Source organism: Thamnophis elegans, chromosome 2, assembly GCF_009769535.1.
Source record: "Thamnophis elegans isolate rThaEle1 chromosome 2, rThaEle1.pri, whole genome shotgun sequence".
In the NCBI taxonomy this organism is placed as follows: domain Eukaryota; kingdom Metazoa; phylum Chordata; class Lepidosauria; order Squamata; family Colubridae; genus Thamnophis; species Thamnophis elegans.
In genome coordinates, this window is record NC_045542.1 from 88,719,316 (window position 1) to 88,791,404 (window position 72,089).

Sequence of the window (72,089 nt, forward strand, 5' to 3'; positions counted from 1 at the left end):
TATCCCTAAGATGATAAAAAGGAAAATTAACAATAGAATTATAATTAAAAGATGGCGAAGGAGGGAGTAGGATGCATGGGGGGTGGAATGGGGTGGGGAGGTGGGATTACCTTTTAATTCATCAACCATGGCCAGTGTGCTCCCCCATTGGGGCCCTAGTTCTTGTGCCAGAGCCAAGTCTTCAGGCCCTTACGGAAGATCAGAAGGATGGGAGCAGGTCCAGGAATAAGATGTTCCTCTCTTCTAAACTGGTGCAGCTCAAACAGACAGACTCAAAGCCATCCATGGACCCCCTCAAATAGCTCCTTGTACCTTACTATCTCCAGCTTGCACTGGTTGCTGGTTGTTTTCCGGATGTGATTCAAGGTACTAATTATGACCTTTAAAGTGCTCCATGGCTTAGGCCCAGGGTACCTGCGAGACCACCTACTGCCACCAGTAGCCTCCCACCATCCAGTGCGATCCCACAGAGTTGGCCTCCTCAGGGTGCCATTGGCCAGACAGTGTCTCTCCCCAGGGGGAGAGCCTTCTCTATGGGAGCGCCTTCCCTCTGGAATGAGCTGCCCTCGGAGCTTTGCATAATCCCCAACCTCCGGTCCTTCCGACGCACCCTAAAAAGTTGGCTTTTCCAGCAAGCCGGCCTGGCCTGAAAAGAATAAAATAAATGATTGATTTAATTGTTAATTTTAATCTAATTTTTAAATTTTTATTGTTAATATTAATTGGGCTTGTTTGTGGATACTTTATTTAATTTCCTTTTAAACTTTTTAAATGTTTTTTATTTTTTATGTTGTACACTGCCCTGAGTCCTTTGGGAGAAGGGTGGCATATAAATCCAATAAACAAACAAACAAACAAATAAACAAAGGGCAGGAGTCACAGTAGAGAAGGCCCTTCTCCTGGACCCTGCCAGCTGAAATTCCTTGATTGATGGGACATGCAGCATGCCACCCCTGCCAGTGTGGGTGTAACAGGCCAGTCCCATCTGGTAACATGGTTATATTGTAGGATCCTATCTTCTTCACAGCCTCTATTTTCACATCAGGTCAAAATACAACCAAACAGTCTTTAAAAAAAACTTCGTTTGAAGTAGCATCTCTTCCTGTATACTACTATTCAAGCTATAAAATCACTAGTAGAAGCCTCGCTCCAAATGTCTCACAAGTGAGGATTCAGCACCTGTCCCCTCCAGAACTTCCCTTTCAATAGCAGCTCCTCAGCTCTGGAATAATCTGACCAATGCAATCAAAGATTTCAGAGTGATGCTCGCTGGTTTCATAATGACTGGTTATAAAAGATCTGCCTTTGTAATGTGTATCGCAAGCATTGCATACATGTACAGGAGGTCCTTGTTTAATGACACTAATTTCGGTCAGAAACTGTCATTAAGCAATGTGGTCATAAATGTGGTCATAAATTGATAAATTGACTGTACCACTTACTGATGGTATTTCTGGCAATCATGGTTGTCATGGTTAAATGAGGATTGCATAAGTTGTTAAGCGAGGACCTCACAGGATGCTGACTTCTGACTTTCTAACTGCTTCCCCATTGATGTTGCTTGTGGGAAGCTACAATTTTTTTCGAAGTTTTTAATCTCACTTTTATTACTTTATATGTAGCTCAAGCTGGCGAACATACCTACTATTCCTTTCTCCTCCTGTTTTCTCCACAATAACTCTGTGAGTGGGGTTGGGCTAAGAGAGAGTGACTAACCTGGCTTCTAGGTCATTACCTTAACCACTATACTAAACTGGTGCAAATCACAATCATGAGAACTTGGCATGATGCAATAGCTACTCCTTCAGCGCTGTTGTAAGTTTGGTCACTGTGGTCACTAAACAAGTAGTTGTTAAATGACCTGTAAAGAGAGATGGGAGGTCAATTCCCTGGTTGTGCCCACCACTTGGAAGTAAGTAACCATCTGTGGATCAACTCATACAGCTAAGTTGACGTTTTATGTTGCTTCACTTCTGCTGCTTCTGCTTTTTAACTTTGTTTCTCTGTTTTCCTTGTAGATTGCATGAGAGGGTTTAGCTACAGCATGTTTTGTAGAAAGAAAAATATCCAAGGTTTTTCTTCTAACATAGGTAGCAATAGCAATAGCAGTTAGACTTATATACCGCTTCATAGGGCTTTCAGCCCTCTCTAAGCCTTTTACAGAGTCAGCATATTGCCCCCACAGTCTGGGTCCTCATTTCACCCACCTCGGAAGGATGGAAGGCTGAGTCAACCTTGAGCCGGTGAGATTTGAACCGCTGAACTGCAGACAACAGTCAGCTGAAGTGGCTGCAGTACAGCACTCTAACCACTGCGCCACCTCGACTCTCGGTATAACCCAACCTTCTGATATACATGCAGTGACCATGTGTCCTTTATTATAGAGGACAGTCCTCCCCCCCCCCCCCGAAAGCTGTTATCTAGATTTGTTTTTGAAAGGCTCTGTTTTGTTCTTTTTTCACATACATGTGAAAAATTTGGAAATTGAATTGTATTTGAAAAATAAATTAACATATGCTCCTTGGTTTTAGATAATTTTATTAAAATAACTGTTTTTAAATGGTTTTCTTGGTTTTGTTCTTGAACTTTTCTTTGTAAAATAAAGTTAAAAACAAACATTTTTTTAAAAAAAAATATGAACCTCTTTCAGACTTGCTCCATTTTCAGGTTTGTCCTTTATTTTTTTCCAAAAAAGTATGGTCACCGTAAGTATACAACATATCTAAAACCCTTCACACAATGGATATATACATATTAAAAACATTCCAAGTCTGGGCTAACCCCATATCAATATTTTTAATTTTACACTCACATTACAAAATGTAGAAACCATAAACAGTTCAGGCACACTGTTAAAACACAGTATAAATTAAATTTGTTATATAAATTCTGTACATAGGTAAATTAGCTTTTATGACTGACTGAAGGGTTTGATAACATGAAACATGAATAATGGGATTTTTCATTACTAACAGCTATCATTTACTTATGACCACATTGTTTTGAAATATTAATGAAAAGTGTGGCAAGCACATCATCATTATCTTTTTATAAAGATAGGTAACATCACAAAGCCATAATGCTCTTTATTTTCAAGTAACCTTAACATTTGATTGCCAGAGTGACCAAATAAGAGTAAGAATTGAGATCAGCAATAGAATTCTATGCTCTCAGTGATACATACATTCCAGTGTGACTTGAAATCTAAGTCACAGTAGGAAGATATGCTTTTTTACAAATTTCAAGGTTTGGTTGGAATGGGGGAATGCTGCACATTATTTGGACTTAACACAGTTTGGAAAGAGATTGTAGTTTGAATATGGATAATACTGCTTGGCGTAGTGTTGTATTGTTTTTTAAAGGTCTTTGCGACATAATTTCCATTTGAGGGCTCCCTCTCCCCCCCTCTCAAGATATCTATAGTTCCAGTGATTAATAGATAATCATGCTTACATCTAATCATGAGACTTTTGGGTTTAATTTTCAATAGTAGTTTCTTGTAACATGCATGTATCTAAACATTGCTAAACAGTTTATTTTTTTAAAAAAGCATTTTAACAATAAAAAATGAAAAGCACTGTTAAGCAACCTTTAGGACTCTTGCCAAAATAATACAACCCTTAAAATGTTTAACTGGTGTTGCTGAAATGCAGTATAAAATAATTTATTTTTCTCCTGTTTTGGTCTACCACTAGTATTATCAGTACCAAATTGATCTCACACTGCTGTAGGTAATACTTTACATGTTGCTTTCAGCTGAATTAATAATATAAGCTCAATGTGTCCATAATGTCCCCAGGAATGTAGGCTGACTCAGAATAAGCTTTACCATTGAAGATAATGCAGTTTTCTCTTCATATATGACACCTGGGATTCTCTTGTTGAGAATCCTGCAGAATTTGGGGAGCTCTGCTTTGCAAACCATTGTGTGTGACATATTGAAAGCTATGAGCCTGGCAAAGGAAGTCAAGCCTGGCAGAGTTACAGGTAGTCCTCTCTACTTGCAACCATAATCCAGCCAAACATTTCCACTGCTAAGCAAAATAGTTGCCAAGCGCCTGAATTTTGATCATGTGACCATGAGGATGCTGCAATGGTCATAGATAAAACTGGTCATAAATCACTTTTTCAGTGCCTTGTAACTTCAAACAGTCACTAAACAAATGGTTATAAATTGAGGACTACCCGTATATCATTAATCCCTCTTCCTTCGTAGAATTTTCATTCAAGGAGAATTGAATAGGACCAGTAACTTTTTAAGCAGGGTAGGAGATAAGAAGAGTGCTAGGCATTTCCATAGCACCAATTATGGTTTGGTATTTACACATACAATACGCTGTATGGTTATTGTAGGTGGGATTCAGTAATTATTTTATTAAATGAAAGCTGGCATCACATCAAGTTTTAAATCTAAAAAATATCAGGTATTTTACAGGGAGTCACATTTACGGTCACATTTTAGTGACTGGTGCTAGTTATTAAAATTAGCTACTATAATAATAGTTAGATAAATGAAAGCTTTGTTTTGATCGTGCAGTTCATTCCTCACCTGTTTGAGAAGCAGACTGTTCTCATTCCGTAGTGGTTCATGAAAGTTATTCATTGCCATAATTGATTCTTACTATACTTTTAGTGAAAGCAGCACCGATTCGAATGTATTTGACTGTTGCTTAGGTTTTGGATTATCTCATTCTGAAACGTTTTAAATGGAATTGAAGTAATTACATTCATCTCAAGATTCTAAATTTCTGTAATGATGTGAATATGATTCCAGAACTACAGCTGAAAGAAATACTGCCTTTTCCTATTAAATGGATAACAAATTGCATTTCCAATCTTAGGCAGGCTGCATTTTTAAAAAATGCATTCAGTATGTCCATAACTCAGTTTAAAATGACTGCCTTGCTCATTGTATAAGGTCAGACCAGAGGCTCAGTTTCGGCCGAAGACTGAGGATTCTTTCATAAGCTTAGCAATTTTCAGTATGCAGAGCTGAATCCATTTATAATAGTTTCTGATGAAATATAGGTGAATTATTTGGAATATTTTCCTCCTGTGAAACCTAGTATGTACTATTCATTCAATAAATTGGGTTTTATGCTTTCTGAAAGAGTGTGTACAATGTATTCATATTATGTATTTGAAATACAGATTTGCTTTGTTTTTTATACCTAGCCAAATCACTGTTTGCAAATACAAATAATGAAATATTTGCAACCGATACTAGCTGAGAAATCAATCTCAGCATTCTAATATGCATATATTATTTTATCACTCTTACTTAAATAAGTAGAAATACATTTGATCACCATGATCTCAGAAAGTCAAATATGTCAATTGTTAAAATCTGGCTACAGTTAGAGTTACTTTCAGACAAAGGTGAATTAATATAATCCTTGGATTTATTTAGTAGCATTTAAGGAGAAAAAGCTGTGTTCTCTTCAGCAAAAGAAAACATCACTATGTATTTGGTCTATTAAATCTAAGTCATCTTTTAGTAGATTATTATTAATAATCTAATGGGATAATCCCATTAGTATCAACTGTGGGATATTTAGTAATTCAACCCTTTGTAAATGCAGGAAATCCTGCATAAGAATATCTTCCAGATGGGCTTCTGGGCTTAGTTCAAAGGCAGCCAGAATATTGCCTCCTCCTCCACATTTTTTGTTATGTTTATTATGTTTTTAAGATTTGTATTATCATTGTTTTGGGGTTTAATTAGGCATTTTGCACTTCTAAGTTACAATTTGCTTTGCAAATTTTCTCATGCAGAACAGTGAATTATCATTAAACCATTATAAAATGGCTCTTTCATCTTCTTCCTACCATTCAGTCAACATTCATCTTCCCTAACTTAAGCCCATTAGATTAATCCTGTCTTCTGGATAAGAAGCGAAGCAACATTGTCTTGTTTTCTACATCAGACCGTCTGGTATTTGTCTCATCTTTCTCGTGTTTGCCTCATCTTTCTTAATTCTTATTCAAAAACATATACAGGACCAGACAAATCTGATTAGTCCCAAATAAGGAAGTATTTATTCTTGTTCCTAAATATTATGGTTCTATTAATGTTCATGGCACTGTTTTGTAGCTTTTTCACATTTGTTATAATCTGGAAACCTCATGTACCACTGTTAAACCAGATGTTGTCTACCATACATTAGTGTTCTGAATTTGAGCACACCTGAAGGCAGACATTTGTACTGTGTTATGCTGCAATTTATATGATCTTACTCAGCCTTCCATCAATAGCATTTTGAATGGGTTACTGCTATGAGGTAACAGTTATTCATATTATGGATCATCTGGAAAAAAGATTTCTCTGCATCTAAGATGGATCAATGGTTGAAGTATACACTTCTACTATGGCACCTCATTCAAATGTTTCCTTGATTTAATGAATAATTGATAAGAACTCATTGATTCTACAACTGTGAATTCATCTATGAAGGTCACTGCCAGCAAAAACACAATTAAGACATTTTGCCACAAAATATTTATCAGGTGCTTTGCTGAAATAAAGGCATACTGTTTTTTGTACTTTTTTCAATATCTATTCAGCCAGTAGCCCAATCCAAAAGAAACAATTCTGGATTTATTTTTGACATTCTATGTTTCTTTCTACATACAGTATTTTTAGACATATTTCTAACCATTTTTCCTATCTATTCTAGTTCCATCAGACTGAACATTCTTACAACTTAGATGTTCTTTTTTTCCTGTTTAAAATCTGAGACATCTACCTCACTATATTTTTGTGGCATTCCTCCATTTTTCAAAATTTACTACAGAAAAGAGCTAACAAATAGAGAAATAAATTTATCTTGCTTCCTATTCAGATGCTGAGATGGTTACTGAAGCGGTCTGAATACATCTATATCAGGGTGTCAAACTGGTGGCCCATGGTTCAGGTGTGTCATGCGTAGGTCACGCCTACCCCAGCTCCGGGAAATGGAAAAAGTTGCAAAAAGTCACATGTTGGCAACATGATGTGGCAAGTTTGACACCCATGATCTAGATAATTCAAATACTGTAGGTCTTTTGCAATAGCTACATGAAATAGCTACTATATTCTGACATAGTAGGTGCATAAACTGTTGAATTTGACACAAGTTTAGAATTGATCATACACAGTAGCTATATTTATATATTCACTGATTGGTTGCCTGAGGAAAATGTGCACATGCACAAAATTCTTTCTTATCTGTCATAGGCCACAAATATCTAACTAGGGTCAGATCAACATATATTTTTTTAATGAAAAATCATTCATTTAGACTGGTATTAAACATTTCTGTGCCAGCATTATATATCAGCACACAGTGAAGTAGATGTGATGGAAAGAAATAGGTTGTCAAGAAGGCTTGTGCAGATAAATAACTTAAGTTATATTCTAGAACCTAAGATTGCTTTACTAAAAGAAACAAAAAGGCTCCTTGTGACAATACCCAGAAGGAATATGATAGAATTTCAATACAGACATATTCAGAAGCAAATTAAGGTTCAAACCTATCCAGTGCCTAATGACTGCTTTACTGTTAATGTAAATACCAGTTGAGATTTTGACCAGCATGCCAAACTCTTGCATATGATGGAAGGCAGGAGTGAACTCTCTAAATTCCACCTATTGGTCACTGTGCCAATGTCCTATGTTGGAACTGGTTGAATCTTGGAATGCATTTAAATGATGCATAAAATATGTACATTGGCATGAGTCTCATCTATATATGTGGCATCAGCTACCTGTAATTCTCAAGCCAAGCCCACGCTGTGCAGGATATTACTTGCAAATGTCAGAATCTGAATTATGAGTCTTTCTGATACAATTTTATTATGAAAACATCCCAGTTATTAAAATGAAGATTTTCACTTTACTGCAATTCTACACAGTAAGCAGTAAGCTATGGATTTGTTTTACTCCCGTTACTTATAAAAAGGCTATTTGAGTATAATTTGCAACCATTGCTTGCCCTCCCACTAAGCATTATGGCAGACATATTACTGCCTGATTGTTCATTCCCCATTAGTCAACTTTCCCTATAGCTCCCAAATCTGTAGCCCTAAATGCATCTCGAAGTCAGGAATTCGAGAAAGAATGCCATAGCTGGGAGGCAGTGGCCATCGCCTACACAGAGGAACCATAAAATAAGGGACCCATCTTAGGAACGTGGTATTGATAATTTCAGTGCAACAATTCATAGACTGTAAGACACACTAGAGATAAGAGCCCTACTATCACATGATTATCTTTTCCAAAATATTTCTTTTCTCTGATAAAGAGAAAATAAGTAGGTGAAAGCAACTGTTGCAGTCCTTAACAGATTTCCTTTCTGTTAACGATGCAAGATTCTTTAAAGACTGTCGCATCTCAACAGTCAACAGAACTAGAGAATATGCTACATGCTTTATATCATAAGGGTCACATGAGAAGTCATCTGAAGAGCTTAGGAGTTCCCTATGAAGATCAAAGATGATTCGGACTCCAAACGGAAGGAGACATAACACATCTTCAACAGCTCGAAACTTTCAATATTAAAAAAGTAGCATACGTGGGTTATTTTAATATGGTTTTCTATTAGTCATTTATTTCCTGATGTTGGAATATTCTTCATTGAGGCTGAGGATTGTGGAGGAAAAATATGTAGTAGCATAATGTAATTGCAACATCTACTTTTCACAGTTCTCTTTGAGTTATTATCAGATTCACCCTGCTTCTGAGATACAAACCCTGTACTCATCCGTGGAGACTGTTTTGGATTGCAGCACCATGACTTTTCTTGCTTTTTCTTTTAGAAAGTCAAGTTTAAATAGCAATAAGGACTTGGTTCTGATAAAGCCAAGATCAAATCTCGACTGGCTTGTCACTATAAGGTTCCATATTGGCTGTAGCAACACTGTGTGCAGTAAAAAGACTACTCACTTGAGTCTTTCTGATGAATCCAGTTAATTGCGTTAGAGAGCCCCCAAACGCACACAAAAATAAAGAATAAAATATTCTAAATCCCAAATAGGCATCTTTGGAATCCATAGTGCAAAGTAGTTTTGCTGACTTAGTTTCTTCTAGTATATTTATAGATTATTGTCTTCAGGTCTTTCCTAAGATAGTTGACCTACAAAACAAAAACACGAAAGTAGTAAAAAGAGGGGAAACAAATATGGCATAAAGTTATTTAGAATTAATTTGGTCTCACTCATCTAAGTGCCAGATTTATAAAGGAAAACAGCAATTCAAGGCAGGAATAGCAACTATCAGTGTACATTCTCATCACAATGGGTAGCTACATTACAAAGTCATGAGACCAAAGACAGTTAGTTGAGAATAATTATGTATAAAAACTCACTTTTTATTATAACTATTTCCTCTGATCGTGTTATCTTGATACATTATCAAATGTGTCATCTTTGTAAGCTGCCCGGAGTCACTGAGAGTGAGTTGGGCAGCCATATAATTTATTAAAAAATAAATAAATAAAAATAGCTTGAAGGCAACAAGACAAGTTCCAGAGATAATTTTTTGCTAAACAGATGGCAAAGGTTTTTCCTGGAACCTCTACTGGGTTCATGAAGATCCAGAAATTGCGACAATGCTTTGCAGCATGCCCAGTTCCCATCCTCCATTAAATAAATGGAGCAGTAAGGATCTAGGGCTTTGAAAATCCAAATTCTGCTTTTTCATTAACACACACACACCCGCCACTATATCCAAACAGCTTCTATCCTGACCTTGATCAAACAAGCCTTGAAAACCGGACCCCTTCCTCAAGCCTTGAGATAAGAAATGTGTGGGGCCCCTTCTGAAAATATGTGGATTACAATTTTATTGCTGCTGCTGAATGCCTATTGTTCTTCTGTATTATTTTAACTGTTTTTTAATACAATGTGACGCCCAGAATAATTAGGAATTTAGATGGCCTTACAAAAGCAATAAAGAAATAAATGGCTAAAATAGCCATTGCTTTGCAAACATTCTGATCTTACCTCTCAAGTAGCTTCGATAGACATTTGCACATACTAAATTATTTTATTTTATTCATACTTGCCTATCTTGTTGATCAGATTGTGTATTATATTTATAATATGCTTTCCCCCTAGAACAGTGATGGCGAACCTATGACACGTGTGTCAGTGCTGACACGCGTAGCCATTTGGGGTGACACGCACAGGATTTCATGCGATTCATCCTCGGCTCCTGCACGGCCGCCGAGGATGAAAGAATCTGTGCTGGAGGAACGGGGGGGTGGGACGTGTGATCTCCCCCGCCCACACTCACTTACTGTATCGCCGCCGCCCCTTTCTGAGTGCAGGGGCTGCTGGTAAGGCGTGCGTGCCGTGCGCACACACGTCATCAGTGCGGCGAGGGAGGACCCGCAGGAGAGGAGCGCGGGAACAGTGCGCGCCTCTCTCCAGTCAGGCCGGCACAGAGAGTCTACTCCTGGGACTGTCGGTTACGACCGCACCACAGCAGGGAACAGCGGAGTGCCAACGGGAACTGTGAGCGCCATTAGCAGCAACTATTGGGGTGCCATGGACTTGTAATTGCCCACAATAACTGAGATAAGTGAGGGGGAGGTTGTGTTAGCTTGTTAGGCTAGTTAACCCCTAATTGGCTACCTATAATTCTATCTGCTGTCACTGGCCCACTGATGGAGCACCCAAAAAATAAAAAACAAAGGTTAAGTAAAGGGAGTGGTAGTGGCAGTGGCCGACCCTTTCAAGAGACATGGAGCGAGATGTATAGCATTATAGAAAAAAAAATGGCAGATCATTTTGCGTTCTATGTAGTGAAATGGTAGTAAGCAAAACGTGGAATATAAATAGACATTTTGAAACTAATCATTCCCAGCTCTTGGAAAAAAGTGAGGATGAAAGGAGGGAATACATTTCCAGGAAGCTACACCTTTATAAGAGCCAATCTAGCTCCATCCTTAAATTTATGAAAGGCTCTACAAATTTAAACTCTGCAAGTTTGAGCATTGCTCACTCCATAGCTCAGCATGCAAAAGCGCTTAACAAAGAAGTTACTAAGCAGGTATGTTAAATAATTTGTTTTTGGTTTATTAAATACAATTATATATTGCAATTATACATTTTTGTAGTTTAAACTATAAATTGCGCAAAATTATGTTTTTGTCGAAGTGACACACAACGCGAGTTATGCTCGATTTTTTGCCGATTTTTGACACACCACGCCAAAAAGGTTGCCCATCACTGCCCTAGAACCTCAAAGAGGCATATATAACACTGCTTCCGCCATTTTTCCCACAACCCCAAATCCTTGTTATATGGATTGCACTGACAGTGTGCCAGCTACTGAGCTTCCATGGTTAGGGGTGGACATGAAGTGGGAATTTTCCTGGTCCTATTTCAACACCAATAAAGGAGAATATTTGTAGCTCAGGGTTGAAATGAGGGCCCTTGGTGCTCTCTGATCCTGGTTGTTTTCTTGCAGACATTTCATTACCCAAACTGTTGTGGCCCAGCAGGAGCCGTTGGAGCTGCAAACAGACTCCAACAGTGAGGGGCCTTATGAGTCGGCTCTGGAAGATGTGGAGGACCCTGGACAGGGTTCCAATTCCGAGCAGGGACCAGAGAGGCTGGTTGGCCACCAGGAGATGCCTGAGGCATGGAGCAGCGGTGAAAGCCAAAGGGAGTTGGTCCCTGAGGTCAGGCCCTGGAGCAATAGTGAGGACGTCAGGCCCTTGAGCGGTGAGGAGGTGCAGAGGGAATTGGTCCCCGACGCCAAACAAAGGTGGGCAGATAAACGCCGAGAGCAACTACGCAGATACAGAAGATAATTGGACCCAGGTGGTTGTAATTAGGCTCCTCCCAAGGAGAGACTTTGGGAGGAGGCTGTTTGCAGGATTCAACTGATATACCAACGCTGGAGAAGCTCTCGGGTGTATTTCTTACCTTGGAAGTCTGGATTGCTGCCCAGGTCTTGTCAGTGTGTTAATTTACTATGAATAAATTGTCTAGCAGTAATCTTGTCTTGGAGTGCCTCTACATACGGAGGGTTGGGAGTCAGAACACCAAACTATGTAACATCATCAGTGCTAATAAGGAGTGGGGTTTTGTCTAGCCACTAGAATATAAACTGAGAGCAAACCCCACTTCTTACTAAGGATGCCACCTAGTTGGATAATGAAATGTCTGCAAGAAAACAATCAAGCTCATGGAGCACCAAGTACCTCTTATTTAAACACCTTAATTAATACAACACTCTGGATTTCAACTTTCCATCATGAATTTCAGGGACCAACTATAATAGGTTTTTTTTTTTTAATCTTCTGGCTTGTTATTGGAAATGTCTCTTATAGAAGGTTCAGTGAGAAAATAGCATTCTCCAGAATAAGGTAGTCCATTTGTGGCTCCAGCTACAAAGGCTTTAAACTTTTATTTGTGTTGTAGGAAATCTCTCTAATTGGACCGTTGATTATTGTTTTTGTGATCAATGAAAACCAGTGACTTAGACACCTAACATATTGAAGTGAAAAAACATGAAAATTCTATGCTATAAAAAGGATAAACAAAGAAAAATACGAAGAAAGCCTCAGAAAAAGCCTTCTCTCAGAAAAATGAAGATTTCCATCCAGAGTCATCTACGGGCTTTCATTTATATGTCCAAAGAGACTCTTAACATACTGTGTAGATATGTTTAGGTATGTGTTATGAACAAAGATGCCAATAAAAATAGCAATGAACAAATATTGTAATAAATCATGCAATCATTACATTTGCATGTACCCAAAGGTATTTTAATTCCTATGGTAGCCTTTTATTTCTAGCCAAGTTTGTCATTATTTATGGGTGAGAGAGAAGATAACCTTTTCAGCAGGTTGTCCATCTTTTCTACACCAATACGAAATTTCAACTTGGATTAAAAGTGTAAGTACCTTAGGTTTTTCCATCTCTCTTTTTCTGTTTGGTTTTCTGGACTTTCACTTTCATAGGAAGCCAAATACAAACCTAAAAAAAAATGAGATTGGGGGAGAAAAAACACAAATCCATTACTGAATTACTGTTAACAGTTAACAAAACAAAACTGGATGCTTGTTAAAAGTAAGGAAACAATCTGCACAGCTAGGCCAACTTTCTTGTTCACAAATTCTTTTGAATTCTGTTAACATATTCTGTTCTGAAGATATTGTTAATGTAGCTTTACACTGAAACAGAATTAAATTATCTGGTCATATTTCCTCTTTGGTTTGCCTGATATCAATCTTCCAGGTTTGAAAGTAAAATTTTCCCAGAGTCACCTGTACAGTCCGAGAACTGCTGGGTATCTCATTCTACCTACTATATAACTGAGGTCTATGCAGTCTCTTATCTGGCTGTTCGCAAGGCAGCATCCCTTTGCCCCGTCTCCCAAGGTATTTTCCACGTACTCTTACAACAATTAAGGCCTTGTTAACTTGTATTAATTAGATTTTCAACAGAATTTTAAAAGTACCAATTTTAAGTTGAAAATAAGAATAAAGAAAAACAAATAGGTAAAGAAGAAATAAAAAGAGAGAAATGAAAAAAAATGTTTTAAAGAAGTGGCTTCCAATCTTAATACTGGCTATAAATGCACTGAGATTTTACCTTCTTTCTCTAAAGTTGCATCATAATTTCCTTCTTTCCCTAAGCTACCCTTTGTAATCATCAAATCCAATAACAGCTTAGTTACTGTGCAGAAACAACTGCATTGGTATCTCCCCTTACATTAAAACAGAACTAGTAAACTTATTGTTTCACAGCCTTTAACATCTTGGATCCGGTGCCATGCTGATACAGTGAGATAGAATATGGGAACCAAGCAAGTCAGATATATCAACACTTCCTAGTGCATAAAAGGTAGGAAAATACTTCTGCTATTGCAGTGATGTTTCCTGACAAAACATTGAAAATTCCTCATTTATTGGAAAAGCCAGCATTATCTCAGGAATGAATATATATATATAAAAAACACAAATATAACAAAGGCAACAGTAAAAATATTGGGTTTCTGTCGTGATGGGCTCTTGTGACGAGCCGAAGGACAGATGATGGAAGCAGTTAGCTTCCTCCCATAATTGGGGCTTACCAGGGGTTGTAAAAAAAAAAAATCTAATAGATACCTTCACCCTGGCTTCGCTGATAAACGGATAAGAGCCTGTGGCCTAATGGCTAAGATCTCTGCCTAGTATGCCTAGTGTGCAATATAGCCCAGGTTCAAATCCCAGTAAGGGTATGGCTAGCTGATGAGAGCTAAATAGCTTGAAATAGATCTATACTAGTCTCCCTTTATTTATCAGCACAAATAAAAACACACACACACACACACACACACACACACACATATATATATTCAGCATGTGGGGGAGAGATTAATTTACATGCTCATCTGGAATCTGCATAGGATCATATTGCACAAGGATGTACTACATAGGTATTTGTAATTACAGCTTAAAATTAATGGGTGTTTGGAGCATCCACATCTTAAAATGATAATAATTGGCTTCATACATCAAATAAAAACAAATCTGTATCTGGACCCACTACATAACTACATTTATGAGCCAGATCCAAGCACTGAAGATTAGATGATGAGAGCATAAGAAAGATATATTTATAGGTTCCATTTCTACTGTGCTCCTACTACCCAATTTCCTTCTTCTCCATGTGCCGGAAGGCCAATATAAAGCTTGTTGTAATTTGGTTTTTATACTGGAGGTAGCATTCTAAAGCATGTGAGAGCCATCACAGGAGCCATCTGATGCTCAGATGACAGGGATTTGACTAAGAAACTGGGACTTATTAGGGTGTTCTCATTTTTGCCTAATACAGTTCTATTCACATGTGATTTACAAAACTCCTAGAAATGAATCTACTAACAGTGCACTTTCCTCCTGCTTTTCTTTGCAGAAGTCACAATACTTGGGAAAACAACATGGAAGTGTGAAGCCCATAGATGCCATGTAAGCCTTTCTGCCCATTCTTTGTTCTTAAAACAGCCCCAAAATACCTGTATTTCCATGCCTGTTCCATTGCATCAGACCCCAAACCCACTGCCTAAGATGAGTGACCCATCTGCTGAAGTGCCCTTTGTCACTCCAGAATGCAAGAACCTTCAGGACGAACTGAATCTTTCTCTTTTATGGGACCAAATGTAATTGCTTCATTTGTTCATTTAAAGTTCTGACGCTTTCTTAGGGGGTTTCAAAATTATTTTTTTTACTTGCTGTATCTGAATGTATCTATAACCAATAATATCCCAAATGTTTCATATCATTTGTGTGAATTAGTTTTAAGGACTTTTATTTAACAGTGCAAAGGTCAGAAACATACCAAAAGTCTATAAAGCCTGTAGGCAGAGTTAATTCATCCATGCCTCATCTCTGACATGAGGATAATTGGATATGACTGAATTAATTTATTATGAAAGGACACAGGGTAACATGATCTATCAAGAGGATAGGAAGAAAAATCAGACAAAAGCTCCATAACAAATGGGCATGATTAACTGCATCCAAAATAACTTTAGTTTTTTTCCAAGCATAGCACAAAAGGTGGAAGTTGGCCTCTACTTTCTGTGCCTGAAGCCATCACAAACATGATTTGCAAAAGAATAGATTTGTTTGCATGTTGCGCAACGCTAGCACAGCAAGGCCTTCAGGTCTATTGCTCTGTGGAATGATTAACTATAAAAAGATGTCCTCCATAATCATCCTAATTGCTACCAATTGTAGACAATGCGGATTTGTACAAGAGCCCATTCCAAAAAAAAAACCCCATATTTTCAGTCAATCATACAGAACAATGTCAGTAGCAGATCCCTATTCATTCATGAAATCAGGGTGTTCTTACCATCTTCGGTAAAGATAGGGGCAGTATGTAAATAGTGGATTATATTATCATCACGCTCAAACGGACATTCAACTTGTTTCCATGTTATGAATTCTCCTACTTGTTTAGCCAGTTCCAAGAATTTCTGTATCAATTTTAAAAAGAAATGTTTAGATCAAAGAAAATAATATTCCAGAAAAATTAGGACTGAGTCTCCAGAATAATCCAATATTAATCTGATAACATGTCTGCAAAAAATGAGAGTATGTGATCCCTGTGAAGCTTTTCTATATTTCTGTAATGTGGAATGGATAAAATACTTTAATCTGGAATTCAACAGCTTATGTGCTTTACATAAATTTGCTGCAAGACTATTTTGGCAGCCTTCTAAAATTAGGCATCTCACTAATTAAGATTAAGTACTTATACAATATATGAATATAGCTAAGTATTGACATAATTATAATAATACATCATTAATTCCAAATCAGATTCCTTCTTTAACTTCTTTACTATTACCTCTTACTTGACAGTAAAGGCTAAATTCTTGGTAAAGACTAAGTAAATATATGAAAAAATATCAAGTTATAAATATAGTGATGAAAATTTATTCATCAATATAAGACATAAACAGTAATAATAACTGAAATTCACCACTAATAATCTATTTGAATAATTATTATCATACATATTAATTAGATGGATTATTTTTAAATACTCATTGGTATTAATAAATAACCATAAACCAAAGAATAATATATTCATTTGACATTTTTAACCTGATTAGGTTTATTGTTTTAACACAATCCTTAGAGTAGTTTTGGTAGTGAATACTGATGCAAAGCTTTATTCCAAGGGTACTTCATTCAGTTTGAATTTGTAAAACATTATTTAAAAATTAAATACTGATATCGTAAATGTATAACATATGCAGGAGCATAAACTGTCAATTATGTGTACTATTCTCACTTGGCTTCTGCAAACAAAATTGTCCCTTAAGACTTGGGTTTCTGCCCCTGGGTGGGTTTTTTTTTGGGGGGGGGGGGAGATGTTTCCCAGTTCTGCATTAGCTGCCACAGCAGCTAATTTCCATCCCAACTGCTCTGCAGGGTAGCTACTGCTGCTTCCCAGGTCATAATCCTCCCCAAAATACCTCATTTTCTTAAGTGATAAGATGGAAGACACAATTTGCTATGATTCTCCTTCCCTGCAAAATTCTGCTGGAAGAAAGCAGGCCCTGTTTGATACCCAGAGCAGGAAAGGGTGATAACAGAAAAATAGTTGCGGAGAAGAAGGGGAGCTAAAGAATCCTATAAGGAGAAAAATATAATTTTGTAGGCAAAGTAAATATCCATGTTTCTGCCTCTGACTACATCCTCTTCTATCACCTGAACAGGTCCCTTTGATCTTCAGGGGATGTTTTTTTTAAAGATGGGGAAAGGAGCTGAGAAAATTCTCTTGTGTAGCTAACTGATGTGCAGGCCTTGTACACATGGAATGCATTTGTGGTTTGAAAAAAATATATCTTGAAATAAGATTGCAAGAATCTCTTTTTATATAGAAACAAAAGCTCCATGGTATAGGAAACATTTGCGGGGATAAATAATACTTGCTGTGCTTACTTCAAAGTTGACATGCCCATTTGGAAGGCGGTTTGCACATCCCTCATTCAAAAAATAAATATCTTTGATCAGTAGGCTGAAGAAGGGGATCACAATCTGTGAAGAGAATGGCATAACAATTGTCTCTGGCTGTTCTATTATTGATGCACAAAAAACAACTCACACAAAGTAAAGAGATTAACTTTTCAATTCTAATGAACAAACAGTAATGTGAGCCAGGCCTAATGGTTCCATGAAATATCTGCAGGGCTGAACTAATCTTCACTGCACACACAAAGGCAAAGGACACAAACATAGGTACAATAATTCCACAAAGACTAAATACATTGCAGGTGTTTGACTGATTAGGTATTATTGTTTAACTGGTTAATATTTAATGGGTAAATAAGATCATTTTATGCAAAGGAAAATTTTAATGTGAATTTAGTAAATATCAACAATCTGTAGAGGAATCTACAAAGCCATGTAAACATTGACAATTAATCCCATTTAGCAAACATATGGAACAGATATTTGTGGCAAAAACCTGTGATGCACGCAGCAGACATTCCCACATATGAATAAAATATGTTTAGTTATGTTGTAACACTGGCACCCATGGATAAAATGCTTTTTATACAGAGCTTGATTTTGTTATGGATCAACACCAATGAAATCAAGTGAAACAGCATGGGTTTACTTTAGCTATATTATCCTTTACATGTATAGTTTCATTTTGAATTTGGAACTTTTCTAACTATAACTAATTCTGTATAATTTGGAGTGGATAAGCTCATGTAGAAACCAGTGCAAAGATGTAGTCCAACACCCAACTCATTTTGAATACAAGATAATTCATTATAGAAAAAGCCATTTTCTCGGATTAGCCTGAAGAGGTACAATTGTCCTACCTACCTACCTACCTACCTACCTACCTACCTACCTACCTACCTACCTTCCTTCCTTCCTTCCTTCCTTCCTTCCTTCCTTCCTTCCTTCCTTCCTTCCTTCCTTCCTTCCTTCCTTCCTTCCCTTTCCATACATTGATATCCATTTATTTTTGCAACTTAAGGCAGTGTATATAATATTCCCTTCTATTTCCCTAATAATAGCCCTGTGAGGTGGGTTGGTTCAAGAGAGAGTAAGCGTCTGAAAGTCACCATCTGGTTTCTATGCCTTTAGGAAACAGAGCTCACAGTCCCTTGGTTTCTAATCTAGAGCCTTAGAAAATACAATTGCATGTATTCTATGTGTGGTTATGTGTCTATACACAAGCACACACACACAGAGTAGCAATATTTATCAGCTTAATCTGAAGAAGTATGCTGCAGATAAGGAAAAGAAAAAGAGGGAGGGAGAGGGAGAGAGGCAATCTTAGATTTGCTTTATATAAAATTCTGAGATCAGAAACCATTGCTCAGACAAATGGTTTTCCTATCTATGCTAGGGAAGAGGGAGGAATCATTCACATTGTCCTGCAATGAAATCAGCTATTCTTGAAGATGAGAAACTGAAGGTACGATGTTCTTCTCCCAAGTTTGCTTTATCAGCAATGCCAGTGACTGGTGATAAAAACTGGAATGCTGTCAATCAAATCTCCAGAGCCCATAGATACCAATAAGCAAGTCAATCATTTGGATACATCTTCAAGTTATTTGTGATTCTTTCTCTACACTGTACCTGAAAGAGAAAACAAGCAATTTGCTTTCTTTGGGATATTCATAATAAATACATCGTTCAGTTTCTCTTCCTATTATACGCTGCTAGTAAAAGTTCAGCCTTAAAATACTGTAAAAGAGAAAGTGAAATACATTATCACAAACTGCAGAGCAATGACAGGACACAAGTATTCATTCTACAACTATACACTTGCTAATTACTGCATGGGTAACAATTAGCTGCAAGGAAGTCCTATATAAAACCTAAACAGCAGCCCCTGAAAAAGCTATAAGAAAATTCCATTGACAATATTTTGGACTCTTTTACAGATCATGCTGTGTGTGTGTGTGGCCTCTGTGCTTAGTGACCAATGCAAATATTACCCTGAACCAAAGTTCACAGAGCATCTAATGGAAATTTCACACCACAGAAGGCTGATTCAGCTCCCTAAAATATTGGGAGATTAAACAGATTTCAAAGTTGACTCTGATGGGGCAAAACTGTGGTGGAAATGCATAATGAAATATTGTGGAAGTTGGCCTTCCTGTTTTTCTCTCTTAACATCAAAGAAGCAGGTGTGAAAATCTGCTGGTGCACCATTTCTATTCATCTGTGTTAAAGAGGTTTTTAGAGAATAGGAAGAAAGTATGTAGGAAGCACAAAAGGCTAAACCCTACAATGACTGTATTATAAGACTGATTTTGGATCCTTTATTTACCAAAAGTTACAGTAATGTATATCTGTCATCTTCCAATAAGATGTCGAACTACTCTGCATGGACTCAGTAAGTTTCTGAACTCAATTCAGATTAGAGCTATAAAGTTCAAGACCAAAACATCTACTGAATTGCTGTTTCCTGCATGAGCCCATCCATCCATCATGACCTTTTTGTGACTCTAAAATCATGTGAAATAAGATATTTTTTTCTAGCAGCAGGAAAGAATAGATTCCTTGTTTTATAAAACTCTGAGAAAGAAAAAAAAGACACAATGTTCACATCCCACCATTCCCTTCTCATTGCACTTTATTTTGGTGCTTTCCTTTCCTTTCACTTTCCCTCTCTTTGTCTGTTGATTGACTGATGACTTCAGAAGACTGAAATAATGCTCGAGATTATATTTTCACTGATTGAAAGTATAAATCTATCTGATTTTCTCAAACATCAAATTACACTTTCAATGAAGCCCCTTGTATCTGTGTGCCCAGGGTAACCGGATCACCCCACGCAAGCAGCTCTAGCTATTTACCCTTAATTAGTTTCCCGGCAAAATGTTGCTATTTCTCTCAGTTTTTAATATGCTAATTCAACCATTTTTAATTGACAGGAGTTTGGATTTTATTTCTGTCACACTGAGTTCATCTCTCTCCATGCTGCCCTTTATTGCTTCTTTTTTTCATACGCTGGTTATATAAATTCCTACTGCTTTTTAACTGTCTCATATCCAATGTATGTTGATATAAATGGTAGAAATAACAAAATTAAATAATTTCAGGTAAAACTGTAAAGGGATGGATGCCAACCTCCAAAAAAGCATTGATGGCCAAGATTCTATGACATCATTTTGGCTTTCCTATTTAGCTTCCTTTATTCTCAGTATACCAAATTAAATTCATCAGGCAGTTGCTTCTTGATAATACTCCTTTAGAATGCAATGGATGTGAATGGCACATACTTGAATGTGTTGAAGATTTGCAAGGCAAATAAGATTGTCAATTAAAGTGTTAAGATATTCATCTCTTTAATTTGCCTAAAATAATTCACTTCATGATATTATATATGCCTAAATTGAAACAGCAGATTGTCTCTTGCACTCTCTTTATCTTTATCCATACAGATCTTGCTTCCGGCAGTTCACAAATCCAAGCTTCTAGGCTGACAATTTTTAACTTTTTTTTTAAAATTAGCCATTGTCTAACATAAGAAATGTAGAAAAATATTATGTTTTCTTTATTCAAGTGATAAAGAAACCAACCAACAACTCTAAGCATCCTATTTTATACATACCCTTCAAAAGACAAGAATGGAATTTGGTTATAGGATCAGCAATGAATAATATTGTCCTTAAATAAGTAATCATAAGATTTTATTACATTTTTCCCAGCATGAATAAAGATATTGTCTACTGCATCCTTCCAAGAGGTAATAATATTTTAGAAAGGGGTAAAACATCTGCTTCCAGATGTTATTAGATTCCAAATTTCATCTTCCCTCTGCAGCATGTTAAATATTGAGGGATGTTGGAAACTATACACTTGGTTCACCCATAGTAATCATATAATTTAATTCATTTTTACTTAGAATGATATATGAACCTAACTATTATGGTTTAATTGTATCTATTTAAGAAATATTTCTAAATAAATAATCACATGAATACAGTTTTCTTGGGAAGGTATTATTTGTTTTTATCTTATCCTTATTATTTTTTATAAATAATTCAAGATGGCAAACATACCTGATACTCTTTCTTCCTCCTATTTTTCTTACAACAGCAACCCTGTGAAGCAAGTTGGGCTAAAAGAGACCGAGTGGCCCAAAGTCACCCAGCTGGCTTTCATAGGTAAGGCACAGTCTGCTGGTTTCCAGCCTGGTACCGTAACCACTAGCCCAAACTAGCAAATTTTGGATAATCACAAAGGCACAAGCAGTGCTGTTTTTAGTTATGTGACAATCTTGTAATTCTGCATGTATGACATCCCCACAGCTTTTCTTTATGGAAGGCAAAATACTGTTTTACACAATGTGTAGTTAGACTGCAAGGCTAAAATTGGATGTATCCAAGTAGAAGCCCATGTTTTATCACAAGCAGCTGTCTTTCAGCCTCACTCACTTCACTTTATCTATGCTTTCTCCTCCAGGACACTAACCCGGTTACCACGTATGCAGTGGCAAAATTCTGTGCTGCTGCAATGTCCATAAGAAAAAAATTAGCTACAGTATAGTACCATCTTGTACCAATTATCTGGACATACCTTTAACAATCTTTGGACCACAATGTTATTATCCACTTTTAATGTAAATACTTTTAATTACATTTTAATGTTAGTATTTTTAATATAGTGTAAAGACAAATGTACATTGCTGGTCTTTGACCGTAATAAAGATCTTACTTACTTACTTACTTACTTACTTACTTACTTACTTACTTACTTACTTTATGGAAGGAGAAATACTGTTTTACACAATGTGCAGTTAGACTGCAAGGCTAAAATTGGATGTATCCAAGTAGAAGACCATGTTTTATCACAAGCAGCTGTCTTTCAGCCTCACTCACTTCACAGGACAAGGATAAAATCCTGGAGGTGGCATGTAAAACGTTTACAGTTATAATAAGAATATTACCTTTTCCCTGTTGCTGTGTGCTGTTAGGGACCGATGAGCAGCTCCTCTTAAGGCAGTCCTGTAGTTGTAAAAATTGCCAGTAGGATCCATCTGGTGCTGAAATAAGAGGGAGTGGTGGTGTGTGAAGAGAGAAGGGCCATGTGTAAGTTCTCGAGTCAGATAAAAGCTGGTATTATCTTTCCATCACAAAGTTTATATAACTTGATAAAAAGACTACGTCACACAAGTGAATTGAGAAGATGACTTGATTTCCCCCCCTGCAGATCAGTCACTTTCTGTTATCTCCTTTTATTCTCCCTCTTTATGTTTTTATGGAATAAATTCCTAAGGATGCATATAATACACTTCCTAATGTTAAATTTTTGGGGTATGTGGCTTGTTCCTACTTTATTTGTGATTGTATCTGGATTGAAATGAATTTACTCTTCTGTGAGAACTTTTCCATTCTGGGATATCTGGGTGAAGAATCTGACATGGTATGAGAATTCCATTTAATCATGTGACCCTCGATTATGAACATTCAAGTCTCAACAAACATACACTCTCAATGTATTACCTCAAGAATAAAAAACTTGGCTGTTTTCACTTTTGACCAGGTCTTCTTTAGCCTAGATACTGGACTCATATTCATTCCAGCTGGAGGGAAAGAAGATGACCAATGGAGGAGAACATTAAGAAACAGAATAATTGTTGAATACCCTTAAAGCGATACAGAAGTGACATGGGCACACTTACAGATGATTGCCATCAGTGAATTAAAGTTCCCTATGTTAAAGCACTCCCGGGCGACATCAATGAAGAATTCAATGACTTGTGCCCTCTGCTTCTTTTTGGCGGGCTGTAAATAAACAAGCAGATGAAAATGTAAAAAAAAATGATTGAAATGTCATCACTCCATCAATAGGAAATGTCTTATTTTTTTACTGCTCAATCCAATGTTTTAGCATGTTGGATAATCTCATTCAAATCACTTTGATTATTGACATTCACTCCTGGTAGCTCTAGGAATCAAAATTCCAATTAGACAGTGACTGAAGTCTAGTATACCTTTAAAAAATAAGTCTTCACTGCTGATCTGACAAACGTATACACAAAAGACAATTAATTCCAGAAATATCCTGTCTAGCAAATTATCAGCGCAATGACAACTATTATATTTTTTCCCAGGCTTTAATTAATTAGAGAGGCAGTAAAGGCATCCTCAATGTCTGTCTTAGTTCTGTAGACCACAAATAAGTTCATTTTTCTCCACTGCCTATGTTAGATGGGACTATTTCACCATTAAAGAGTGGGAGTCTTCCTGGACTCAGAGTTTCTGCTCAATGAGCAGATGGGAGCTGTAATCAGGAAGGCCTTTCCATATCTTCATTTGATACATCTGTTGTTTATTTGTTAGATCAGGGATTCTTCAGATAATACTTGTATCCTGGTCACCTCATTGCTTGACTACTGCAATATGCTGTACAGGGAGTCACCCTTGAAGTTTCAGCTGGTCCAGAATGGGAAAATAATGAGCATGCTTTGATATACCCATGTAACACCTATACCTTGGTTGCCATCCTGCTTCATGGTGCCATTCAAGGTGCTTATTGTTTCCTTATAAAGCCCCCAAAGGCATACAGTAGATATCACTTGTCTCCCATAGTATCTGCCTGGCCAATTTGTCAATTAAACAATGGATTCTATTGGGATCCTGGAAATGTGCCTTCTTTGGAGAACAAAAAAACATGACCTTGATGGATGGAGGGAAGATCTGTTATCAGGGCAACAAGCAGATAAAGATTGGAGAAAATCAGATTAGTGGGGAAGCAGCTGAAAGCATCTCAGGCATCCCCCAACTTCACTCGAAGATAATAGAGAAAAATTCCAATACCCAATCTTAATAAAAACAGTTTTTGGCACCCCTAGAGTCTTGGTCTACCTTGTAAGGCTGATCCTTTCTCCCTAGCAGCATCTGCTGTCTAGATTGAGTTTCTCCTTGATTTCACCCTATTGATGTTTTGAAGGACCTTGAAAACCTGGGTTTTCACCCAGGCCTTTGGCAAGTATGAGTGTCAACCCTCCTTTGGACTATGTGAGATTCTTTCATTCCCATCCAGTTTTCCCTCATTCTTCCCATCTTCATTCTTCATTGCTGTCTATCACTTCATTTTTTCTTGTTTTTAATGTGTTTTTTTAATTTGTAACCACCCATGGTCACTGAGAGTTGGGAGCATCTAAATTTAAATAATATTTATAGTAATAAGAGCCGAAGAGTCACATAGGTTGGATTTATATCTTAAATAAATTTAATCTTAAAATCACATTTATTTTTTGTGACCTAGATCTGTTCCTTTCTTTGCCTTGGGCTAACCTTCTTTGTGGAGTATGAACTCCAAGAATGCCACTCAATAGCCAAGTTTGATCCCTGGCCTCTCAATCATTCCACTCCCACTACACCAAAATGATTGCTTCATCACTGCATTGATAGCCTGATCATTGCTTGAGGTTTACTGCAACATTTCTGTGAAATGCATGCAAACTTAAAGCTTTTATTCATTTAAAAAAGACAAACTCGCTCAAACAGAGCCAAGGTGGCGCGGTGGTTAAATGCAGCACTGCAGGCTGACTGCTAGATCAGCAGTTCAGCGGTTCAAATCTCACCGGCTCAGGGTTGACTCAGCCTTCCATCCTTCCGAGGTGGGTAAAATGAGGACCCGGATTGTTGTTGGGGGCAATATGCTGACTCTGTAAACCGCTTAGAGAGGGCTGAAAGCCCTATGAAGCGGTATATAAGTCTACTGTTATTGCTATTATTATTATTGCTATAAACAATTATTTTTAATGAGAGAAGAAGAAAAAACAATCCTCCATAGAATTTATTACCAAATGCTTCCAAAATATCATAATGATGCCATCGGTATAACAGGATCTGACTTACCATACAGATTTCTGTTGCTACAAGATAGCAGAGTCTATTGAACCATTTCACATAAGCCTCAAGATTACTAGTCTTCTTCTGTTCACTGAAACAAGGCTGGAAAATAAAATAAAAATAAAAAGATAAAACATGACATGAACTAAATCCTCCAGGGTTTTTTCCCCCCTGAGTTTTCGTTGTTTAAAATTATTGAAGGTATCTAAAAATGTTGCTCAAGAGACAACAGAATGTATATTTTTGAACATGTGGACATGTGTACACACGACTGCCTGAAAGGCTGGGCATATGGAACTCTGTTTTAAATATAAAAAGATGGGAAGTGTCAGATGTCTTTGATTTCACAGCCGACAGCCCTTTCTGCAAATCAAATCGATGCACGATGAGCAATTCTGTTTTGCCAACAGCAACTGTTCAGAATGCTCCCCACCTCCACCCCATCTACTGAGATATTAACAGGCAGGATAGTGCTATTCGCAAAGAGCAACAAGAATCTTGAAAGTGAAATCAGAGGAATGTCCTTTTTTGTGTAACAGCCACATTTCATCTGTGCCTTTAACAGAGGAGTTCGTCAATGTTGACAAATGCAATGGCTGAGGCTGTCATCGGAGTTGTCTAACATAAAACAATATTTCTGAGAATGAGAAGGGAAGACAAGGGAGCGAATGCCCTGGTTCTTGATTGGAATGATATTTGCTTTGAAGAATTGTTTCTTTCAGAAGATAATACCTTTGCTACTGACCTCTTTATCTTAACCTACCTCTATATCATCAGTTGCTGTGAAACAAGTCACCCAAATGGCAAAATTCATCAGCAAATGTCATTCTTGTGACTTAAACCTTTTAGACAGAGGTTCCTAGGCAACCACTCAAACTGGGACCTCCCAGCTTTCTTTCAAATGAATTTCAATCTAGAGACTTAAGGTGCAATTCAAAAACATCTACTCTGTAGCTATTCCCACTGAGTCCAATGGGACTTGTTCCCAAGTTGGTATGCACACTCTGCAAGGTTAAACTACTGAAAAAGATTCCAGCCACAGAGAGTATTTTAAAAGCATTTATGAATCTATATATTGAAATATTTGTATAACTTTTAGCAACCGCTAGAGGGTATCAGGAAATATTAGAACAAATACCTCTTATTAATGTTATCATTTCCAGCTCAGGCCTTAAGGATACAATAAATCAACGAGGAGGAAGTTTTTATGCAGAGAAAAGGGGATTCCCATAAGTGGAATAAATATAGAAAAAGATGCCATTGGGATTTTGGGGTTTCACAATATTTGCAAATTTCTCCATTGCAGAAAACATCTCCTAAGGCTAAAGTTGATTAATGAGAGATGATGGAATTTTATGTAAAGCAGGGAGTACTTTTAAAATGCAAGCAGCCTGAAGCAAATTCAGTGTGGTGGAATATAACTAGAAAAGAAATAACACTGCTGTTGTGGTTCATGGCAAGAGGCGGCAAAAGTCATTTAAGAAGTGACTTAAGCATCCTTTTCCCAGCAATCTTGCTTGGGATGGTATTGTCTAGTTAACAAATTGTTTTGAGTTCTATTTGCTACTACAGGTAGTCCCCGACTTACAATCATTCATTTAGTGACTGTTCAAAGTTACAACGGCACTGTGTGATGTGATTTATGACCATTTTTCACAATTGCAACCATTGCAGCATCCCAATGGTCATGTAATCAAAATTTGGATGCTTGGGATCTGGTTCATATGATGGTTGCAGTGTCCCAGGCTCTTTTGCAACGCTCTGACAAGCATAGTCAATGGGGAAGCCAGGTTCACTTAACAACTAGGTTACTAACTTAACAACTGCAGTGATTCACTTAACAACTGTGACAAGAAAGGTTGCAAAATGGGGCAAAACTCACTTAACAACTGTATTGTTTAGTAACAGAATTTTTTTTTGATATATTTTTATTACTTTTACACTTAAAACAATGCAGTACCGCGAAGTCGAAGTGACAATACATTCACATTAAATACATCTAGTCTCAACCATTAACAATTAGCCTACTAAATACATTGTCTATCCTTCTCTCCAATCACAATATATACAGTTTGTTCCAGTCTTGTCACCTTGTCTTATACCAGTCATAAAATCTGAGTAACAGAAATTTTGAACTCAATTTTGGTAATACATCAAGGATTACCTGTACTTTTGGGTTCACTTTCTATATTTTTTTTAATTCTTTCATACCTGATATATTTTCTTACTTTCTTCCCTTTGCAGCAGCCTTTTCTTTTCAATCCAGAGTCTGAATTATATTGTTTTCCCCGATTCTTAAAACTTGCTGACTGATTTAACTTAATTTCATTTCTAGACATTCTTTCTTTAATTTCCACCAACATCTACTTCTCATCTATTTTTATTTCATTTAATAGCCACGTCCACTGTGTTTTCTACAGATTACACAGGCCTCCAACTAAACACACTGTCTTGGATACTGTTATACAGTAGCCAGATTTTGCAAATGCTAAATAAATAAAAGGACATGCGGCAGTACAAGCAAGGAAGACTGTACCAGTGCACAGTGTGTCTTGTTCTTTGCACCAACAACTCAGATTTAGTAACATGCTGCTCACAAGATTCAAAGAAAGAAACTCTTCATCCTCCCACGAAAGAACCGAAGTTGTGCAAAATTGCACAACAGTCCTGAAAAAGTTAATTGATCCTTCACACACACCAACTACATGCTAACTTTATTTTGTAATGATAATCGCCATAACTACCAGATGCTTAGCAGGTTTATTCAATAAACAACAGAAAGATAAGGAAATTATAGCCAAAGTGAGGTGCGGGAAAAGGCAATTCCCCCCCCCCCGCCTCACACCTGTTGTTTGCTACATGATCAGTTCCACTGCCACAACCCTACACTTCTGATATGTTTCAGCTATAATTAGAGATGAAAGAGAGGCATTTAAAAGGGCATTACAGTAAGGCTCATGCAACTGTAGCAGCCTCTGATGCAAATGTTCAGACCACCAGCCTAAATATAAAACAAATTATTATTTTTTTATTAGCATTTTACGAAAAAATGACTTGGGTTTTGGTTTTTAAACAATGTTAAATTTTAAATTAAGCCAACTTCCTTGGAACAGCCCACACTCTCTCTCTCTCCCCCTCCCTCCCTCTTCCAATGGATTCCAAGATACCAAAATGTACAGAGCAACCAACAATCTCTTGATAGGCTAATCGAGAGGTCTCAAATTGGCTAATACAATTTGAAAGGTGGACTTCAACTCCCAGGATTCCCCAGTCCACCCAACTTCAAGTTGCCAAGGTTGAGAAGCAATGCGTTAATCATATCAGTATTAATGACCCACCCACTCCTCAGAGTTTCTGATTAAATATTACAAATATTGCAAAATAAACAAAATATGCCTATGTAGCTGAAGCAGTGTAGTATTCCAGCTGCATTGGGAACCTGACGTTTTTCCAGGGTGATGTGGAAGTTGGCAGACTATTGTTAAAAAGGATAAAAGGGTGGAAAAACAAAAGCGAATACAATACAAAGGATAGCAATCAGCATGATTTTCTCTGAGATTGTTCTCACAACTGAGCTATTTCAAATGGATTATTAAAGAAGACAGATTCCTAACCTGACTATAACTGACCTGTCACTGAAGCCCTTAGGCACACTGTCTTATAATGTAGTCGGTCAATCTTTTTATTCCTTATTTATTCCAGACCAGAAAAGGCTTATGATATCTGCAGGAAAGGCAAAGTCAATGCCTGAATAAGTGAGCTTGTTACCAAAACAACAGATTTTAGACCAGAAGAGGGCTTTTATGCTTCCCAACCATCTCTTTGTTTCCTCAATTCTCTTGCTGTTTTGACCTGAATAACAAACATTCCTAACTGATCTCCAGCTTTTTGTCTCCTGGGGTTTTGAAAAAGGGACTAGACTGGCACAATCTGCCCTAGCTGTCATTTTTATGGCCTCTTCTGCCTGCCAAGAGCTCCTGCCTTTATCTTGTCAATGTGGCTGCTGTGAAGGAGGTGGAGGGTTCAGCTGACACACTACTTCCTCCTGGCAGTGTAACATCTCTGCCTGCCTGACAGATCGTGGCCTTTCAGAAAGTCAGGGAAAGATGGATGGGTACTCCTGAAGAACATAGAAAGGAAACCAAGAAAAGCTGCATGTATGTTCAATTGGTAGCATGATATTGCTACATTTTAACAGAATAACAAAATTGGAAGGGACCTTTGAGATCTTCGAATCCAACCCCATGCTCAAGCAGCAGACCTTATACCATTTCAGACAAACAGCTGTCTAGTCTCTTCTTAAAAGCCTCCAGTGATGGAGCTCTCACAGCTTCTGAAGGCAAGTTATTACACTGGTTAATTGTTCTGTTAGGAAACGTCTGATGTTTGCTAATACTGGGATTTAGAGAATGATACAAAATATTATGTCAGAAATATTAAAGGAGATCTTTTAAGAATGGAATCAGAGGTTAGTATGTACAATATCAGCGCTGCCAGTAATGATGTCTGCTTCTATGATAGATTATGTCTAAAGATGGTAATGAAGTAATGACAGATATGGAACAAATTTTATCTGATAAGATAGACAAAGTATAGAATCTACAAGAATGGTTTATGAAAAGCTTAAAGAAATCTCTCTAATGATATGAAGAAGAACTGAAGATAAATCAAATCCTACAACAATGGTATGATTGTTAGATATAAAAGGAAAGAATAGAAGGTGGCTTTATTTGATCAAGGTTAAAATAAGACATTACGTTGCACTGTTCTGGCAACCCTTTATGGACTTTTTGCTGATAGCAGGATTGAAAAGTTGATGTTTTATGGATTTGCTTGTATCTTGTCCGGGCATCCAGATTTACACATGTATGAGTTTACATATGTGGGAACAGTGAAATATTTTGTGAGAAGATTCATTTCATTTTGTCTGTAGTCATTCCCTAACTTATTTCCCACCATGGGGAAATCATACATTCATGCAATTGTAGATACCATAAGAAATCATTTAAAATGAATAATATGGATTAGACAAAAAGGAAAATATGGGCACAAATACCTTTGTGCTGTCCAAGGGATCTTTATGGCCAAATGCTTGAACAAATTCTTCAGGACCAATATGAGTCAGTCTTTCCTTTTGCAGTAGATAAAATGAGAGAATAAAAGAGCACCCCTGAGAATCAAGTGCATTGATTATTTACAGCCCCTAAAGTACCACCATCTAGAACTGGGAGTAGATTTTAAAAGTGGTTTATCACCATTGGCTGATTGGCCTCTTCTGGTTTAATCACTATAAGTAACACTTATAGAGAATCTCAGATTAAAATAGCGGCCAACTGTGTGGCACCCCAGGTCCTTAGTCCAAGTGTCTCAGGCCCATCTGGTGGTATACTATGTTTTTCTATATCACACTTCTGTATAATACTTTCTGTATCACCATAGAAATGTTATGTATGTGAATACAGCTTAGGAAATTTCCCAGAACCAGGATCAACATACACTAGGATGTTGATGTATTATGACATAAAGAACCATAGAAACATGTTATATATTAGTGTAGTGCTCTAGAAGTCTAGAAACTGGGATACCAAAGTTCTAGTCCTGTCTGAGGCACAAAGCCACATGGGTAACCTTCGGTCAATCACTCCAATCAGCCCTAGGAAATCAAGCAATGGCAAACCACTTGTGAAAAAATCTGCAGAGACTAGCCCAGGCAACCGCCAGGAGTCAAAAACTGACTCAAAGGCACAAAAACAAATAAACATAAAAGCAGGGAAGGTTAAGGGCTTAAGAAGATTGGCTTCTTTTAAGTTTAAGATAGTTCTGATATTTTTGAGCTTAAGGTATTTCATAAGTACAGATAGAAAGTCTACACACCCATATTAAAATGCCAGTTTTTTAAGATGTAAAAAAAAAAAATCAGACCAAGTTAAATCCCTTCAGAATTTTTTCCACTTTTAATGTAACGCGTAAGCTGAATTCAATTCAACTGAAAAACAAACTGAAATATTTTAGGGGGAAAATAACATGCATTAATTAATTTAACAAAAAGCTACTGGTCTGTTGCCAATGTTCAGGGTCATGTCCGTCCTTCAAAATTTATATAACATCATCACAATGTAATCTTTTGTCTAGTTTGTCTAGTTAGAAAGTTAGAAAGGACAAGTGTACAGAAACATGAATTGGTAATATTATACTGGTGTTTCTAACAGCAACAAGGAACAAATTAACTAAAAAAAAGGAAATGCTTCAGGTCCAAATAAAAAAGATTCAAGAGGAGATGCAAGCTCAGAAATGTAATCTATTTTTTTTTTAAAAGCAAATATAAATTAAAAGTGCCTCCTCACAACCTTTTCCCATTAAAATCCCACTTTTCCCCATTGGAACTTGTTACTTTTAATCAGCAACTATGGGTTGATTATGAGGACATCTTCTACACCAGTGGTTCCCAAACTTGGCAACTTTAAGACTTGTGGACTTCAACTCCCAGAATTCTCTAGCCAGCAGAGTTGAAGTCCACAAGTCTTAAAGTTGCCAAGTTTGGGAACCCCTGTTCTACACGAACCCATCTTTATGTATTTTTCTGCAAACATTTAAATACATAATAGAAACAATTAAAAATCAACTGTGGTACATGATTTAATTTTTCATACTCCAAACTGCATCAGTTGGCACCCAGCACAACCTGACCATCAGCCATCAGGTGATCTAGTCTAAATCATCTTGACCCCTTTATTGGAAATGAATTGGATTGTTTCTTAAGTAAAAAGACAGGAAGAGGGAACCACAATTGCTACTTCCTGGCTCCTGTCTTGCTACTTTTTTGCTGACAGAATACAGAGAACATTGGCAATGCAGATAGATACTTCTCTGCCAATAAATGAGTCCTCCTGGACTGCAGTCAAACAGGAATGACATTGCGATTGACTTAAATGTTCACACTGGATTATACATTTTACAAATCTCAACAAGAATTTTTCAGATTTTTTCCAGACTTTATCTCTATAAATAACCAGGAGATGAAACCAAGGATTTATTATCCACTTACCAGTTCTACATGAGTTAACTGTTGGGCCAAAGTATATGGATCACTGCAGACATTCAACATTTCTCTTTGGATGGATGGAGGTTTACTTTTAAAAGCTACCACTTTATCTGAAACAGCTGCACTGATCTTGACTATCCCTTCTTGGCCATGGTTAAGACTTGCAAGCTTCTGGTTCAAGGTTTGTAGAAGCTGATTCATCTTTTTCCAATAGGCCTGATGTGAAGAAAAGGAGGAAATGGACAATTACACACACCAAGTAAAGCATTTTTACATGTTGGGGAACAAATCTTTTGAATCAATGTTTCTATTCAAGAATGGAATGATCAGACATAGATTAGAATAATTTTACTTCCAACCATCTATTCTAGAATATCCAGTCAATTTAATTATAGTTCCACCCTATGTTCCATCCTATAGTTGTCCACCACAAGACTAGCATCTAGCCAGAACATTTGTGCTCACTGCCAATTGAGCTCACTGACCACATAGGTTAACATAGCTCCCCCCACCAATATCCTCTGTTTTACCAATCTCATGAGTCCTTCTCATTTTTAAAATCTCTGAAACATGGACTGTTGATCATTTGAAACACATGTAGAACATCTTATGCAAGAAATGCCAGTGAAATACTATCATTTAAATTGTCATGGCTGATGTATGTGCTTCTCACAGAATCCTCAGTATTCCAATTACAAATACTTACATCTGTAAAATAATCCCATAATGTTGGCAATGAGGTTGCCAACCCCATTCAAAATGATTTTGAATCATTTTACCCTATATAGTACTATGATATACATTCAATGTAGCATTGTATTGACATGACCAAAACATCTACAACACTTCTCTTAAATTACTTGCCCTATCATTTATGGCACCATGGTATTGAAGCTGCTCTAAATTATCAGGAAATTATTTTGAAAACAAAGATGAAGCAGATCACAGGTGGTATGGGTTACACATTATTTAATGAGATGTTCAAGTTAATCTAATACAGCAGTTGCTCCCAATGAAGTAAAAACAAGAAAAGACGCCAAATTAATTGAGGTTAATTCTATCAATATGGGTTTTTAAGATGTGCTGAAGTTCAGAATACAAAATTGGGCAGCAATTCTGTTCTGAATAGGCTGTTGATTATAGATGAAAGTATGCCCAATATTTTGAAAAGATTGGATGGGGATAATAGCTATCCAGACTAAACAAACACATTAAATATTTGTGGTTTGGAAATCAACCTCATATTGAGAAATACACAGACACATTTTTTCAGTAATTTCATCATGCATTCCATCTCTTTAGCGGGATGTCATTGATCTGTCCTTTAACTGATTTTAATCTATAGATCTGCATTACAAAATATCTGGAAGATGCATAGGGGTGTAAAAAATGTGATCAGCCATTTGTTTACTTATTGAATTATATGGCAGCCTTAAAGATATGGAGAACTACAAACCTGTTATAGAAACTGGCATCTGAGAAGATACATTATTGACTATAGCTATAGTTTCATTATCTGTCTGCCTGTCTGCCAAGAAAATTCAATAATTGCCATCATATGACTTATGTATAGGTTTACTGCCCCAAAGCTATTTCATTGAAATGAGGCTGATCAAAGCATTTACATTATACTCATCAATGGTAAAATTAATCAAGGTGATTGAAAAATCTGACCTGCAAGGAAAGGGAATCATGTGAAGCTTCTAAATGACCTATAAAGACAAGACGAAACAATGGGTGGGCTCTTAAGGGAAAACTTATTTAATACTGGTCTGTGTACATTTACAGTCTCCTGAATTTTCCATAAACTTCTGAAGGATGTTTAACAAGGTTTGAGTGTTGGAAGGGAAGGCAGCTATGCTTTGAGCCTTCTTGTTAAAGTGGACATGAGTCACTGTGGAGCAATTGATACAGAACCCATCAGCCAGGTCAATGTAACAAGTGAGGCAGGTCACAGACAGAGAAAATCTCTATGGATTATGTCATCTAGCCATATGACTAAGAAGAACACAGGAAAATACTACCACAGGCATTCTGCAGACACGAACTGCTGATGCTCTGGATGGCTGCAAATGGGTAACTGTGGATGGCTCATCACGACTTCCAGAAAGAGGTAATGAGTCCAGCAGTCTTGATGTTCTACTGGAAATGTGATGAAACGTCCTGGCTCCCAGAAACAGTTTCTTTTTACTAACGCTCCCAGTTGGAGTGGCAACTAACATAGTTTTGAGCAACGAGGGTCAGTTCAGAAACTATTTCTAGTTATTTCTTCCCCTGAGATGGCCCATGAAAAAACCCTGCCATACTTTCCCACTCTGAACACTATAGGGCAGTGATGGCGAAACTTTTTGTAAACATGTGCCAAAATTATGCCCGTGGGCACCCCACACCCAATGCAATACATCCGCCCATCTGCACATGCACATGTGACCCCCGCATATGCATACTCAACCCCCCAAATGTGGGTGAGGAGTTCTTCACCCTCCCCAGGCTCTGGAGGCTTTCCTGGGCCCTGGGGAGGGCAAAAACAGCTTCCTCCCCTGGTGGGTCTCCGGTAGCTATATTATTGCTGTTAGCTGCACATTCAGCCAAACGTTTTGATTGGATTTGGCATTTTTGTCCACCTATCAAGTCCTTCCCAAGGACCTGGGATAGAGAGATACTGCTGCTGAATAATAAAGGGATTTTTGCGGGATGTAAGCAGTTCCAAGTAAAGCTGCCTTTTGCAATTGACTGGTGTTGATTTTGTCAATGCCAATGGTGTTCGACTGATGCTTCAGATACTTTAGAATTGCACTAATTTTATTGGTACTATCTTTGCATATTTTTTTTTGCCATAGCCGTTCTTCTTGTAGGTTCTTATATTGTGTGATTTTCTCACTTCTTTCTCTTCAATTGTGTCTCTAAGGATTGCAACATCCGCTTTCCAGACGTCTTTTTTACCAATAGTTAAGTCTGGGTGTTGTTTCGCAGGTGCTTGTCTGTTTGAATTCTAAAGTCCCAGAGCACTTTAGCGTCTTCATTTTCCTATTATCTTTTTTATTTTGTGGTTCAAGGAATAGATGTTATTTGTAAGTAAGCAGAATTTCTTGCATATATTTTCATGTTCCATTGTTGCTACTTTGTTATGTTTTTGTTTGCAGACAGTCTGTGGGATCTTCTTGTGGCAGCTAACTGGGTGGTCCACTGTTTCTTCAGCTTCATTACAGAGATGGCATTTTCTGCCTGTTGCTGATTACTCTGCTCTGGTCTGATATGCCTTTACTCTCAAGGCTTCATTTTTGTGGAACCAGAATTAGCTCCTTTGGTGCTATGTCTTTCTTATTGACAATGGTTAAGTATGGGGTATTATGATTATACATTTAATTAATCTACAGTAAGTATCCTCAGAGCTAAAACCGATGGCCACATACATACATCACCACGATGTAGATGTGGAGAATCTAGAAAGAGTGCCTAGAAGAGCAACAAAGATGATTAGGGGACTGGAGACTAAAATATATGAAGAACGGTTGCAGGAACTGGGTATGTCTAGTTTAATGAAAAGAAGGACTAGGGGAGACATGATAGCAGTGTTCCAATATCTCAGGGGTTGCCACAAAGAAGAGGGAGTCAAACTATTCCCCAAGGCACCTGAGTGTAGAGCAAGAAGGAGTGGGTGGAAACTAATCAAGGAGAGAAGCAACTTAGAACTGAGGAGAAATTTCCTGACTGTTAGAACAATTAATCAGTGGAACAGCTTGCCTCCAGAAGTTTTGAATGCCCCAACACTGGAAGTCTTTAAGAAGATGTTGGATAGCCATTTGTCTGAAATGGTATAGGATTTCCTGCCTAGGCAGGGGGTTGGACTAGAAGACCTCCAAAGTACCTTCCAACTCTGCTATTGTATTTGTATTAGAGTTTACATTAAATTGACTATTGTATTCAAGTTTTAATGTTCATTTCTCTCCAACAGTTTCATTGCCTTAAAATATCCATAAAAACAGTCATGTTAATACTTCATTGGGTGGTAAATGTTTTATGAAATGTTTAAGTTATTAGTCTGTTCTCCAATGCAACTCCTATAGCTCCAGTCTCTGTCTCACACACTGACACTCATTCAAGTTTAATGCTATAAAAATACATGGGGAGTAACACACAAAAAATTATTCAAATGAATTCACAAATTACCCCACTTCAGGGCTTGCTGAAGAAGCCAGGTTTTTAACACTTTCCTGAAAGTCAGGAGGAATGGAGCCAAATATACTTTAGAAGGGGTAGGTACAGTGTCAGAATCTAGTCTGATGCAAACCCCAAATCCCCCTGGATGGAAATTGCGTTGTCATGGAGACCAATTCTACAAGAAGTACATAGAAGGGCCTTGTTCAGCAATAAAAACCAAAGAGAGTTTGAATACTAATGTATAGGGTACATTTTGACCGTCACCTTCAACTCTGCTGAGTGCCAAATGTTGAAGGATACATATGTTCTATTGGCACGTTCTTATGCATGATCAGTCTGGAAAATATCATGTGTAGCACAAGGGATCAAACTTTGAATGACTGGAAGCAGGGCTTGACATTGCTACGACACAACATGCAATCTTGGGTCTCCAGGATTGTTGATATCTCTGTTGCTGGATGATCCTTTTTGGATCTAAACCGTTCTGAAGGAACAGTGATAATGAAGGGTATGTTCTGCTGATTTCAGGGGCATCGCAAAGCCCCTGATTGATCCAGAGAAAAGCTCTTTTTGCCGGCTACAAGCGAAGCAGTCAATATGGTTGCAGAAGGACTTCCTGGGGGCGTGGCCTGTTGCCGAGGAGGGCTCCACCGAGCTCCTCAGAGATCTGGTCTGTATATCTAAATAAGATCATAGATAGCACCCCTTTTTGGCAAAAAAAGGGGCAGGGAGTAGCTCTGTAGGCGAGGGTCTATTCGTAAGCCACAGCCTTTTTCCCTTTTTTGGCTGTGGACAGAGATTAGATCCAGCCGGAGCAGAGCTTTTATCTCCAGCCAGTTCTTCTCAGCTGCCTTTTTTTTTTTTGGCAGCCCCAGACAGGCTAGCCCCCCCCAGGACAAAACAAAGTTTTTTCAAGCTAGAATTGATACGGGCGGGTCCCACCCCTGTGAGATTTATGCTTTTATTACTATCTTAAATACCAGCACCATTTGTCTTAGAGACTTCTTTGTCTAAATGGACTTCAAAATGGCGATTTCTCTCCGTGGATGATTGATAGTGGATGTACTTAGCCGGTTTTACCTTCCTGCAGACCGCTCCTTAACAAAATAAACTCTTCTTCTTTGGAAATAGAGGGGAGCAAAGCGCTGCTTACTTGTTTATTTATTATGGCACCCAGGTCAAAGAAGCGTCTTGCTACAAATGTGTCTAAAGAATTTAAAGAATTTTTACTGGAACCACAGCCTTTGTCTCCTATGCCCTCTACTGGAGAATTTCTAACACAGGAATATTTCTTTAAAATGTTTAATGCCTTTAAACAAGAAATTAAGGAATTTGTATTGGAACTATATGATGATTTAAAGTCTAAAGTTAATTAAATGAAGGCGAATACGTTTGCAGCCGTGTCTGCCCTGTCAGATTACTCTGCTGAAATAGAGAACAAATTGGAAAGTTTGGAGAAGGCTAATTTTAATTTGACTACCAATATTCAAATTTTACAACAAAAAATTAGAGACAATGAAGAACAGCTCATGATGATAAATTTTAATAGGAAGGCATTTGCAATAAGAGTCAGAGGATTCCGTGAAAAGGAGCAAGAGAATTTGAAACAGACCTTTGCTGAAGCCTTCAGCTATGCGGTGGGAAGCCCGGGACTTAACTTTGATTGGCAGATTCGGAAAATCTATCGCCAGAACTCATTGATAGCGGAACAGCGACAGCTCCCGAGGGATATAATTATACATTTCTCTACAAAAGAATCTAGAAATGCGATTGTGCAAAAGTTTTATAATAACAGTCTCCGAGTTGATGGCCAGAACTTGATTGTCTTCAAAGAAATACCTTTCCAGATGTTAAAGGCAAGAAGGGACTACACCTTTTTAACTAAGGAGCTTAGGAGTCAACAGATTCGATACAGATGGGAGGCCCCTGCCGGCATCACGGTTACATTTGAGAATCAAAGATTTCGTCTTAACTCTGTTTCGGAGGCTCAAGATTTCTATTGCAGGATTCTGAAGGCGGGACTTCCTGACTCGCTTGGAAGAGAGGAGAGACAAGCGGAAGGAGAAGGCAAACGGCAGGCCATGTGGTTGCAAGATGGAGGGGGTAGCCCTTCCTCCCTCGGAGAAGCAGAAAAACAGAGATCGAGAATTTAGACATTTTAAAATACTCGCCAAAGTTGAGGACTGAATGGGGGTTTGAGACCTCTCTCCGGTAGAAAAAGCGGACTAATTCTTATTAGAAGGGAAAGCTGGGTGAAACTACTTTGAGCTAGATTTTAAATTAACGTTAGCATAAATTTGATAGTGGTAAACATCAGACAAGCAAGGGATGAGGGTAAAATATATGTGGAATGATTTACGTTGTTTAAGGCTTATTAGAACAGAAAGCCGGTTGGGATTATCTTAAGATAAGTGTAAAAAGAATGCGGAATGATTTATGTTGTTTAAACTTTGTTAGAAGGGACTATTTTAAAACAGAAGGTTAACTGACTCTTGCTGAAAGTATTGTTTGAATATGTGGAATGATCCATGCTATTTAACTTTTATTAGAAGGGAAAGTTGGTTGAAATTGCTTTGAGTTAGATTTTAAACAAATGCTAGTATAAATTTGATAGTGGTAAATATTAGACAAGTAAGGGATGAGGGTAAAATGCATGTGGAATGAACTACGTTATTTAAATCCTATCAGAAGAGAAAGTCGGTTGGAATTATCTTAAGATAGAAATTGATTTCTGTGTAAAGTAATATTTGATCTACGCTGCTTAATTTTACTAAGAAGGGGAAGCTTGGCTAGATTATTTTGAATTACTGTTTGAAAAGGAGGTTAAGAAAGATCACTTACGCTGTTTAAATTTTACTAGAAGGGAAAGTTTGATTACTTTTCTGTAAAGTCATATTTGAATATGTGGCATGAACCACGTTGCTTAAATCTTATCGGAAGGGATCATGAGGTTTAGGAAGAGGAACGGGAGAGTCTACAGAAGGTTGGGGTAAATAGCAAAGAAGTAAGAGACGAGAATAAAATATAGATAGAATGATTTATACTATTTAAGCATAGATAAAGATGGGGGGCTGAGATCAACACAAAGAGTGGTTTCTTTTTCTTTTTTTCTTCTTTTTTCTTTTCTCTTTTTTTTTCTCTCTTCTTTTTTTTCTGTTTTTCTTTCTTTTGACATATTACTTTTATTTTTTAATCCATATGTATACAAGATATTTTAGACAGAAGGTAGTGCCAGGTGTGGGCCCTGGGAAGTCGGGAGGATTGGGGATGGGGATTTGTGGGGGGGGGGGTGGGGGGGTGTTAAAATAGTCTTAATAAGAATAAGAATGTATTTATATACGGTGGTTTTTTCTTTCTTTTTTTTTTTTCCCTTGGTTCATTTTACTTTTATCAGATCAAACAACACTCGAATAAAGGCATACACCAAGGAGGGAGGTAGAGGGAAAGAAGAGGGAGGAGTAAGGAAGGAGTAAGGGGAATGTAAGGAGGGTGTCTGGGGAGTAAGGGGAGAAAGGTTTGTGGGGAAAGGGAAGTAGGAGGGGAGTGTTAGAGGGAGAAAGGAAAGTTGGAGGGGGTAGATGGGGTGTATGGAGGATGGAAGGGTTAGGTGGGGTTGTGAATGATGAGTTGTGTTTCCTTTTTATTTGTTCGTTTTATTCCCTTTTTCTTTTTTTCTTTTCTTATAGTAAATACCCTGTATATAAGTGATTGCAAATGGAATGTGAAAAATGAATAAAATATATTTTAAATAAAAAAAAAATATGGTTGCAGAAGGTTGGGACAAGCTTCTGAAATGGAAGCAGCACAGGAGGGACAGTGTGTCAAAATGGTTAGAACAATCTTTATTATTAGAGGAGAGAAAACCCAAAAGACTCAGAGTTAAAATAAAATTGAAGACAGAAGTAAACAAGAAGCGAATTTACTCTGATTTAAAACTATGTTATCTTTTACTCTCACTTTTAACTGGACTGGTCTCCCCCCCCCCTTGTTCCTCTATACTTTTCCCATTTTTTGTGTTTGTGGATTAAAAGCCTCTTTCCTTGCAAAGCTCAGCTGGATAGTAATCTTTAAACAATTTTTTTCTTTCCGGAGAAAAACCCTTTCCGGAGTTCGGAGTTTAGAAAAGAGAGCCAAAAACAGAGGAAAAAGATGTAACACTACCACTAATGGTTAGAGGCTTGGCAACATCTGATATTACTATCAGCTTGGTTTATTGAAAGGGTCAGTGGAAAAAACTGAATTTGATTCAAACCTACCAAAAGCCTTGGATGTTTTAGTGGCAGTGTTTATAACTTGGAAAAATGGCACTATATGAAGAAGAAAAGGAACTAACATTGTGAAAAATTATGTTAGAAATTCAAAAACTCTTAATAACTACAGAGAGAATTGAAGAGAGTCTTGAATTTATAGATCAAAATACAAAATATCAAAATACAGAAAGTACGGAGGGAAGAGTTGAGAATACTTATAAAACAACAATGAAATTTGAGGACAGAGTTCAAAAAATCATAGAGACATATGAAAGTGATAAGAAAATTGTTGACATTGATAGCAAATCAAGTGTGGAGGGAAATGATAAGTGCGGAATACAGAAAGGAGATATCGATGAACTGGAACTCTATCTCAGATGTCAAAACATAGATGAAGAAAGGGGAGAAAATTTGGCAGAAACAATGAGAGTAATTTCGCCCAAAACACCAGTGATAACAAAAGTCAAGCAGATGAAAGGAACAGATGGAGGGTTTCAAATTCTTTTAAGATATCCAATGAACAACAACATTGTCAAGAGAAGTCCCGCGATGAGCCAAGGTGGCGCAGTGGTTAAATGCAGCACTGCAGGCTACTGCTAGATCAGCAGGTCAGCGGTTCAAATCTCACCGGCTCAGGGTTGACTCAGCCTTCCATCCTTCCGAGGTGGGTAAAATGAGGACCCAGATTGTTGGGGGCAATATGCTGACTCTCTGTAAACCGCTTAGAGAGGCCTGAAAGGCCTATGAAGCGGTATATAAGTCTACTGCTATTGCTATTGCTAAGTCCACATAAGACTTATCAAGAAAACACTTAGAATACATTCTACAAATGGCAAGAGATATTGAATTGCACTATTTCTGGAAGGATACAGGATGATGAAATGAAATGTCACAATAAAATTTAGTTAAATGTAATTAAACTTTGAGTATTATGTATAAGATAAAGTAATAATAGCTATAGTCAAATAAATGATCAATAATGATAATAAAGCATTTATATATACTAGACTGATAATATGAAATTTTATATAAACTGTAAGTGAGGATGATGGAGAAGATGTTGAAAAGCCTTTTTTATAAAAGATAAATAATTCTATGTAGAATAGAATATAAAAATGTAATGTCATTGGATGATTTTAAGATGATGTAATGAAATGCCATAATATAAATTTACTTCAAATTCAATATGCCTCATATAAAAAGGATGTAATAATAGCTATGCTTAATGGAAGTTTAACAATTATAATAATTTGTATAAATGTATATTAGATTGATGATACTAATAATGGAAAAAACATGGAATTGAAAATTATTAGAAAATGTTATTAATGCTAAATAATAGAATGATTTAGAATAGGATACAAAAAAATTCTTTATTACTGGATATATTGAAGATGATATAATGAATCATAATATAAATGGATACATAGTTAGAATACCTTGTTTAAAATGGTGAAAACAATAGTGATAATTAAACAAATGAAATTCAATAATAATGTATACAAAGATATTTGATTGACAATAAATGATTTTTGATAAAGCTCAAGTGATGACTATAGAAGGGACAGAGAAAGAGTTTATAACCAATCAACACACTGTATGTAATTGAAGAGGTTTTTTTATGTTATATGTTTTGTGTGTTTATGTTTGTTGGGAAATAAAAATTTTATTAAAAAAAACTTTGAATGACTGGAAGCTACTTTAATAACCACAGGGGGCATAGAATTCCTCCTATTTTTTGGGATTAGAGGGTAAAGCATGTTTTTAAAAACTGTAGATGACCGGGCTGAGGCCGAGGGTGGGCGTCAAATGCGTCATCAGTCATGAGTCCCAGCGTGAGAGATCTAAGAGACCCAAGTCCAGCCCACCTTGAATGCCTTTCTCAATTCCCGCTAATTTCCCTTGATCGTTAGTAACTCAGATTCTTGTAGAGAGCTGAAGTTTACAATAAATCTTGATACTCATTTGAACTGCCTGACTCTCCTGATTTCCTCAGCGCTTGACAAAAAATGTTTTAAAAACTCTTCGGCTTCTGTTTTCTTCCTCAAAATGGAAAACAAGCACACATGTCCAAAAATGTACTGCAATCCTGGGGTAGGAGTGTAATCGGAGGGAAGGAGGGGGCAAGATTGATTTGGTTCTGGAACTCAGGTTGCCCAACTCTGATAGAGAAAGCTCATGGAAGGGGATAGGAAAGGCATATATGGAACATATTTGGGATACCGATTTCAGGGTGAGCTTAATCTTTTATTCTATGAAGAAAGTCCTTTTTCTTGAACGATCCCATTGACCAAATGAATTTAACTTGCAGTATTTTTTTTTTTTAAAAATAGCTCATGTTAGGTAAAAGTATCCTATTAAATTCAATTTCATTTTTTAAAATTTTTAAATATCCAGATCAGAAATGCTAAAGCACTAGATGTAGAATAATCTAATTAATCTAATGTTATTAAACAACAAAAAAGAAAAATTCCATGCTGTTTGGGGAAGAAAGTGACAGGGTGAGCGGAATGATGAGACAAAAGTATTCATCACAGCAGGAAAAAAAATATGGATGGTGTTTTTCTTTTCTGTACTTTAAGCCAAAGCACATCATTCTTAAGTAACAATGCATTTAAAGATGATGGCAAGCCCCAGCAGGTGGCTTAGGAATTCACATTTTAATTAAGTCTTTTCTTTCAAAATGCAAAGCACAACTCTTGGCAAAAAAAGAGAACCTTTTTAGTATGCTACATACCTTTCAAAGCACTGCAAGGAGCCTCAAGAAATGGATAGGACCACGAGCAGGAAAAAAATATTGCTGCAAGGTATTATTGTAAAATAGTATCAGCAAGAGAGATAATGAATTCAATGAAGCTAGGATTTTTCTGCACATCTGATTCTGTACTGTACTTTTTTGTTCAAATAAGAATAGGCCAACCAAAGCCAATTAATTACTGATTTTGATCAAGGAAAGTGACACACTCATAACCCACAAATATAGCTACTATTCCAAAAGAAAGAAGGGAAGGCAGTAGAGGCTGATGGACTTCTGTTTGGATTTTTTTTTTGGCTATCTCAATGATCCAGCATGTATCAAAATTATGTCTCATGTTAGTCTTTTCAAAAGGCAGCTAGAACATCTGGTTCTAACCTGCATCAGATGATTACTAAGAATTACTTTGCTAGTATATGAAATTTTATTATTTGTTCATTTGTTCTTTTGTTCGTTCATTATATTGGCTGCCCATCTTACCATAGGGTAACTCTGGGCGGCTTCGAGTTACATAAAAACTAAAACATAAAATATTAAAAACAAAGAATAAATCCAAAGACACGTGGGGGAGGGTGGGGGTGGAAGAAGATGAGATCTATTACTACTCAATCAATCACCTTCATTGTGCTGATCCCCTACTGGTGCCCCAAGCTGACTGGCAAAACCACATATTTAGGTCCTTACAAAAAGATATGAGGTTGTACTGCACTTGCAACCTCCATTAAGTCTTCTTTTTTGGTACGGATAGGTAGACTAACTCTTTCCATTTGTTGGCTGATGTATCATTCTTTGGATTTCCTAGCATGGCTTGTTTAGAACCTTGACAGATTTTTCTGCTCTTGGTGGCTATTTTTGTGTTATATATATATATATATATATACATATATATATATATATATACATACATATATATATATATATACATATATATATATATATATATATATATATATATATATATATATATATATATATATATATATATATTTGGAAATAGGAAACACTAAGGTATATAGAATATTAACATATTTACTGTACAGTATTTCAGTAATCCATTTCCATATTTTGATCTTTTTTTAATTAGTTACTGTCTATTGGTATCCTCAAACCCCAGTTGGAGACTGGAATGTCCTTCTGAATGCAGTCATCTTTTGGGAGATGTTCCTTGTTTTTCCATGATTGTTTCCCTGTCTCTATAGATATGATTGTAATACTGTTTTTATCTCTTCTTTACAGCTCTCTGAAATTCTTTATTAAATTCTTTCCTAAGAACTCTTTCTTGGTTTTAATTTCTCTTCTCTTTCTGGCATTTCCCAATATATACTGACATCGTATTTGTTTTCTTCTGATTTTTAGACTTTGACAGTCTATCTTTCATGACTTTGATTCAATCCGCAGCTCCTTAGTTGGCTCCCTTAAGGTTCAAGACTTCAAAGTGATTCTTGATGTTCTCCTTGAAAATGGGGAGTAGATGCCAACATTCAAGTGTGAAACCAATTGGTTTACTTTTCCAGCTTTACCTTGGTTTGGAAATTGTATCTGAGTGGTTTGCGACCTTGGATATGTCTTTGTTATTAAAATTTGGTCCTTCCATCTCCTTGCATCAGTATAGTTAATTCAATTTTTGGGTATTGTCTGGAGATGGCCATGTATATAGGTATTGTTTTGGTTTTGCTAGATGTTCTAGCTATAAAGAAATCATTGGAATAAGTGTTATTTTATCTGGGTTTCTTTCTGCCCAAATAGCTCCCAGCAAATAAATCTTTGGCAGTATGTGTATTTTGCTTCCTTTGAACTCTCATAATTATGCTTGCATCGTTTCTTTGTTCAGATTGACAGATCCTGTTTAATGGCTGGCCTCTATATCTGGCCTGATTCCCAAAAGCTCCACAGGGTAAATAGTTTTTCTAAGGAATTCAATTTTAGGAATATGTGTGTGCATATGCATATATGAATATGTGTGCCATAAAGGATTTCTCTGCTAGCCTAACTTGCATTTTAAAAATGTACCCATTATTGTTGCTACTAGTGATTGTTAAAATTTTATTTCCTGTTCCTTCCCTCACATGTGGGGCTCACCACCCATAGCTCCTACTTTGATGTAAATCAAAGGCTGTCATTTTACCCAAAGCAGAAAACTAACATGTTTTTATTTTACTCAGCAGGATTGGAAATCAGAATTTAATAAACCTGAATGCCAACACCTCCATTGGTGGCAGAGTAAACAATAATTAAATAAACCAAAAATATATGTCAGTATTTCAAGATCCTTCTAAAATGCCATTGGATGAGGAAGGTTGGGTAGAAAGTAGTAAAATTTTAAAAAGTAGATAATTACATAGATTGGGACAAGAAACAGCATATAATTGAGTATATAATAACAGAAAAAAGAATCCAAACTGAAAGCATTAAAGAATGTCCTCCTTGCCATAAGACTGGCAAAGTGAGAAGAAAAACAGAGTTGAATGTACTTAAGAAGGAAGCCCTGTGTGTCTTTCGTCTGAAAAACAGCAGGAATAGAAAGTGTAGTCAGTGAAAGCCAATGTAGAAAAGGGCATGAGATAAATTGGATATGTTTCATTCTAGTCACTCTCTTTTTGCTTTCATTCACCCAATGAGTGAAGTATAAATTGCTCAATTTCCAGGGTTATAATACAAAGAAATGCAAAAACACAGCAATGCATATTCTGTTTTTTTTAAAAGGTCCTATCAAGGATTCAGAGAAGTCCATCTCATTTAGTTCTTAATAATCAAAGTCTCAGTATCCTTCTTTCCCTCTCTCCCCAATGTTGGCCCCATTAATGCCAGCCAAATCTGTTTAGCAATGCCAATCATCCTAGACCCATATCTACAGCCCCCAAACTAGACAATCATGCTCACAGCCAATGAAAATGCATTTCTTTATGCGTGTTCCTATGGTTACACTGAAGAGATTGAGGAGTTGCAACACAAAGCTGGGCCTTTTCATCACTGTTTTCTTTTGTTCCTTCTTTCCTATCTGTTCTTTCTGAATCAACATGTGTCAAACATAAAAGAATGTCAAACCTCAAAAGCAGTAACTATCTATAACTCTTCTCCATCTCATTCCTGCTGTCAGAAAATCACTAGGTAAGTGGGGCAGATGGATGAGATGAAAGCAACCAGCTATGAAAATAACTGTGATAGAAATAGGTGAGGAGACACACTGCACTGCATCCCAATGCTATTGTTAGGTATACAAAAGATGGTTCAATTTGGGATCAATTCTAACAGTGATTAGGACAGTTCATCCCAATATTTAGATTTTTATTTATATATTGATAGGTTGATACCGTATTTTTTGGATTGTAAGATGCACTGGAGTATAAGACACATCAAGATTTCAAAGAGAAAATGAAAAAAATAGTTTTTGGTCTCTGTGCATCCGGTTTTCGTTCTCTCCAGCTTCCTGGAGCACTCTGCAGGTCTCCCAAACCCTCAGCACGTCCTGTTTTTGCAAAAAACGGGTGAAAAATGGGCCCGTTTTTGGCCTCCCAAATTCCCCAGACGTGCCATTTTTGCTTTCCCCAGCCTGCAGGAGCACTCTCCCAAACCCTCTGCATGCCCTGTTTTTGGTGAAAACGGATGTGCGGGGTAGGGTTTCGGGAGACCAAAAATAGCCATATTCGGTGTATAAGACACACCAACATTTCCAACCTGTTTTTTTTTGGGGGGGAGTGCATCCTATACTCCAAAACGGATGGTAATTGATATTATGTATTTATGTTGTACAACACCCAGAGTCACATTGTCTGAGTTGAACAAGCCTTATCAGCATTTAATTAAGTACTTATGCCCAGTTCCTTACTGATGCAAATCTGTGATGGAATGTAGTCTGGATTCCCAGGCAGGAGGGAGGTGCATTCTAGAGGAGCAAAAGACAATTCGAACCTATGCTTGTTACCACTTTTCTGTATTCAAGTTCCACAAACAGATTTGTTATAGAACATTACAATGGAAAGTGAAGGCTATGGCCTGGCAATAATAATTAAACATGAATGATCTGGCAAAAAATAAGATAACTAGTGCAGAGTGAAAGTTTGAAATCACTGGAGGCGAAAGCATTTTGAAACTAATTTATCTGAGGAGGAAGTAGCCCTAAAGCAATATGTAACCCATCTATCTCCTTTATTGTGCCCTAGAAATCCTAGAAATCAACTGCTTGTTTTGTCAATGAATACTGAGAAGTGATGGCATGATTTCACGTTCCTGGCAGGAAAGAAAGAGTTCTGCATTAGGTTTAGCACACCAAAATCCTAAAAACAGCCTATATGCTGCACCCCTAAAATGACACCTCGAAATCTCAACTCTGCGCATGCCCAGCATGTTAAGGTCCCTCCCACTTTTCTTCTTCACTGTATGGAAGTTTTCTTTCATTAGTTCTGTTACTTTGTGATACAAACAAATTTACAGCATCCAAACTGTAGTAAACGTACAACTTTTTCAAGGTGGAAATCACATCTTTCCTTAAGAACTTTTTCCCCCTTCTGAATATACCGTATATACTCGAGTATAGGCCGACCCGAATATAAGCCGAGGCACCTAATTTTACCACAAAAAAACTGGAAAAGTTATTGACTCGAGTATAAGCCTAGGGTGGGAAATGCAGCAGCTACCGGTAAATTTCAAAAATAAAAATAGATACCAATAATGTTTTTGAATATTTATTTCAAAGAAAAACAGTAAACTAGCGGTGTATTCAATGAAATACTTCACTCACCTCATGATGCTGATGTCCCGCTGTGATGATGATGTCCCGTGCAGCCGCGGGAGCGATGTCCCGCTTCCTATGACACACGGCACAATGATTCCTATCATTGGATCACTGTACCAGAGGAGGTGGGACATCGCTATGTGGCTGCTTGCCATAACAAGGAGGAGGTGGGACATCGTTGCAGAGCAGCAGGAGGGGGAGGAAGGGGAATCGTAAGACAGCCCTGCATTACATTAGAACGTGAGGAGGGGGGATGGTGCGGTGCGCGCTGCGCAGCAAACTGACACAGAGGGAGGGGAAACTCACAGGGGCACTGGGCCATTCACGAGTGTCACCCAGCGGCATGGCCCCGCCCCTTTTTCTCCTCCATTTCGGGCAAATTTTTCACTGACTCGAGTATAAGCCGAGGCGGCTTTTTTCAGCCCAAAAAGTGGGCTGAAAAACTAGGCTTATACTCGAGTATATACAGTAACTAATGTAAAATTCATTTTCTAGACTGTACTATCCTGATTCATCTCCCCTGCATATGTTCCAAATGCCTCTTTTTATCAAATAGCTGTATCAATTTTACTAAGTCCATGTCTTTATTTTATTGATTTTCTTATGAATGCGATTATTATATTGGAAAACAGAAACCACCCTTATTTCTGTCTTATTTTTCCCAAAAAGCAAAATCAGATGAGCAATGTTTAAAATCAAATGTAAAAGAATGAGTTCCCTAAGATCCAAAATCATTTGATTAGAAACTTGCTTCTACAACAAATTTATTTTGCCATTTGTGGAAATTCTCCAGCCTCTGCAAACCTTTCAATGGTCAGCAAGGATAGGGCAGTTTCCTTTTTTACAGACATCTGTCATAAAAAAAACTTTTGGAAATAACATGAAAAGGTCTGCCCATCCCTATATAAATCTCTGTTCAGAATATTATTATTCAATTTAGCATACAGGTCATAGCAATAGCACTTAGACTTATATACTGCTTCACAGTGCTTTTACAGCCCTCTCTAAGTGGTTTACAGAATCAGCATATTACCCCGCAACAATCTGGGTCCTCATTTTACCCACTAGGAAGGATGGAAGGCTGAATCAACCTTGAGCCTGGTGAGATTTGAACTGCCAAATTGCAGGCAGCAGGCAGTCAGCAGAAGTAGACTGCATACCTGTACTCTAACCACTGCACCATCATGGCTCCTAATAGTTAATTAGGATTTGTATGTTTAGGTTTATTAGGATTTGTATGCCGCCCACTCCCTAGAGACTCTGGGCGGATAACACATCATCATTGCTACCCATCACATCATCCTTCTATCCATCCTTCCAGCACCTGCCATTTATCTTGGTGATATAAATTCCCAGCACATCCTACCTGTGATCATCCTCACCTCATCACACGGAGCTATCCGGTGGATGATGTCTTTCAAACATCCAATCATCTTTTCTTCCTGAAAATCATAGGGAAACGTTTCCGTCCATTCTGTTAACAACTGTAAAATCTTGGGCCCAAATTTTCTGATCCGTGCCTAAAATAGAGGTGAAGGAATGAAAGATGAAAAATAAAGGGATGATATCAGCAGATAGAGAAAGAAGGAGAGAGATGACAACCTTAATTTAAAATTAAAGCATTTGCAGGATACCTGGAAAACTTACATATGTGCAATACTCTTAACATGGATGATAAATTTCCTGAAATTAGGTAAGGATGAGTGAATCATTCAATTTTCCTTCTGGGTTAATTTTTTTAGTAATTTATAATCACATCTCAATTCATTTTTCCATTAAACCATTGTTTTTTTTTAAAAAAAAACCTGCCTTTTTTATTTAAATCAGCATTTTTGGGGTATTGGATTTAGCAAAAATGAAATTTCTCAACCATTGCTTCTTTGGCTACACCTAATATTTGACCGTTCACGTTACAGAGCTAAAAGTTTGCCTGAAAAGATTTAGTTTGCATCCAACAAGTCTTTACTGATATAAATCAATTTAGTATTTTTCCTAGTCTCTATTTTTAATACATTTCTGTGTGATTATGCATGAGGCATTGTCACTTCTGAAGTATTTTTAGAAGTCATTTCAGCAAGTTCCTTTGAAACAGCACACATACCCATTATAGTAATAGAAACTCTAGATGAGAACAGAAATTTTCCTCGCATTGGCCTCCAAATGAAAGGTACCCTTTAATCAAACAAAATTATATTGTGTGTATTGAAGCTTCCTGCCTTTTCCACAAAACTGGTCAGTAGGGCTATTTTAGTATTTGGCCAAAATAGGTTTCAAGGGAACTATCACTGGACGTAATATAGCAGTTAAAGACTTTTGAAAATGTCAAGGAAATAGGGACCATGCATTCTCTCTTGCCCCTTTTTCAAGTTGTCTATAAGGTAGTCCTTAACTTATAATTTGATTTGATTTGATTTTACTTTATTTGTATGCCGCCCTTTTCCCTGGGGGGACTCAGGGTGGCTCACAATTCAAGGGAAGGGAGGAATAGACAAGTTACAAACATGAAGACAATACACCGTTAAAAAGCACAACAGTCATACCATTTGAGTGGGGTTGAAGTCTTTAGCCCCAGGCCTGTCGGAACAGCCAGGTTTTAAAGGCTATGCGGAAGGTCTGGAGGGTGGTGAGGGTACAAATCTCCACGGGGAGTTCATTCCAGAGGGTCGGAGCAGCCACCGAGAAGGCTCTCCTCTGGGTAGTTGCCAGTCGACATTGGCCGGCTGATGGAATTCGGAGGAGGCCTAATCTATGGGATCTTATTGGTTTAGTGGAGGTAATTGGCAGTAACCACATTTGAGCTCAAAATTTATGTTGCTAAGTGAGAAATTTGTTAAGTGGGTTTTGCCCCATTTTACGATTTTTCTTGCCACATTTGTTAAGGGAATCACTGCAGTTGTTAAGTTTGTAATATGGTTGTTAAATGAATCTGGCCTTCCCAATTGACTTGGCTGGTCAGAAGGTTGCAAAAAATGATCACGTGATCCTGGGGCACTGCAACTTTCATAGATGTGCGACAGTTCTCAAACATCCAAATGTAAATTACATGACCATGAGGATGCTGCAATGGTCATAAGCATGAACAATGGTCGTAAGTCACTTTTTTCAATGCCATTGTAACTTTGAACAGTCACTAAGCAAACTTGACTTACCTGTATTGCTAATCCAGGGCAGATGGGAAAAAAATCCTTAGTACACAGAGAACAAGCACTGAAAACTCCTGCCACAGTGAAACACTTGTTTCTTATCACACTATGAACAGGGTAACTTAGCACATGCCCCAAAATATTAATGAGTTTGTACGCCTTCCTTTGCAAAGCCAGATCTCTTCCTTTGGAAAGCATCTCTTGCTAGATCTTCTGGAAAAATAAAACGTGTCTCTGGGGGTCTTACCATTTGTTGCTTCTTAAGAGCAAAGTGAAGTCAGTAGTGGGATTGAATTTTTTTTTACTACCAGTTCTGTGGGCATGGCTTGGTGGGCGTAGAATGGCTTGGTGGGCGTGGCAAAGGAAGGTTACTGCAAAATCGCCATTTCCTTCTGATCAGCTGGGACTCGGGAGGCAGAGAATAGATAGGGGCAGGCCCAGTCAGAGGTGGTATTTATCAGTTCTCCAAACTACTCAACATTTCCGCTACTTGTTCTCCAGAGCTGGTCAGAACCTGCTGAATACCACCTCTGAGTAAGGTGCCAGGAGTGTTGGAACAGGCGACAGATGGATGGAACGCATTGAAAATTGTATACCTATGCATTATACATTTATGTATTTTACCACTGACTTTAACAGAAAGACAATTTAGCAACTAGTCTATTTTTACACTTGTTATTATCCTGCTGCATCTTGCTTAGATGGGGGCTGAATCTTCTCCCTCTCTTGGGGACCTTGGTTGCTGAAAATAAAATTTTCTGCTATCTCAATACAGTTGCTTGGTCTATGTTGCAAGATTTAGGGATTTGGTGCCTTTATGAGTGTGCAGTCATTTTAGTTATTTGTATATTTCATTTCTTCTGTTCAAAGATTATATGTACAGGTTTGTATGCCTGCATAGGTTGGAGGAGGGAATAAGCAGAATGATCAAAATAGAAGAAGTGGAGGCTGTTAATAAATGAATAATAAACATGAATAAAATTTTAACAATAAGTGATTCTTGAAGATCTGCTGTTAATATTTTCTGAGGAATTTAACAGCGTGCCCTGTTTAAATATGAACAATGATTGTAAGATTTGTAGGTAGAGTGTGCAACATTTACTATCACTCTTTAGAGCAATTCTTATTTTCAGGGGCAGAATTGCCAAATGGGAATGCACAATCTGCCAGCCATTGCATGCAGCTTTACAGAAGAAATGTTCCTGTTAACAAAGCATCGCTGACCCTCAAATAGAGTGGCAAGAGGAGAAATGTCTGTAACTATAATTTCAAAGAGCAGTTAAGTCCCCTGATATTTCAAATACTGTTATGAGGACTCTAGCCCACTTCTTTAGCTACATAAACTGAAGACAGTCCATGGTGCCCTTTGTCATATAAGGCATGCATTTGTCTTTAAGGTTCTGCAAGAGTGGCTGTTATTTTTGCAGCAGGAGGTAACACAATTCCTCCCAATGTTTTACAAGCACCCCATTAGCTCTTATAGAAGCTCAGCATGTGCAAAGAAATAATTTGGGATAGTTGCACTATGTTTTTCAGAATGAAACAAGGGACAAGTACAGGTAGACCTTGACTTACAACCACAATTAAGCCCAATTTTTTCATTGCTAAGCATGACAGTTGTTTAAGTGGGTTTTGCCCCATTTTATGGACTTTCTTGCCACAGTTGTTAAGTGAATTGCTGTAAATTAGTAACATGGTTTGTTATGTGAATCTGGCTTTGCCGTTGACTTTGCTTGTCAGAAGCACAGAAAAGGTGATCCTATGATTCTGGAACATTGCAATCATCATAAATACATGCCAATTGCCAAGTGTCCAAATCTTGATTATGTGACCATGAGGATGCCATAAGTCATAAGTGTAAAACAGTCGTAAGTCACTTTTTTCAATGTTGTCGTAACTTTAGACAGTCAGCTAAATGAATGGTTGTAAGTATTGTTGAAAATGCTACAAGGATATTATAGTGAAAGAGATGGAGCAAATGGGATAATTTCAACCCAGGCCTTCTGCATGCTATTAGAACAAGGCTGTACTTTTGGGGAGCACGAGGGCTGTACAGAACAGGATGATCACGCAAAATCATCAAGGCAGTTCTACACAGATTGGGACAGAAATTTCTGCTTCTTTTTCCTGAAATTTGAGAAGCAGAATTTTCGGTTGAATTTGTTTTAAGCATATTAAGCCTACTTGAGGGCTTACCTGATTATACCGTGTTTTCACAAAAATATGACATGTCCTCATAATATAGCCATGCCACATTTTTCTGGTGGGCAAAAATATAAGCCCCTCCGCATATAAGCGCAACACAGCCATTCACCCATGAGGCTGTGCCCAGCTCTTTGAGAGCCCACTTGCAAGAGAGCAGCCACCCGGGAACCCCGAAACAATAAATCCTCCCCCCATAATAAAGCCCAAGCCATTTTTTGTAGGTAAAAAGAAAATAAGACCTGTCTTATTTTCAGAAAAACATGGTACTGTTTGTGTTTTCATTATTAAAATGGCAAGAAACAGTGCAGTAATTTTCAGCAATTACAGTCAGGAGTGGCTCCAACAACTACAGAAAAAAAACCCACTGGCTGCCTATGGCTCTGGTTCTCCACATCTGACAATTACAGTCAAAATATTCCCAAATGCATTTATTTAGGTAGGCACCAGACAGAGAGCAGTACTTCCAAATACAGATGTATTAGCGTCTAACCATCATGGGGCACTTTTTGTGAGCAATTGTATCCTGCTCTGGGGAGCTGAGAGTGATAGGTTACCTAAAAAAAGCCAGCTTGTAATCAAAACCTAAGGCAACGGAGATAAGAGGTAGCACAGTAACACCAACTCATGAAAGGGTATAATTGGCTCTTATTCCCTGAGATCCCAAAGGCTCAATAGGTGATGAAAGGAATATCACCTGGGAAGATTGAAGATTAGAAAAGGAAGAAAGAAGGACACATGAATTATAGCTATCCTCTTACTACATAGAGTTTTGCTGTCAGGCATGGAAGTCCTATTTGAACATGCCAAACCCTTAGGATTACAAAACTCTCCATGGGGACAGAGCAGTAATGCTATCCTATTATCTTCACTACCAATTCGATAGCAGGAGTGCGTGTCTGGGCATCCGCAGAACCTTCTGCGCATGCACAGAAGATCTGTGATGACATTGGGAGGGGGGGCGGAGCCTCGCACCGCTGCCACTACCGAACTGATGCGAACCGGCAGCATGCCACCTCTGGGACAGGGACATATGAAGAAAGGGAGATTCAGAGAGAACAGATACAATAGGAAGCTTTCTCCAAATTCACTGCAATCCTGTTGTCACACTGTGAATGCTACCCTTACTCATCCTAGCACCTGCAATAATCAAACATACCAACCTTATCCAGCACTGGGTCATCCAGTTGCTGCTGCTCGATGCACTTGTGACAAACACGGGACAGAAGTTCATGTGGTTCAATGAACAGTCTTGAGCTCAGCAGGAATGTGAAGATGTAGGCCTTCTGAGGAAAGGAAACAGGAACATTCATCTAACAGCAACTAGCTAGAGAATTAAATATGCCAAATTCTTTCTCAAAGTCAGAAGTTCATTCAGTGGTTTATTTTGAAACAGAATACTACGGTTGCAATCTCAATCTATCTGGGTGGTATAAGGGGACACTATATTGGCGTATTGTGTGAATTTTTTAAAGGAACTTTATTACATTTTAAAATAAAGAAATAAGAACTAACAAGGATTAACAAGAATAATTCTTGTTATCTAGAGAATGTTGGCATTCTCTATTAACTAGACTCTTTTGGGATAGGAGCAGGTTATAAGTACTATAAAATAAATATATAAACGAACAAGAAAACCAATGGCCAACATATATCAATGTTTAAAATGGATGGGCAAGATATCTACTTCTCAATACAGAAGTCTTTTAAGAGTAGTAAATCATGCTATGCTCTGTATAGTATCTTTTCAGAAATAAGGATTCTGTTTTGGCTAGAAGAATAACATCAACTGTTGAAGTTCAGCTACTTTAAAATTTATTTGTTCTTGGCAGTGTTCCCACTGACATTAGGGACAATAACTATTTAAGATGTTCTCTAGTCAGAGATAGTTTACTAATTTATCATTGTGAATAAGAATTCTACGCCATGAAAAACAAACAACCCAAACCCTTACATAAGTGATGCTTAGAAAAGTGCAAACACATCAATTTATATTTCTGGTAAACATCTACACAAGTGACAGAAGGCAAGTGGAACAGAAGATGTTACTGTACAGGTAGGCCACAATTCACAACCACAATTGAGCCTAAAATTTCTGTTGCTAAGCAAGACAGTGGTGGAATGAACTTTGCCCCATTTTGCCACCTTTCTTGCCAATTGTTATTTGAATCACTGCAGTTGTTAAGTTAGTAACTCAGTTAAGTGAATCTTGCTTCCCCATTGACTTTGTCAGACAGTTGCAAAAGGTGATCACATGACCCTGGGACACAGCAGCCATCATAAATACACGCTAGTTGCCAAATGCCCAAATTTTAATTATGTGACCATGGGAATGCTGAAATGGTCGTAAATGTGAATAACGGCCATAAATCATTTTTTTCAGTGCAGTTGTAACTTTGAACGGTCACTAAATGAATGGTTGTAAGTTGAGGACTAACTATAGGTTTATTTGCAACAAAGATTGTTGAAAGTTTGCAAAAAGTGACGGTCTAGTTCATCAAAGCAAACGGCAGTTCACAGTAACCAAACATTTACCTCAGGGTAGTAGTCAGCTGTAGGTATAAGGTGTTGAATTAAAGCATCAAGAGATGCTGAGGTAAGGTTTCCATCTTGAAAGATCAGTCCTCCTTCATCATCTTCTTTGGAGGGATGGAGGTGATGAGGGCTGAAGCCACAGGAAGTAAACATGCTGGCAGAGCTCAGCGTTTGGGGCATGCCTTTCTGGAACAAAGGAAGCACAGATAACATCAGTCAAAGGTACACCCAAAAATTACAACAGAGCTTGGGAATGAATAAATGAATGAATGAATGTAAGGAAACAGTTGCATTTTAAAAACTTTCCACCATCGATTGCACTGAAGAACTCTAACCAGTGGAATATAAAATATGAAATAATCATACAAGTAAAACATCATCATCATCAACAAAGTACATCAGCAAACTGATCAAAGAAAAAACTCAACTGGAATAAAAATACCTTCGTCAGCCAACAGGAAAATAGCCCCATATTAGGGAAAGACATTTATTTTCTTATAGTTTATATTCAAATAATGCTGCTCTGCTATAATTATAAATTGGGCCAAAAAAATTAACATGAATATCTGTATATTCAGTTTTATTTAATATATTGTAATACATTCTGCATAAAACACCTATTTTAAAAAGCAAATACACACATATCTTTATATTAATACAAAGACATTTGGGAAATGCAAATATTGAAGTTAATTACACTCTTGGAAAGTTTCATATTGGGTTTGTGATTTTTCACTGGTTTTGTTAATTGAATAGAATTTCATTATCTTTGCTTGCAGAATATATAGTCAATTAAATAGTTTCTTGCATCTTCATTTTCTCCCTTTCTATATAGATAGGGACATTTATGTTCTTCCTGACATCTGGCACTTTACCAGTTCTCCAAGATTCTTGAAGATATTACATTGGAGTTTAGTCAAAATCTAGCCAGCTCCCTTAGTTTCCTAGGATCAAATAATCTAGTTCTGGAGATCTAAATTTATTCAAAGTGAAGAAATACCCCTGCCCATGTTTCTCTCAATCTCAAGCTTCAATACTGCCCTTTCATCCTGCCCTTCACATTTTATTGGAAAGTTTTTTGTTGTCATATTAGGAGTTAAGAAGAGCTGCCTTTTAATAACAGAATATTGTTATTTTTACAATAACTCTTGTAAGAAATCACAAGGAAAACACCTTTTACCCTCCTGGTGATATAAAAGCTTGAATATTTTGGCATACACCAATCTGCTCTCTCTCACATACACACTGCCCCTGGCACAATGGGTTATCTTGTGAGGTTGGCATAATGCACAGTCCCTCAATCACTATCCTACTGTTTGTCAAGGATATAATGAGGACTTGAACCAACATGCGTTGCTGTCACTTTTTAAAACAGCATAGGCAGTCCTTGCTTAATGATTGGTCAATTAACAACCATTCACAGTTATGGCAGATGCTCCCTCCCCAAAATTACTTATGACCCATCTTCAAAGTTACGACTGCCTCAGCCACCAGTAGTCTCAATTGCATTTTGGTCACATGGCAACCAGTTTGCATTTGCAAGTGATTGCAGTGTCCCAATGGTCATGAGAGCACAATTGGAAACATTCTTTACTGGGTTTGGGCAAACAAAAAAAAGCCCATTTGGGAGAATGTATTAACAGTCATAGTGACTCACTTTATGACCATCATAAAAAAGTTGTAAAATCAGGACAGGTTATGGGTTGACCTGCTTAAATAACCACAACAACTTATGATCAAAATTCCAGGCTCAATTGTGGTTATTACGCAAGGATCTATAATTCAGAGCCAAGGTGGCGCAGTGGTTAAATGCAGCACTGCAGGCTACTGCTAGATCAGCAGGTCAGCGGTTCAAATCTCACCGGCTCAGGGTTGACTCAGCCTTCCATCCTTCCGAGGTGGGTAAAATGAGGACCCAGATTGTTGGGGGCAATATGCTGACTCTCTGTAAACCGCTTAGAGAGACCTGAAAGGCCTATGAAGCGGTATATAAGTCTACTGCTATTGCTATTGCTATTCACATCTCTTTAAATATGTTGCCAACTCTTTTCAGTGTTCCTATTTTTTCTTTTGAATAGATGTAAACAAAGTTGTTTGATCACAGCCACGTTGGCCTTTCTCTCTGCTGCCTCCCTCAGATTCCCAAGCATGACTATTGATTCCCTCAGTCGATTTATTCAGATTGAGTTAATGAGCCCAAGTCTGTGGCCCAGGTCAAACTGACTAAATACTACTTTCCTTGTTCCTGAATGAAGTGAAGCCTTGCTGGAGCTCATCCATCCTGGTTAACCAATAACTGCAGAGCTTTTATTATTTCAGTGGAATTGGAAGCCAGCATAAGCTAATACCATGGATCCTTTAAATCTAAAATACCAGGGTTTCACCTGCTATTTGTGGATAATATCTTAAAGGTGGTTTCTTTGCTAGCATTAGAGAAGTGATTTCCCATCACCAAGATACTGATTGGTTTATCTATGTAAACATGTAAGCCATCACCACATATTAGTTAACATTCTTTAGGCTTTGACACATCTTAGCTTTTTTCATCCCAAATCAGCGCAGATAACTGGTTGCTGCCATCTGCTGTAGCAGGGCCTCTATTTGAATCTATCTTGGGATTAGTAGGTCACTGCTTTCTCTCAACTTCAATTTGTTAAGAAGCAAAAAAACTGAAGATACTAAAAATAAATACATGGTTACTTTAATTATTATTGTTCTATTAAATCTAGAGGCTGCACGACTCCGGGATTTGGGTGTCTTACAATTAACAAATAAGAACTGTGACATCAAGCAAGCAAGAACAATGCAGACCCAGAAACATACACTATAACAAAAAAACAATTGGCAAGGGCTTGACACCCTTCTTAGCTTCACACTTGAGATAACTGCTAGGTTTTCAAAGACTTTGTTTTGGCCGGCAAAGTGCTGCAGGAATCTCCCCTCCCTTCCCCTGGCTGGCCTGCAGAGGAGAACTACAATGCTGATTCAGCCCTCGAAGAAATCCAGTTTGACACCCCTGCCTTAGATATTATGATTTTGCTTACATATATTAGGCAGCTACAATTCTTATCAACATATCGTCCATCTCAATGCATTGACAAATCAGATAAAAACTTCTATTTAGGTACAATTTAATAAAGACACCAATCCTAATGCTCCTTTAGATTTAGACCACTAGCTAACAATTGTCAGCTAAACACATGAACAAAACAATGTAGGGGATGGGGGAAAAGGCAGAAATCATTTCATGTGAATTGTTGGGAGACCTCTGGATCCAACTGTGTGGGTGTCCAGGCGCCAGCTGCAGAATGCTTATTACATCACCATTCAATGAAAAGGCCAGGAAAATTTGGTCACTGACACGTTTACATTTAACAGAAAGTCTTGTGGCAAGTGATAATGATATTGTCAGTATTGCTGCCACAGAAATTGCCTAAGTCCTAAGAAAAGAAACAAAACAGCCCTTTCCTAATTAAAAATCCAAGCAGAATGCATGCAGTCTTGTTCTTAATTTCAAAGGACAAAATACTTGTAATCGGTGGCTGAATGCATAATATCCTGGGACTAAGAATTTGGCTGCCTTTCATTTCTAATATTATATGCACATTAGATTTCATACTGCCTGAACATTAGAAACATGGCCAAATCCCATGACTAATTTCCAGTTCTCTCAATAATGTATCATTTTGTTTACATGGAAAAGTTTGCAGGAATGGATAGTTGCCTTTATCCTAATCTTTCAATGGATGGAGATTTCAAATTTCCAGGTGAGCATATCGGGGAAGGCTGTGCTATCTATATACGGAATCAAGAACAAATTGCAGTTATTGAACCATCGCAGTCCCAAGTCTGCACACTACTTTCTTCAATAAAAATGACAAATCTCTGTAGTCCTACCCTATTTGAAGTAATAAATTATTATGTCTCCATGCCACTTCTAGTTTTGTTAGACAATGATAAACGTAAGGGGTCCCTCTTCATAGATCATCAAATGGCACTTCAGTTTCTTTAAAAATATAAGCACAACCAAATTATTTCCGGAATTATATTTCTTTATTTTTAAATGTAGCTTGCAAAATATAGTGAGGAAATGGATGGATGGTTTTCAGAGTTGTCAAAAAATGTAATCATATATGTTGATATCTACACTAAATACAGTGTTTTCAGAGTGGTAAGTCAAGTGTGATCCATCTACCAATCTTCTAAGAACTAACACTGTTACCAAAACCAGGCTGTTTAGAAAAACATTGCTAGCTTCAATGTTAAGATGTGGTATAAACTACCTACTTGAACATTTTCCCATTTTTTCTGTATAAGGCCAATGAAGTAGTCCAGAATCCAGAAAATTACTTCAGTTATGCCTTAGTCAGAACTTATCACTTTCCTTGAGCATGACCACTTTGTTATGAACTGCTTTGAAATGATCTGCTGTGCAGCATACATGGAGTTACAAAGCCTAACAGCTTTGAGAATGTGGAACCCCTTAATTCAGAAAGTACTTTGGCTATAAATGCAACAATATAATTATCTGTATTTTGAGGAAAGCACTTTCTTTCACTCTCAGTCTCATATCTGAAATACATGAACAGAAATATTATAGGGCTGTTGTGAAGATCCTTGGAATAATATGCTATTTATAATAAAAATAACTCCATGTCATGCTGAACATATACATTAGATGCCCTATTCTCTGAACTGTCATCATAATAAAAATATATTGTGATGCTGTTTCATTCTGCTGCAGAATAATTTTTGCTGATTTTTTTATTCATTTAGCCTGTAATATATATGTCTGATTATGGTGGCAACTATGACACATACAAGCTATATTCGCATATATATTCACAGATGCTGAACCATGGTTTGCTTAATTTCATTTGGTTGATACTAATCCATAAATCATAGTTTGCAAATCACACTAGCTAGGTTCATACATATTAGCATATATACAAATGTAGCCACAAACTGATATACAGTTGGAATTATTAAAAATTGAATCCATGCAGAAGAGATAGTAGACTTTATATTACACTCTAATTGCCTGTAGTCTTCCTTAGAGTTATCTCAGCACTTCTAATTCATTCATCTTTCTTCTGTATTGGCGTTTCATTTTTCTCCCAAGAAATTCAGGAATAGGAAAATCATTTAGTAGATTTTCCTGATAGAGGCTTCAGAATATTTTGAGAAACCAATCACTACACTTCACAAATCCAGCTACACTATATATACTATATATGTATATAGTGGTCAATAGTACCCTCACGAATGATGGGACCATTCAAGGGGTCAATAAAAGGGTGAGGACCAAAAGGCAATTGATAAATGATGAAAGATCAATTGGGATCAATTAACCTTTTGGGTTTCTGTAGAGTTCCACATCACTTCCTAGTCCTGAAGGTGAGGTGACTGGAAGAGGGAGATGTTATGCAGAGTTGGATGGTCAGCCACTACCCTTGAATTATCTCTATTATTGGTTAATCTTCAATTTGATTCAAGTCACAGGCACACTGCATAGGCTTCTTCCTCACCATATGGTAGCAGCAGCCTGAGCAAGATCTGAGCTCCAGGCCTGGAGCTGTCTGCTCCAGAGCCACAAGGTGAGCTGCGGAAGAGAGGGGCCCTTGGCTGCAAGGTTGCCTGGCATTGTGAGCAGGGGCAGGGCTGGCAAGAGTGCACCAGAAACACCTTCAGGTGCCTAAAGAGACAGAAGAAGAGACAGCTCCTGGCCCTTGCTGGCTCAGCTGATCCATGGGACTGAAATTAAGGGGTCATCAAGTCACACCATGTGCCCTGTCCCACACACAGATGTGGCCACTGGAGTCACACTGGTGGAGTGGGGCAGGGTCGAACCTGCTTGAGGTAACCAGGGAAGGGAAGGAGCCACCATGCTAAGCGCAGCCTCAGGGATTACTGCCTGTGTTTGTGGGGGACACATGGTTGGGCTGCCTCCTGTGCTGGCCACACCCACACCTTCACTAGGGCTTATTTTGGGGGGATAGGGCTTATATTAGGCCCTAAAATCAGGCTAGGGCTTATTTTTGGGATAAGTTTTATTTTCAGGAAAACACGGGAGTACTATTAGCTAAATCACCAACTATTAAATTATATTGATATAGTCAATAAGCAATCAGAAACTTCACAAAGTGGTCAATCAAATGAAAAGTTGGAGGAGTCCTGGCTTAAATGGCCTGTAGCTTAGTTTGATATGTAACTACTCCAAGAAAATTTTGTAGCTGAGTAAGACTCTAAATTCAGGTGGCTTGATTCCAATTTCATCTCACAATCCACTATTATCAGAGTGAACATTTAGAAAACCTTCACGTGTTACACAATTGAAAACAGAATTGTTGGGAAGCTGCTCCTCCCCTTGCCACAGAAGACTCACCTATCATATAGCCAGTTTCAACATTTTGTTTATTTACTTATGATTTATTGATTAAATTTGTATGCTGCTCATGTCACCAAGGGGCAATTCTAGGCAGTTTAAAACCAAGTAAAAATAACAAACTAAATTATTAAATTATTAAAATAATAAATCCACTTTATTTTGACAATACGTATTTTCATACTCAGGAGATAGCACAATATCTGAGATCGGGGTTCAGCAAATTTTTCAGGCTGTGGAAACTGCTAGTAAAAATATAAATATGCAAAGTATTTTCATATTCTCTGAACTCCTAGTCAAAGGACAAACTGGACGTGTTTGAAGTTTTTCTTTGTTCTTATTCTGCTTCAAAGTGCAAAATCCCTTTTCTCTTCCTTCTGAAATATTGCAAAGCTATGGACAGAGAGATAGTTTTGGCTTGTAGAAAAGATATAAAAGGCTCAGTAATATCTTTCCATTCTTATCAGTTCTTCCTATTCCATATTCTTTTATTTGCTATGTTCATTTAAATTACAGCATAGCTGTGTTATCATAGTTGCCTGCGGCTAATGCTATTTAAACAGATAAGAATTGAGTTTTGCTGTGGAATATCTTGATGTATTATGTACAAGAAAAGTAATAACTGAAAACAGATTGTATCAATATTGTTTGGGAGCATTATGCAGCCTGCCCATAAAGTCAGTTATCAATGAAACATGAAATATGATTTCTATCCTAATCAAGAGTTGCTGAAAATTATAACCTAGTATTTAAAGCTGGAAATCATTTCACAGAGCTAAACAATAGTAGATCAATGAAGAATATTATTTGCAAAAACTTTGAAGATATCACAATGTGGGGAAAACTATACTGAAATTACTTTATGGATAATGGAAAGCAAAGTAAGCTGGAAGGTGGATGGAGGTATGAAAATAGAAAAAGCAACATTCTCAATGAATTAAAATTTAGAAAAAGTAAGATTGAGGCTGTGTAAAAGCCTTTGAAAGCAGGCTTCCCAAGAAACATATACAAACATCTCTGATAATATGACTAAAGGTAATGGTTCCTCTTGTACATATATCCTAGTTGTTCCTGACTCTAGGGTACAATGCTCATCTCCGTTTCAAAGCCGAACAGCCAGTGCTGTCCGAAGACTTCTCCATGGTCATGTGGCTAGCATGACTAAATGCCGAAGGCGCACGGAACACTGCTACCTTCCCACCAAAGGTGGTCCCTATTTTTCTACTTGCATTTTTAGATGCTTTCGAACGTCTAGGTTGGCAGAAGCTGGGACAAGTAATGGGAGCTCACTCTGTTACGCGGCGCTAGGGATTCGATTAAAGTCATTTAAAAAGCTTTTTCGACTTCTCTGGAAAGTTGTTCTTGGAAGTGAACAATGAGGTTTGGGGTGGAGAATAGGAAAAGGTTCAGGCAGTGATGCTTGTATTCTTTACAAAGGCTCACCCCAAAGCAATTGTGGGATTGTAACAGAGGCATTCTTGCAGGGGTGAATCAATTAACACATGTAGTGTGACAAAACACGAGGATGGTTTACTCTCCTTGGAAACTCATTACCTGGTGATGACATATATCAGCAACAGGGCCTGATGTTAATAGCTTTCCTGGCACAAATTTATGGATATCTATTCAGAAGTAAATCTGACAAAGCTCAGAGGGGTTTAGTGCCAGGTAAAGATCAGCTGCATAACTTTTATCAACTGATCAAATAATCTATTGCTTATGATCAGAAAAATGCAAATATTTTTAAATATTGGACTAAAGAATTCATTTTTTAAAAAAGTAAACAAATCATTACAAGGATTGAATTGCTATGATTTGGCACAATAGCATTCTGAAAGTGATGTGGAGGGGAAAGAACTAATCTTGTGGCTGACACTTCCTCGCTCTTGGCTTCACACACGTAGTCACAGTTGCATATTTTGATGTACACCAAGTTATTTAAAAGCAAACTGTAGCTGTTTGCTGCCAATATAGTTGATTTGGGCTGTCATTCCATTTCCCAATGAACTATTATTTTATTACTATAAACCATGAGTGACTTATTGCTTAGAGCAAAACAGCTGCTTCTGTTTACTCATAAAGATATTGAGTTATCCTTGCCTCATACATCATTTTATACAACTGCTGAGAACAAGAGGAAGATGTAGTCTTTTTCCCGGTTTTAACAAGTTGCCTATTTAAAGTACCTGATAAAGATAGCCATTAGTAGCTGTCAAATTATCTGCAGTACAGGCACTGATGGAACCACAGTGGTGATTACAGGAACAGAGAATAATTCATGTCGTCTACAAGAAGAATGAAGCTGGAATCACGCTTGGCTCATCTGGGAAGTGGAAAGCTTGACTGCTGCTGTGAATCTTCTTCAGCTAATGAGAAATAAAAATATATATCTGTGGATCTTTGCCAAAGGACTTCAGCAAACTGTGCCTGCTTGATTTTCAGTTATTCTCTTCCCCTCCTGAGGCTCAGAGTACCTCGGTGGGATGTTTTAGGAGATGCAGAAATCTGCAATAGGAATAAGTTCCACTGTGCAACAGACTTGGGAATACATACCGGTAATGTTGCATACAGTCTAACCGGGCTAAAATGTGGGCTTTAATTTTTTTTTTTTTACTTTCTTCAAAGGAAAAAAAGCTATTAGTATCTTGTGAAACTATTCCCTCTTCTTAAAGCACCATAAATTTCTTTTCAACACATTCAGAATATTCCTGTGTATTTAAAGCTAGTAGCAGAATTGTCTTCTGTTCACCTTCTCAGTAGGTCAAAAACATGTAATTTGCAGCCTACAAAACTGTCAAAGTGCACATACTTACTGTCAGTCACAATCAAAAGGACCCGAGTGACCAAGCAGAATAATGAACCTATGTGACATAATAATCCGTATGAATCGGAAAGAAAGATAAACAGGAAGAGCATCATATTCACATAATATAGAAAAATGTAAACTCAAGCTTTTTCTTCAAACAGATTTTTCCTTTCAATTGGCACTATTATTACAGGTAGTCCTTGACTTACAACAGTTTAGTTAGCGACTGTTTGAAGTTACAACAGCACTGAAAAAAGTGACTTTTTTCACACTAATGACTGTTGCAACATTTCCACGGTCACATGATCAAAATTCAGATGCTTGGCAACTGACTCATATTTATGATAGTTGCAGTGTTCGGGGACATGTGACTGACAAGCACAGTCAATGGGGAAGCCAGATTCACTTAACAAACATCTTAATAGGTTAACAACTGCAGTGATTCACTTAACAACTATGGCAAGAAAAGTTGTAAAATGGGGCCAAACTCATTTAACAAATATCTCACTTAGCAACCTAAATTTTGGGCTCAATTGTGGTCATAAGTCAAGAACTAGCTGTATATCATTACGGGTCTGGATTATTCAGAACTAGGAAAATCCCTTTGATCCCTATTAGGAATTAATGACGAGGATTCTTCATCGAATTGAAGTAATTATTTGGAATTCAGTGCTATAACAGTGAGTATATATATGAGTTCAAGCATTCTGATCTTTAAAAAGCTGGCCCTCTAAATCAACCTGTCATATTTTAAGTGCTGTTGTTCAGCTCTTAAAGTGTAAACAGACTTATGAAGATTTTTTTTTTAAATCACCAGAATTTCCAAATGATATTAGAATGGGATACAATGGCAAACTAATGAACATACTGATTTTATTACAATGATCTAATTTTGTATGATGCTGACTTCCTGAAACATTCAATATTTTGGGGCTAGCAGATTGGGGTAGATCAAACCACAGTCCTAACAGGGACAAGGTGAACCTGGAAATGTCACATCACGTCTGCAACAAGCAGCCTACATGCCATACCTTCAATTCAGTGCTCCCACAAACTCAGTGCTTCCTGTTCTCTGTCTCATCCACCAGCAACAGCAACTAACGTTTTACTTCATGAAAGTAAAGAAGATTCAAAGAAACAAGGAAACCAACTGAGGAAGATGACAGACCAACAGAATAATGTGGCAAAAGGGGCATTTAGATCAAGTCCAACCCTGCTCAAAGCAGTAACTCAAAATATAGCATCTCAGGAGCATAGTTGTTAGGCTGTGCTTCAACATATTCAGTGAAAAGACATGGCACAACAACTCTGATCAATTCATTCCCAAGTTGAATTGCTCTTATTATTCAGAGGTTTTTCTCTAGCCTTCAGTCCATTATACCATGTCTTGTATTCTGGAATGTGAGAGAACAGGAACTTAACCTTCTTCTATGTGACCTTTCATATGTATATATAGAATAGACTACCTATTCCTTTTATCTCTCCAATAAATCCCAGTGATTCTAATCCCCAGAAGAGCAAAGCAATTAAGTGAAATCAAAATCTGGCAAAGAGTTGCAAACCAGAAATGTGTCTGGCTCAGTACTTAAAAGAAGAGGAAAAGAAAAACTGAACTTCTCTTTCGGACTGTCTTTCTCATCTTCTGTGACCTTCCTAGCTCACATGGGTCCTTCTCCATTACCAGAATTTTATCTTTCAGAGATGAAAAAGAAATACTGGCATAGGACAATGAATTCTGGGAAGCTACTCTTTTTTTCATTCTTACAGAAATACAAAATGAGTCACATCACATACTATCTACACAACAGAAAAGTTGCAATAGTTCAGCAGCTAACTGGCTGCTGACAATCCTGAGAGAGAGGATAATAGGTTGGAAGTAGGCTCCTCTATAGTGTCAACCTATGAAATCTGGAAGTAGATTAACCAGAAATGTATTACAGAATGCTTTCTGAATTAAGTAGACATGAAAGGACTTGGATTATCAAGCATGCTCAGGCTGAGTTCACCAGCTTTTACCTCAGATAATTATCACATTTGTATTTCTTCAAAAATATTTAGCAAGCCAACTATTTGTTGCTTATTCTCAATTATTCTCATCCATTTTCCCCCTTTAACCCTGCCATCTTTATGTCCTGGAAGTTGTGTAAGGCATACAGAACAGTGTTACATTAAAATTAATTGCTAGCATCCTCTTTGTGAGAGCAAGGTCACCTTCCTAGCAGAGTGCTTGTGTTTGTTCATGTCTGTAAATTTTGTTTGAAAGGGGGGAATGAAGTAATTAACATGAATTTGGAAGATAAGTCCCAAGTAGAATATAAACAGCAAGAAGAAGATGTATGGCCAATTACATTAAATACCAATCAAAATTTCAGCCACACGACAGTTCTCCTGAGCATTTAATCTGTTAGCTCATATAACTTGCTTCTTTATGTTTGCACCAGCAATTTAAAAAAAAAACCAACATCTTCAGCTGGATAACTAAACCATTTGATCTTAAAATACAGCAATGGAACAAAATTCAATCTATACAAAAGGTTAGGAAATAGTTTAGTGCCAAACCAGATTATTATCATGGCTGTTGGGCAAGGAGAATGCTCAAGTGAGTGACTTCTTACATACTGTATATAATATTTATAAGATTTTTCATTTTCCTCAGTATCTTCTAAACAAAATGGTAGCAGCCAATGCTAACTGTCTTCCTGCTAACTGTCTGGACACACAAATAGGTCCTGCAGACCCATATTTAAAAATATGGAGGTCTTCTTCCTGAAGACTATTGATAGGGAAGTCAGAAGGAAAGCCTCTTCCTTTCTCTGCACTGTCAAGGGCACATTTCAGGATCTGAGGGAAAATAAGTAAAGCAGAAGCAACTCTGTGGTCCAAAACAAGCAAATGCAGACAATCAGGAGGATTGGCGACAGCTTCAAAATCAAAGTAGGAAAAGGTGGAGGGACTTAGCCATGCGCTCACCACTTCTTATTTCAAGCAGTTCTCATTGACCAATAGTAATTGGGATTAGGAACTCTGTTGTTGAGTGAAATAGTCATAAGGCACAATGTTTTGTGACCATGGTGATTTATGATGGTAGTTGTGGCACTTCCAGTTGCCATCATTAGGCAAATTCCATATGGTTGCAGACCTAGAGAGATTTACTACCAAACCCAGAGAGATGTATTTACCAAGTATTTTTTCACATGATTGCCTCCTGCTGATTTCCCTCCTGCTGGTTTCCCCATTGACTTTGGTTGCCTCCTGCTGGTTTCCCCATTGACTTTGGTTGTTGGGCTTTGGCAGTGAAGGTCGCAAATGGCAATCATGTTACTACATGATGCTGCAGTGTTGTAATTGCAAACCAGTTGCTGAGCATCCACATTGTGATCATATGATTGCAGAGATGTTGTGTCAGTCCCAGCTATGAGGACATGTTGTGAGGACCTGTCATAAGTATGTCTTGTTCAGCACTGTTGTAACTTTAAATGGCTGCTGAAGAAGTGTGTGTTAAGCACTATCTATGATGAGCTTAGAACAGAGCCAAAATTTACATGCTGGGTCAGGTCCATAGATGCTAAGGCAAGCTATATGGGCCAGAAGCAGTATCCAAAATTAAGTTAACAAGACACAGTACATCACCTATCTCTAATCTATAATTCATGCCTGTGTGCACAATGCCACTGGGAACTGAAAATGCACAAAATGAATGTGACGCATACAAATTCGAAAGCAGCATTCAGAAAAAAATTCAGAGACTGGATATCTTTCAAGAGCTTTTCAGAAAATGAATAAATGTCCAGGTGTAAGAAGAAAAAGAAATGGTTATATGGTGTTTTTCCAAAAGGTTGTTTATAAATGAGCTGTGAGGAAAACCTTAATAAGATTCTGTGAAAATTACCAGAACAAGATTCTATTACTGTAACTGTACAGTAAAACAAGTAATAGTACTCTTGTTTTTGGATTGTGTCTAGACTACCTCAAATGGCTTTCAAATCTGAAAGCACTTCCTCCCTTTCCTGCCTTTACATTCCAGAGAACTAGGGAGAATCCCTTCTGAGATGCTTTCTCCAGCTCCATTCCTTCTTTAGTTTCAGATTTTATTTATCAGACTATTGTCTAGGTGGTGTTTCTTCCTTCTGTCTCCCAAGGTTACTCTCAGTCCCATTACAAAAACTGATTCGCTCCTTTTTATAAGCTGAGAATTGAGCAATGTTTAAAATTATTTACTAATTTTGGGAGAGTAAGTATTTTCTGAGGGAAATTGGACTTTGGGCAAGCTGTAGGAGTTTCTCTGGACTCCAGGAGATCAGAGTGATAGTTCTTCCAGTTCTTTGGTGTTAATTTAATTGGAAGTCTATCTGTATGAAAGACAGAGAGTAGCTATGAAGCGTTTCTGAGGAGTGAGAGCAGAAGGAAATGCATTCTTAATTTAAATTATTAACTTTAAGAAATTAAAGAACTTTTAACTTAAATTTAAGCTAATTCTTAACATAAAGCCCTAGTGAGAGTAGTGCTGAGGGACTGGAAGAGTGTGAAAGCTGAAGCCTCAGGCTTAGACACGATAAATAATAAGTGGAAATGGCAAAGGAATAAAGTGGGCTGCCAAAAGTCCCCTTTGACCAGATGGCTAGTTCTGAGTCACAGGACAAAGACAACAGACCTATTGCATATTGGGTAGCCCACACCACCCCCAGGTTCCTGCTGTGCTTTCATCAAAATCCACAGGGGTGGATGGTGGGTAAGAGAGTGTTGTTCCTGGAAGGGATGAATTAAGAACCCTGGGAGAATATGCCAACAATATATACTTTCATCAAAGGTGACAAAAAGCATGAAGGTCATCCCAGTTTCCCAGATAAAATAAGCAGGAACCTATATTGGACAGCAGCAATGTAGGAAGATGCTAGAGAGAAATGATCACTATAATAACAATGCTAAATACACAATTTCATACTGCATAGGAGATGACAATGGTAAACCACTCAAATGACTTGACACAATTACACATTAACATCTAAAGAGCTATGATGGTGCAGTCCTTAGGAGGCAGTATTGCAGGCTGACTCTGCTCACTGCCAGGAGCTCAATCCTGATCAGATCAAGGTTCACAAATCTTCCATCCTTCTGAGATTGGTAAAATGAGGACCCAGATTATCAGGAGCAATATGCCGATTCTGTAAATCACTTAGAGAGGGTTTTAAAGCACTCTGAAGTGGCATATAAGTCTATGTGCTATTGCTATGGCTATCTTAGACATCAGAAAATTGAAATCAAACTGGAATTCAAACATTTTCATTTAGAAGATCATACTGTTTGCTACATAAAACATGAAGAACAAAGAAGGAATTGTGTTGCTTTCATAGTCAAAGAAATGTACAGTAGAACCTCTGGTCATGACCATAATTTGTTCCATAACTTTGGTAGCAAACCAATTTAGTCGTGACACAATCCTAATTTTGGAAATTTGGTGCTTTAAAAAAAAATAGCACAGAAGGGGAAATCGGCTGCAAAAAATCCTCCCAAATTGTAAATTTTTTGGTCATGGTGAGAAGTGTTTGTGACCAGAGGTTCTACTGTATGAAAAACCAGTACTCTGCTACAATGCAATTATTCTTGAGTTGTTTTTATTTATTGCCAGACCTAGAGAGATGTATTTACAAAGTATTTTGTCACATGTTCTGGCTTAGGTAGTATCGGCAGGTGTCTCCATAAGATTCTGTAAATAATAAGTTAATAACCATTTGAAAGAATATATTCCACTACTGAGATCAACAAGAATGAGAACTGTATAAAGTCATGTATTAGAGCTGGGTGTCAAACTCGCATCATCATGGCAGTGTCACATGATGTATTGTGACTTTTCCCCCTTCGGTAAACTAGGCGTGGCCATGGCCAGCGTGTGCAGCATCTGGCCCACGAGTTTGACAGCCATGTATTAGAGTATAAGCTTAAAAAATCTCTGATAAATCTTCCTTAGCATCATATCTATTGGACTATGAGTACAATACCAAATGATGTTTTCAGTATATTTTAAAGTCACTTATGGAGGAGCTTTAACTCTGACATACAGGGAGAGTTTGCAGTACTTAAATTTATTACCTCCTTCCCGACTGGCAACAAGAAAGGAAATGCACAATAGCCATCATTTCCACCAGGCTGTTTTTTCTCTCCTTGAAAGGGAAGATGGCCCATTCATCTTCTCTTTCTCTCATTTCTACTTGGAAGTAAAAGATGCTCCAATTTATCCCTATTTTAAGAAACCTGTAAGCACTAAATCAATAGGTGTTGCAATTGCATGGATTGGACTCAAGGGCCAATTTTCTTGTTCCTAATCCCAGGCCCAAAAGAATATATAATTCCACCCTTAATCAGATACCATCAAGAAAACAGCAATAGGCAAAGTTAGTATGAGAGACTGAATGAGCAAGAGAGATAGATGTCAAGCCTGAAGTCCTAATAATTTTTAAGGGAATAAGAAAATGGAATCTCTTTGTAAATAAATATACAAATCTTTTAAAAAGGGATTGCAAACAGTTCTGTAAAAAGATACCCCCCAAAAGCTTCAGTTTCTTCAAAAGAAAAAAAAGAATGAAGGGTTATTGGTTTGGTGTTAAAAGCAAACAAACAAAGAAGAGGGAATGATAACATGAAACAGATACTTGAGCAAAGATATTAATTCAAGCAACCCTCCACTCTTGGAAGGATGCCACCGTTTTTAATGGGTTCACAAAATAATGGATTATGGGCAAATCAAAGGAGATAT

The 72,089-nt window shown here is 37.5% G+C and overlaps 1 protein-coding gene across 3 annotated transcripts; it reads right to left on the reverse strand.

The window, feature by feature from the left end:
* Window positions 1–4,144: 4,144 nt before the first annotated feature.
* On the reverse strand, window positions 4,145–56,327 carry RASGEF1C (RasGEF domain family member 1C). Of its 3 annotated transcripts, XM_032208667.1 has the most exons (14): window positions 56,148–56,327; window positions 54,776–54,898; window positions 49,650–49,787; window positions 49,015–49,017; window positions 32,373–32,585; window positions 30,384–30,458; window positions 25,334–25,429; window positions 23,149–23,251; window positions 22,970–23,049; window positions 22,414–22,509; window positions 17,433–17,528; window positions 15,832–15,955; window positions 12,897–12,969; window positions 4,145–9,113 (listed from the first exon to the last, which is right to left on the reverse strand). In XM_032208667.1, the coding sequence occupies exons 1-14, from the start codon at window positions 56,325–56,327 to the stop codon at window positions 9,089–9,091; spliced, it is 1,425 nt and encodes a 474-aa protein (XP_032064558.1). In that variant the 3' UTR covers window positions 4,145–9,088. The 3 variants fall into 3 exon arrangements, with proteins under 3 accessions (XP_032064558.1, XP_032064557.1, XP_032064559.1); XM_032208666.1 differs by lacking the exon at window positions 49,015–49,017; XM_032208668.1 differs by lacking the exons at window positions 49,015–49,017; window positions 54,776–54,898.
* Window positions 56,328–72,089: the final 15,762 nt, after the last annotated feature.

Bases quoted from the DNA above. Each gene is read 5' to 3' on its own strand.
- RASGEF1C (XM_032208667.1), bottom strand. From the start codon at position 56,327: ATGCCCCAAACGCTGAGCTCTGCCAGCATGTTTACTTCCTGTGGCTTC. The intron at 17,529-22,413 runs GTAATATTCTTA...TTCTCTTCACAG, and splicing joins CACACAGCAACAGGGAAAAG to ATTGTGATCCCCTTCTTCAG. The intron at 12,970-15,831 runs GTAAGAACACCC...ATTTTTTTTTAG, and splicing joins CCCTATCTTTACCGAAGATG to GTTTGTATTTGGCTTCCTAT.